Source organism: Papaver somniferum, chromosome 9, assembly GCF_003573695.1.
Source record: "Papaver somniferum cultivar HN1 chromosome 9, ASM357369v1, whole genome shotgun sequence".
In the NCBI taxonomy this organism is placed as follows: Eukaryota; Viridiplantae; Streptophyta; class Magnoliopsida; order Ranunculales; family Papaveraceae; genus Papaver; species Papaver somniferum.
In genome coordinates, this window is record NC_039366.1 from 8,391,455 (window position 1) to 8,463,543 (window position 72,089).

General features: G+C 37.0%; 4 protein-coding genes across 5 annotated transcripts; 1 reads left to right on the plus strand and 3 right to left on the minus strand.

Annotated features, from left to right (window-relative positions):
* Positions 1-5,297: 5,297 nt before the first annotated feature.
* On the minus strand, positions 5,298-8,513 carry LOC113308238 (rop guanine nucleotide exchange factor 7-like). Its single transcript, XM_026556713.1, has 7 exons — positions 7,719-8,513; positions 7,505-7,621; positions 7,249-7,403; positions 6,887-6,961; positions 6,511-6,801; positions 6,056-6,412; positions 5,298-5,954 (listed from the first exon to the last, which is right to left on the minus strand). The coding sequence occupies exons 1-7, from the start codon at positions 8,122-8,124 to the stop codon at positions 5,514-5,516; spliced, it is 1,842 nt and encodes a 613-aa protein (XP_026412498.1). The 5' UTR covers positions 8,125-8,513; the 3' UTR covers positions 5,298-5,513.
* A 3,855-nt stretch (positions 8,514-12,368) lies between these two features.
* LOC113308240 (UDP-glycosyltransferase 76B1) lies at positions 12,369-14,136 on the plus strand. Its single transcript, XM_026556717.1, has 2 exons — positions 12,369-13,039; positions 13,109-14,136. The coding sequence occupies exons 1-2, from the start codon at positions 12,508-12,510 to the stop codon at positions 14,032-14,034; spliced, it is 1,458 nt and encodes a 485-aa protein (XP_026412502.1). The 5' UTR covers positions 12,369-12,507; the 3' UTR covers positions 14,035-14,136.
* On the minus strand, positions 14,082-16,266 carry LOC113308239 (7-deoxyloganetic acid glucosyltransferase-like). Of its 2 annotated transcripts, XM_026556716.1 has the most exons (2): positions 15,869-16,266; positions 14,082-15,762 (listed from the first exon to the last, which is right to left on the minus strand). In XM_026556716.1, exon 2 carries the CDS (start codon positions 15,696-15,698, stop codon positions 14,265-14,267), a length of 1,434 nt encoding a protein of 477 aa, XP_026412501.1. In that variant the 5' UTR covers positions 15,699-15,762; positions 15,869-16,266; the 3' UTR covers positions 14,082-14,264. The 2 variants fall into 2 exon arrangements, with proteins under 2 accessions (XP_026412501.1, XP_026412500.1); XM_026556715.1 differs by having other exon boundaries at positions 14,082-16,266.
* A 340-nt stretch (positions 16,267-16,606) lies between these two features.
* On the minus strand, positions 16,607-18,534 carry LOC113308241 (transcription factor MYB25-like). Its single transcript, XM_026556718.1, has 2 exons — positions 18,037-18,534; positions 16,607-17,921 (listed from the first exon to the last, which is right to left on the minus strand). Exons 1-2 carry the CDS (start codon positions 18,377-18,379, stop codon positions 16,915-16,917), a joined length of 1,350 nt encoding a protein of 449 aa, XP_026412503.1. The 5' UTR covers positions 18,380-18,534; the 3' UTR covers positions 16,607-16,914.
* Positions 18,535-72,089: the final 53,555 nt, after the last annotated feature.

Sequence of the window (72,089 nt, forward strand, 5' to 3'; positions counted from 1 at the left end):
AATTAGGTCCGCAACCTTGCTTATGTTTCCCAGGATAATATTTTCCCTCAGTTCTGGCCTGTTATGGGGGTGATTGTTGAGCCAAGGATCTTTTGTGACATGTATTTTCTCTCCTTTTCCAGTACTCCAGGTGCAGTTGTCCTTTACATCTTCTCTGCAATCATTGATGGCTCTTCCGTGGAAGAGCTTCTCGAGTTTGTCGTGGCATCCCGAAAGAAATGTCCCTGAAGTACTTGGCTTTCATAATGGCACCCCAAACACAGTCTTTTTATTCAATAATCCTCCAGGCCAACTTAGCGATAGCGATTTGAGCTCTGTTAAGATGAGTTAGAGATCTTATTCCCAAGCCTCCATATTCTTTCTCATCCAAAAATATGTTCCGATTTATAAAATGTGTCTTTTTAGTATTATGATTATGCCCCCACCAGAAGTTGCAGATGATTCTGTCAAGCTTCGAGAGTACCGTTTTTGGGAGTAAAGATGTGGCCATACGGTGGGATCAGCCCCAACACATGTACTGGAATTCATTCTAAAAGGAAAATCCTACTCAAGGAATTGAGGATTGAAAACTCCTTTAGTGTGTGAAAATACCTCTTCATGAATCTCTTCACGTAGGCGAGTATGTCGGTAGAACGCTGATGCTTGTAGTTGGGCTGCCTCTGATGGTCCTTCCTGATCGTGACCACCGCACGGCATTCTTCTTCTTAATTTTTCCGGTCTGTAAATGGGAGTACATAGTTATGACGTATATGATGGGTATGATTTTTGATCGTACACACAACCAAGTTTTGGAAACTTCTTTTACTATGTACTAATTAAGTTTATGTTAATGTTTCATCTATATTTTAATATTTGTTTACTTGAACCATTATGATAGGTGTTTTTATTTAATTTGGTTCTAAAGCAGTAAATACACTTTTTTTTTTAAAATTTGAAATTTGAACATTTCAGTTGGAATATGTTGTGCAGTAAGTTAGTTTTGTACGCATTATCTATGACAAATGATTTTCACTCCCCGTTCCTTGAGTATCATCCGCTTAATTTCTGAAGTAAATGTGTTTTTATATATATATATATATTTAATTGGTTTTCGAGCGAGTATCGGGAGTTTGTCCCTTCTGGACGGGTTGAAATCCAACCCGTAAGAGGGAAAATTTACCTGTCCGTCAGGTGCTCTCTGAATTTCCTTTGTAAATGGAGTTTTTCCAGCTTCCTCCACTGCTTCCTCTAATTGTCTTCTTCCATCATTTCTTTTTGCAGTCATCATTTCTCTTAATTCTGCCATCTCCTCAAGAATTTATTTGCTGAACGATTGATCCAAATCTTCTTGCATGGGCCTTTTTAATCTTGCTTGTCTCAATCTATTCTCATGATTGTTTTGGTGTATTACTTCTTGTATTTCCTGTTGTTCAGCTTCTTCTCTTCTTCGCCTATGACTTTCAGTATTTGCTTCAATTTGTACTCTATCATGTCTTTCTTCGTTGCCTGTGCGATCATATCGGTGTCTTGATATTTCTTTTTCTTGTGGAATAAATCGACCTAGTTCTGTACCATTTATGTGACGACGTTCGCGCTTCCTGACTCGATTATCATAATCAAGTTGACGTAATCCGCTTTGTAATTATCTTTCTTCTAATTCTTCCCTTCTTCTCTGTCTATCTCTCGCACGTGCAATCTCTCGTTCGCGCTCATATTTGTCTATTAATATTTCTCTACCATGTAATATCGTCTGTCCTTGCCTTGGATCCTCTTCTTCCCTTTCAAAATTAATATGTGCGCGACCAAGAAGTTCCCGTGGATGTTCATACCGATTAGTTGCTAAGTCAATTATACGTCTCCTTTCCCTTTGATCTTCCAAATTTTCATTTTCTTCCGAGTTTTCTTCAATGACTTCCACGTGTTGTCTTCGCCTATCATTTCTTCGATTAGATTGACTTTATCTGGAGGAACTTCTACTTGATCTTGACCTTGAACGTGTATCACTCCTTGACCTTTGTTCTTGTAGTCTAAGATTTTCTTCTCGTAAATCATCATTTTGACGGATTAGATTCGCACGTTCTTCTTCTTCTCTTTTTCTTTCAATTAGTAATCTTTGCCTAAGTTCTGCAATCGTCACATTTCCTTCACCCGCTGTAATTGGTTATTCGTTCCCAATTCGTTGTCCTTCGTCTGTAGGATTCGTCATCGCAATATGGACACTCACTCTATCATAATCTATATCATTATTCTGTCCTTGTTCTTGCTGAGATCCAATTGGAATTTCTGTTCTTTGATGTTCTTCCATTCTTTCCTCTTGTTGCTCAAGATTTGTAATTCGTCTTCGTTCAGCAAGTCTGTTACTTCTTCTAGTTGTCATTCCTTGTTCAATAACAGACTCGATCCTTACCATTTCTAAAATTTTTGATCTCACTTTTTTCCTTAAAATCTATGATATACTATCAGGAATTATCATCCAGCCCCGTTTCTAGCGCCAAAAATGAAGTTGTAAGAAATCTTACATATACACTCCACTAAAACTGATCCAATTTCTAGGTGATCATTATGAACTCTTGTCTTAGTAATTGAAGATTGAGAATGTTTAAAAAATAGATTCAAGTATTACAACAATTCTACTTGAAACCTAGATTCACTTTCTCTCTCTCTCCCTATTTCTTTACCAAGACTTACCCTAGAATCCTCTTAGAAACAATGACCTCTCTCCTTTATATAGGATTTTACATAGTGGATGAAAGCTAAGAATCCCATTATTTTCGGATCATTATGCGACATATTCGCTCATCTTCGCATAGCATACTTCTTCGCATAATGCTTCACACTTTACTCGTGACTTTGCTGACATCATCTGGTGTGTCATCTCAACTTTGCTGTGTGCGATGCTCTTCGCTTAGGTTGTATTCTTTACTTCTCTTGGTTACTAACGTGTGCGATATTTAACTCCTACAACATGTTCGTTCCATCTTGTGAGTTCATGTAGAATTAGGTCTGCAACCTTGCTTATGTTTCCCAGGGTAATATTTTCCCTCAGTTCTGGCCTGTTATGGGGGTGATTGTTGAGCCAAGGATCTTTTGTGACATGTATTCTATCTCCTTTTCCAATACTCCAGGTGTAGTTGTCCTTTACATCTTCTCTGCAATTAATGATGGATCTCCAGTGGAAGAGCTTCTCGAGTTTGTCGTGGCATCCCAGAAAGAAATGTCCCTGAAGTACTTGGCTTTCATAATGGCACCCCAAACACAGTCTTGTTCTTCAATAATCCTCCATACCAACTTAGCGATAGCGATTTGAGATCTGTTAAGATGAGTTAGAGACTTATTCCCAAGCCTCCATATTATTTCTCATCCAAAAATATGTTCCAATTTATAAAATATGTCTTTTTAGTATTATGATTATGCCCCCACCAGAAGTTGCGGATGATTTTTTCAAGCTTCGAGATTACCGTTTTTGGGAGTAAAGATGTGGCCATACGGTGGGATCAGCCCCAACACATGTACTGGAATTCATTCTAAAAGGAAAATCCTACTCAAGGAATTGAGGATTAAAAACTCCTTGAGTGTGTGAAAATACATCTTCATGAATCTCTTCACGTAGGCGAGTATGTCGGTAGAACGCTGATGCTTGTAGTTGGGCTGCCTCTGATGGTCCTTCGTGATCGTAACCACCGCACGACATTCTTCTTCTTAATTTTTGAACGATTTTTTGGGGATCATGGGTTTTTTGGGGGGACCATGGTTTTATTTTGGGTAAAGACATTAGAAGTAAATCTAGGTCACCCCTTATCTAGATATTTATATTAATACCTAAATTACTCTCCTGATTAATTTTGGGTGATGATTAGTTAGTATTAATAATAGTTAGTATAATGATTAGTGAGATGATTAAATTAAAGATAATTAGTGAGATTAAAAAATCAGATGGTTTTTTTTAAAGAAGTAGAATTATTGAGAGAGTAAAGTTAGAGAAGATGAAGAATGAAAACATGAAAAATGATGGATTTTACCAACCACAACCGGAGGAAGGGTATTTGGGTACCCAGTTATGCTTCAAACTTAGATAATGTTGGTTGAATTGCTCCAAACTTTCAAAAAAATGAAATTTTTTATGTAGATTTGGACCAGTTCGGTTACCATATGTTAAGAACATGTAACCGAATACACCTGAAAGTGTAGTTCGGTTACGTTTTCCGAACACGCAGGTTACGGAACTCACTCGTTAATGGAGGTTTTGGTCGTACAGTGTAATGTTCGGTTACCTAGGATAAAATGGTAGGTAACCGAACTTTGAACTTAACAATTTATTTGGGTACATCTTGTGTGTTCGGTCAGTTCGCAAACTTCAACGCTACCAAGTTCCCAACCGAACTGCAGGTTAAAAGTAACCTAGTGTTAGAAGTTCGGTTGGTTCGCAAACTTCAACATATTTTGCGAATCAACCGAACTGGGCTTATATATGCATATATGCAATTAGGCAAACGTTCGGTTACTACGAAATTTATTTCTTGGCGAATTAGGTAGAGTTCGGTTACGAAGTTTCAAAGGTAGAGTTCGGTTACAAAGAAAACTTAACATTTTTGCGAACGAACCGAACTTGTGGACTTCTCATTATTTTCGAAAACTAAAGTTCGGTGATATCCTTATTTTGCGAAGGAACCGAACTTATGGACTTGTGTTGTTCTAATACAAGGAGTTCGGTTAAACGTATTTTTTTGCGAATCAACCGAACTCTGAGTTAGGTTAAGAAAAATTTAATTCGTGATAACCGAACTTTTCTCTGAAAAAAACCCTCCATTAAACCTCTCCGCAACTTCCATTTTCAACTCATTTTAAACGAATGACAAGTAATGGGTTTGTGAGAATATCTTTGTTAATGTTTTAAATTAAGCTACATATATATAGTGGTGCTGGTGGTTGGTGGTGGTGGTAATCGGAGGTGGTGGTGGTTATTGGGTTGGTTTTAAATTAAATTAGGTTAAGGATAGGTTAGTCATTTCAATGTTTTAGGACACCCCTTATAATTATAGGGAAGGTGGTCTAATAAAACCATGGTCCCTTTAAAAAAAACCATGGTCCCTAAAAAAATCGTTCTAATTTTTTCGGTCTGTTTATGAGCGGGTTCATAAGATATACTAGTATTATGGGGTTACCCAGCTAAGGTATGTCTTATCATGGGTCTTATGGTTCGCAGGCGGTAATAGAACACACCAGGCCTTAGGCGCATAATAACGAGGCAAGGCGCCCACAATAGGAATCCTGCGCCTTGGGCAACAATCTCTGGCTATTTGCTAGTATACAACTATCCATTACAGGATCAAGTCTTTATAATGTGGAAAGAAAATCAGTATCAAACTATCACACATGACACAACTCATCACACAAGAACAAAAACACGGCAGGATGATTTTAGCATGCTATCATCGCTCTCAAAATCTCTTCAAATTTACATCAGAGAGCTTGTTGAGCAACCCTATTTTTCTGTCAATGGGGGGATAATATGAACAATTCTTCTGTCTAAGTCATCAACTCACCCTACTTGAAGATGATCGAAACGAGCCTGGGACTGAATCTGATGATGCATCTGCAAGATTCCCTGCATTTTTGCTCCTAGTCTCAACACCAAGATAATCTGTTAAGACCTTCTTTACTGCAAACCCACGGTGATGTGGCTTGGTGCTGTTCAGGACTCCGCCATTCGCAGGGCTAACCATAGGTGCTGGTGAGAAACTCGGGGTGGTATAAGCCGTTGCGTAGGGAGTAGTGTTTGAGACAGGTGCAGAGGAAGAATGTGGAATGGAAACCCTCTTGTGAGCAATCACGCTGATGGTAGGAACTGATGATAACTGATCTGAATTCTTGGACAAGTCGTCTACATACAGAACATCATCGATACGAGCTACAATATTAAACGCCAGGCTCTCAAGAACTCGTGAGTAGCTCTCCAGGATAGATTTTCCAACATCCTGTAAGAGGTGAAAGTTTCAGATTCTTTGGAGCAGAGAAATTTCGGATTAGTTCATTAAAGTAAAATTTTAAGCAATTAGCAGGAGGAGTGCTTTAAAACCTTATTGAATTGGATCTTGCTCATATCCAATGTGGTCTGAGAAAGACCAGGGAACTGCTGCTTCAGGCAAAGCAAGAGGTTTTCAGCTCTGTTTGCAAGCAATTCCTTCTTCTCTCCTTCACCCATCAAGTCTTTAACCATCTCCCACGATGATTTTGGTGTAGACCGGGTAGTATTGATTCCAGTTCTCGCATTTGTTCTTCGTCGCCACACATAAATGGAGGCTTCAACCCGATTGGCAATCTCTAGAGCCTGGTGCTCCGGTGTTAGATCGAGACAATTGAGAAGGCATTCTGGAGAGAACTGATCTGACGTGATATAACGGTATATGACATCTCCTAAGCTGGCCCGCCCGTTCTGACATACACAAATCAAACATTCAAATTTTGGCTCGAGGTTACTCTACTTCGCCTCATACAACAGTGGGAACTGATTACAATTGAGATCTGTATTACCTTTGGAAGGGCTTCTAAGAACGATTCAGGCACTTCCATTTCGGCTAAAGCAATGCTGTTAATGGCCATGACAGCTTTAAGGATTTGGGTCGTGCAATCACGCTTATGCTGCAAGTGTTTCCTCGAACTTTCCTGGAGACCTCCCAGTGGTACACGAGGTACAGGTAGCCACCACTTCTCCTCTTGGCGCTGCAAGGGTTTACGGAAAGAGGCCGAGCCATCAGCATCTGGAGCTTCGATCCCTTTGTCAACATACCAGAATTCCATGTCTCTAAAGCTATCTAGTATTTCCTGCCGGAGATAATAAAAAGTTTGGATGAACAGTTCCTGCCTAAATTTGGAAAATGAAAATAACAAAGAGGCTGATGAACCTTACAAGAAGCATGCTATCCAGTTTGCGAAGAGCTGGAAGATTGATACAAATATCTGACCGGGGTCTGCAAGTCATAACCTGAATCATAACGGTGGAAAACATTTACAATTAGATAAGAAGTCACCGAGCTGGTTCAGATGTTGTTCGCATGTCCATTGTAGTTTTCTGCTCTAAGGGTCATACTCAGGAGTCAGGCGACACCAGTAACAAGCATTACCTAAAGTTTCAAAATTCACTAATCTGATTGGTACATACTACATAGAGAATGCAACTAAGGTAACTGAGAATCAGCTAAATGTGGGTCTAACTGTTAGTAATTCACGATGGTATATATGTTGGCAATAAATTCTGGTAGGAAGGAATACCTCAAGCTTGGTTCCGTCAGGAAATGTTTGCCAGGATGGTATCAATTCGACAATGTGGTCACTGACACACAGAAGGCATTCCATTTCTCTTTGCCACATTGATTTCTTCTCTGGTGATACAGGTTCTAATCTCCATAGCTGCCCAAAGAGGGTGGCTAAAATTGAAGAATAGATAGAAAACAATTTCAAATTAAGTTGATGTTGCTAATTTAGAAAACAGGAAGCAATTAAGAGGAGCATTGAGCAATAGTAGTACCGCATAGATTGGTAATGGCGTTTGAAATGGCTAAAGCAGTGCAAACCCCTTTCCCAGAACCAGACATGTCTTCACCAAGTAACAATTTTGAAAACCTCTCCTTCATCATCTCAATTTCTGAAAAATCAACAAAGAAACAAGAAGAAAAATTAGTCGATTAGCAAAACAATATTGGGGTGGAAATGAAGAAAGATAGAGTTCAATGGGTACCGACCTGAAATCCTGTTAGTAGAGACTTGTTTCTCTAATTTAATTGTATCTACATTATCTATATCTGTGGCTGCAACATCCAATTGAGGTTTCTCTTTGATGACATTAGTAATGGTACTAGTAGTAGATGAATTGTTGTTAATAGGCCAGTCCAGTTGCGGCGGCGGAGAAGAACACGACTCTTGTGAGCTGCTGCTGCTAGTGGTACTACTGTGGTTCCGGTCCTCATTTGATGTAGACGGTGATTCAGATGATATGGAACACTCTTCTTCTTCCGCTTGAATTTCAATTTCCTCTTCTTCATCTTCTCGGATAATCAAAGACGATAGACTCAAATTTCTCATATCTTCTTCTTGTTGTTGTTGTTTCCCTTGATTATTGTTCTCAGCTGCTAAACAAGTAGTCCCCATTAGAAGGCAATTGTTGTTGTTGTAAACCTGTGTATAACAGTAGCAGATAAAGAAACCCAGCCCTTAAATATGAAGCAGCATTCCCAGATTCCAAATAAGAAACCAAATGAAAGAGTAGCTAGAGAATGAGTGGAGGTTAATGGAATGTTGCAATCAATTAGTTAATTAGATTAGTGGGTATAGAGAGAACAAACTAACAAACTAATTAGGTTTTGATGGATGGAGTAAACTTGAGGTTCCATGGTGGGTTTTTGTTTATTTATACTAGTAGAATATACTTATATTAAATTGAAAATGGAGTGAGGTTGAAGGTTGATGATGATTACCAATTTACCTAGAGAGAGAGAGAGAGAGAGAGAGAGAGAGAGAGAGAGAGAGAGAGAGAGAGAGAGAGATTGCTTTATTGATTAGTAACAACAACTCACATGATATTTGTGAAGGAAGGTTTTTGCTATGATGAGGAGAGCGTCTTCTTCACCAATATCCGGTTTTTCTTCTTTTTTATCTTCTTCTTCTTTCTCTACTAGTTCACTAAGAAGACTGTGTCTACCATTATTATCTGATCTTGTTCTTCTGTTTTGCTTCAGAGAGAGAGAGAGAGAGCTAGTATTTCGTTGTCTAGTCTGGTCTGAATCCAAGGAGATTGAAAAGAAAAGAGATACCAGGCCAGTTCAGAGTTGAGAATTGATTGTTGAGGATACCAGTGCAGTCTCTCTCAGATGGAAACAAACTAAGAAAGAAACAGAGCTCGAGTATTAAATAAATACTAATTTTACTATTTGGTTATTCAAAAATAAATAAATAAATAAATAAATATTCGTCCGTTTGAAAATGAAACAAAGTAGCAACCAACGGGAGGAATTGGTTGGATAATTGACTTAGCAACCATTTATAATTTAATTGGTTTAACTTTCCTCCTTTATTATTATTAGTTTATTACTACTCATTAGTCCGTTAGCAACTAGATGAGTTAACTCATTGCTCATGCTTGCCAAACCGAAAGGATCATGTTCAAGTCTTTCACGAGATAAGCAGCTGCTGCTAGAGGGAGGAGCCAAAAAGAAAAGACATTTCAATTTTCAACTAACAACCACCGGTCATGTGTATATATATGACCACCTTGACTAGTAAAAGTGAGCCTTCAAAATTCAAATTTTCTGTTTTATCTATTGTCAATGAATCGTGTAGAAATGTGAAAAAATGTTGTAGCATGTCGTTAAGAAAGAGGAGCAAAATGGCGTATCCTTCACTAACAAAATGGCGTATCCTTGACTAACAAAATGGCGTGTTAAGTTGTCAATGTGTTAGTTAATTTGTTGAGCTGAGCTGCTTTCCTTTCCCCAAACGAACAAACAAGGGAATGCTCCGGCAGGCTCAATCTCTCTAATCTCAAAATGTATATCAAACTAATTAAAAAGCCCTAATTTCCTTGAAAGAATTCGTATCTCTAACCACGTAGGATACGAGTAAATGAAACAAAACAAAATTGCTAAAATGGGAAGACACGCTACCACTACCTACCAGCATTACATTACATTACGTACCCTCAACGGCTTGATCATAATAATAGTTTTATAATTATCATGTCAGCCAGGGGATTATTATGTTGGGTTGTTTCTTAAGTTTTGAAAACACCTTCCTTGTTGCTAACCCACCAAAAAAATAAAAAAACATAATGACTTTTTTTAATTATTACTAGTAGTATAATTAAGTAGATACTAGCCGTTTGTGATATGATCCTACCTCCTCCCAACTAAAAGCTTCTTTTACTTAGTTAATCATATTCATGACTAGACTACTTTACGATGCAATTGCAAGGTAAAAAATAAAAACGGTCCTGCCTGCCTTTACCAACTTCCTTTCTCTTTTCCCTAACGAAAGCAGGTTTCAAATTTTCGAACCAAGCTTTGACTTATAACAATACCAAACAACATTATGATAGAATTATCTATTTACAGTCATCCCTTTTTCTTTTGCCGCTCATTTAGATAGCACAAGTCAATAGTCGACTACATAGGGAACGATGTGCCATTAATCCTTAACTTTATGTTGTAAAGGAGAAGGAGTATTTTGTTTGAATGAGTTGTTGATTACAATTTAGATTCTAGATCATGGGCTTATATTTCCCAGTTATTTAACAGTCCATAGACGACTGTCCATAGTGCATAAAGTAAGTAACTATGGCAGGCGATCCACTTGAATTACCAAAAATGAATGAAAAAAATAAAGAATCGTGATTTTGGGCAAACATGAATCTTATCAGGCATACCTAATAAAGATAAAAAAGGATGTGAAATAACAAAATCAGAAGTCCCTTAACCAATTTTTTTTTAATGATAAATCTGCCCTTTTAGGATTAGTGTTAATACTAATGATTAGTTAAAATAATTTTGATTAGTGATTACTGATTAGTTTTAAGATTATTTAGTTATAAATTTGTGTAGATGAAAATTTTTGAGTAAGAAAAAAAAGTTAGATTTTTTTTGAGAAGGAGAAGGGGAAAATGAGAAAAAAAGCTTGTATTTGATTCAATGGATGAGGAGGCTACACTTCTATCTTATGTTTAATCTCACTTTTGTAGCTTAAAATCATAAAAAATTTGTGTTTTTCACTAAGGTTCGGCGAGTATGGAATATGTTCGGCTTAATATATCAGCCGAACCCACCTGGATATTGACAACTAATGAACAGTTCGGCAAGCTGAAAGTGTTATTATTATGAGCCGAACCAACTAGTTCGACTTGTTTAAAAAATGTCATAATGAGCCGAACATAATCCCGTGTGATCTGGACGAAAAATTACGTGAGGTTCGGCTTATATTGAGAAAATCGTAAGAGCCGAACCTTTTGGTAGTACATGGTTCGGCTACTTACATAAGTATTATATAAGACGAACCTCGTAAATGTGATAATTGTTGGGGTAAGAATTTTGTATTGGTTCGGCACATAATGTGAATATCGTAATAGCCGAACCTCGTAAATGTACCAGGTTCGGCACATATTATGATTATCGAATACGCCGAACACCTATGCATCTCTATCTGTGACTAGGTTCGGCTTGAAATTTCATGTCGAACTGTTCATACACACTTACAAGAAGCTTTTGTGATGAACAGTTCGGCTAAAAAGGCAACTCAATTTTGAGCCGAACCCAACATCGTAACTGTCATTTAATCGATGAAAAACAACAAATAGGAGATTGGGTTTGTAAAACTTACTTTCTTATCCTCATTTCCGGAGTTGGAGATGCAATTGGTTCAATTTCTGGTTCAATTGGTGGTTGATTTTCAGTTTCTATATCTTCATTTTCAATTAGTTCTTCTTCTTCAGTTGATGGATTAGAAGACGATTTGGTTTGCCTAGTCCCTGCTTTTCTTTGTACGAGTCATTATGTAGTTGAGTTTAATCGACTATCAAATTTTACGAATCGACAATTAATCACGGTGATGAATTTTTTTTTTTCGCGGGAGGGGAAGAGTTCGGCTTGAGGAGGAAGAAGAAGAAGAGATGTTAAGGGAAACTGATTTTGATATTTTAGAAAACTAATTTTTGATTTTTGTATTAAGGGTATAAAGGTAATTGAACTACCCATAGGGTACCCCTTATAAGGTCATCCAAGTTAGGATTATTATTGTGTATGCCTGATAAGATTTCAGTATGCCCAAAATCATGATTCAAAATAAATCAAGGAAGAGACGTAGATAGCCATGGTCTCCTCTGCTGGATCATATTCCGTAGAGTGTTATTATGGGCTTGGATCAAGACACTTAAATCCGGCCCATCGTCATCCAACTTTTGACTTGCTCACTTGACCACCATCACATGATTCACAGAAGGAGTGTGCTGGATAATCATGCATCTACGTGCTGTTAGCTTTTCCTGTACACAACCTTATCTAGTACTGCATTTGCATGCCAAGCAAAGACCCAGCGATTAACAACACAAAACATATTTTAACTTCTAGAGAATAAAAACAAATATACAAATGGGGTGGACACACACAAGAACAAAATATTTCCCCTCCCAGATGTTTTAAAACTTTTCTTAGAGACAAAATAAAATAAAATAAAATAAAATAAAATGAGTTATTATTTTTCTAGGGAGTATACTATAAGTCAGGGTTCATACTTCGAAATTGGATCTGGATGCCATTACTTATAATATACTAGTCTGTACACAAACAATATGAATGACAAAGTTTGTTAGTAGTTAGTATTTGTTTTTGTCTGGCCTTTTACATGATCTTATCATCCCCATCTGCTCCTGCAAGGATCCATCCAGATTCGTATATTGCAAGGTTGAACAAGTGACGGTGACGCTAGCGCTCACTATGAGCTTCATCATTGCCGCCGCCACCACCGCTACATGATCTTGAGCTACATGCTATGGAATGCAGCGATGAGCACACTAGTACAACTACTAGTAGTACTATTACGAGGAAGAGACCAAGGTTAGTGCTGTTTCCATGTCCATACCTGCAGGGACATATAAATCCAATGCTACAACTCGCAACCCTTCTCCACTCCAAAGGCTTCTCCATCACAATCATTCACACTCGTTTCAACTCTCCAAACCCATCCGACTACCCTCACTTCCATTTCGCACCAATCTCATCATCACCGGACTCGGATATAGATCAGTTTCATCTCCAACATTCCACCTCTGATATCATTGCCTTCATCTCCGCGCTCAATGTCAAATTTCTCAATCCGTTTCGGGATTGCTTGACTCGTCTCCTCTCCGATGGTGATACTACTATCGCTTGCGTCATTACAGATGCACTCATGCATTTCACTCAAGATGTTGCCAACAATCTTCATATCCCCAGGATCGTTTTGAGGACTAGCAGCCCTACCTCTTTTGTTGTTTTCGCAGCATATCCGCTGCTTCTCCAAAAGGGCTACCTTCCAGTTCAAGGTATGCACTTTGGATTCTGTCTTGATTTATATGATTTTGTGTACATTTAGTTAATAACAATATTATCAGATTCTGAATTGGAGAAACCGGTGCCGGAACTTTCACCCCTCAAAGTAAAAGACCTCCCCACAATCAAAACGAAAGACCCGGAGCTGTTATATGAATTGGTGATTCAAATGATTGAGAAAACAAAATCCTCTTCTGGCCTCATTTTCAACTCATTTGAATCCCTGGAACATCTAGCTTTGGACACTATCCGTCGAGATTTCACAGGAGTCTCCATCTTCCCCATTGGCCCATTTCACAAATGGTCTCCGGCATCTTCTAGTAGCATACTCGGAGAAGACCGGAGTTGCATTTTCTGGCTAGACGAGCAAGCACCTAAGTCAGTTATCTACGTAAGCTTCGGAAGCTTAGCTGATATGGAAGAGACTGAGCTGGTCGAGACGGCGTGGGGATTAGTCAACAGTGGGCGTCCATTTTTGTGGGTGGTACGACCTGGATTGGTTCGCAGCGGCAGCACTGTCGAGCATCTCTTACCGGATGAGTTCCAGGAGATGATGAGAAGCACTGGAAACAGGGGATGTCTAGTGAAATGGGCACCTCAAGAACAAGTCTTAGCTCATCCAGCTGTGGGAGGATTTTGGACTCACAATGGGTGGAATTCGACATTGGAGGGTGTCAGTGAAGGGGTGCCCATGCTATGCCGGCCATGTTTTACAGACCAGCTGGTGAATGCAAGATATGCAAGTGATGTATGGAAAGTTGGATTTCAATTTGACGAACGACGGCGTCCACTGGAGAGAGGGGATGTAGAAAAAGCTGTCAAAAGACTAATGAAGGATGCTGATGATGATCATGAGGCAATGATGGCGAGGGTACGGGATCTGAAACACAAGGCTGCTAATTGCCTAAAGAAAGGAGGTTCATCATACGAGTCCATTGAGAAATTGATCGATCTTATCATGTCTTTCCAAATAGATCACAGCAGTTAAATTTTACAGCAGCAGATAAAATTTGTTGCTGTGGGACTTGCATTAAGTGTTGAAAGTTCAGAAAATCTTAAATGTAACTTACAAGCTTATGAGAACTTGCATTCAACCTGTATGATTTCATATAAAACTCAGAACTTGTCAAACAAGGTCGAAAAAGATGATAACCTAGTTACAATATACACTGGGGAAACAACTTGGTTGCTAGCAATAAGTAGAAAAAGACTGAAATTTTAACCACCACCATCTTCCCTACTGCAGGAATGGACAGATGCAGTTCTAACTATATGGTCAATTAAGCAATCAAAATTCATGTAAGACGAGCCACCTTCCCCGATAGAACTTCCTGCCAAATCTGCAAACTTATCAACCCTTCTACCTAAGAATCTTGACTCACTATCACCAGTGTGCTCTCTTTGGAGTGATTCATCGCGGACATCCATTGTCGTCATCAGATCATTCACCATACTCTCCACAAATCGTCTTTCACATCTATCCTTCATGTCCAGACCAATTTTCCACACCTCACTCACAAACCTACTGTTAATCTGCTGGTCTGCAAAGTACGGCCAACATATCATCGGCACGCCCTCCACGATACTCTCCAGCGTCGAGTTCCATCCGCTGTGGGTTAGAAACCCCCCCACTGCAGGGTGAGCCAGTACCTCCTCTTGTGGAACCCAACCTACGATGAAACCTCTTGCCTGTGTTCCCTCCATTAGCAACTTATTGTCACCATCGCCTGGGTCTACAATATCATTCAGGAATCTTAATGTCGGGTCAATTTGATCATTTTGATCACCAGTCATGGTAGTACTGTCAGATGTTTCTGACACCACTGCTTTTTTGATGGAATCAGGACGTATAACCCACAAGAAATACTTCCCGCAGTTTACCAGACCATGCCAAAATTCCAGCATCTCCTTTCTGCTCAGCACAGCTAAACTTCCAAAGCTAACATAAACAACTGATCTCAACGGCTTTGAATCCAGCCAAGTCATGCAGCTCCGATCTTCCTCCCACAGACTATTTGTCTCTGTCGTCGTTCTTGAAGTAGAGTTTGCGTTACTTTCATCTGCTTGATCAGATAATCTTTCTCGTTGTTGTTGTTGTTGTTGTCGAGCCTTAAGATGAGCATGAAGAGGTCCAATAGAGTAAACTTTCGTCGATCCAGGACAGTGAGAGCGAATATGAGAGAGGATGGGACCTTCGAGTTCTTCAAAGGTGTTGAGTATGAGGGCGGATGCTCGAGAAATCGTGTTGCAGGTTTCTGTTATGACACACTGGAGAAGGGGATCAGAAAGATCTTTGGCTCGACAGAAACTTGGGAGATCTCGTCTGCGTAAAAAGCTTTCCATACCTGGCAAGGATGTTATCCTACCATCCATGTAGTCATCATCATCTTCAATATTGTTGAATCTGAATGGCAGTTCCCCAGCTGAAACGAGTTGTGGTATACAAAAATAGGCCCAGAAACAACAAGCACTGATTGTACGAAAAGAAATAACAGGAATCCCAAGCTCATCTGCAACATCCATTGTGAACGTACTCATAATCCCATCTACTATTATACACGTCACTGGTGTGTATAAACCAGATGCTGACGATGAGGAGATCAACATTTTCCGAAGAAGTGGTTTTGTTACAGCTTTAATGGAATCAAACATCTCATTGAGAAGGTCACCTGAGCGGGGGTGATCAGCAGGAAGCCCATCTGAAATGGTCTCAAACCTGAAACCAGGGAAGCGAGCAAAGCGGGTTTGGACATCAGTGAAGCGGAGAAGACGATGGTGGTTGTGATCAGAGTTGAGGAAGGTGACTTGTTGTATTCGACTACCTGCAGATAAGCAAAGGAGCTCTGCTAACTTGAGCATGGAGTTAACATGGCCTTGTACAGGTAATGGGAAAATGAGCACATGTGGACCACATAGAGAATGGTTTTCTGCTTCAGCTTTCACTTCCTGCTGTCTTCCTCCTTTGTCGCCTTGATCAGGCTCCATTCATATAATAAGATGGCTACGAGGGTTCAGGCTTTCTATAGGTGCAGGGGAGTCTTGAACATGACTGGACTAATTGTAATTGAGAGTGGATAAGACAGAGGGATAATGAGTATATTGGGTAGAAGACAAATTCATGGATGTAATAGTAGTGTTGTTGAAAATTAAGAGAAATTTTGTTTGAGTGCAAACTTTGGGTAAATATCATTTCATAATATCAAAGAGACAATATATGTGCATAAGTTCACAATCTTTCTGTGTTGCTGAAATGTAGGTTGGGTTGTTTTAATTAGAATATTCCTCAACTGCTTATAATATTCTTCATCTACTTGAAACTGCAACTACTTTTCCTGCAAATATCCCTCCTGAAAGCTAAGAGACGACAAAGTGCCAAAAATGCAGGCGGTTAGCTGAAATGAATGAACTAACTAAGAAATTAAACCAATTGTATGTCCCACCAAAAAAGCAAAGTTACCTCTAATTCTGCATCTATTCCACTCTGCAAGAAACTTCACAGCATTCACTTAAGGTTTGTACTAAAAGAAAATTGGGCAGTAAAGGTTTGCAGTATTTGATGCTTGAAAGAAAAGCTTAAGCCCAGCTAGAACTGTTCATAGATCATGAACCAAATGGATCTGGTGTTATTTTATATATCATTTCTACTTCGAACTCTAAACATAGATTGCTAATCATATACCACTATACTACCCAGCAAACATAGATACAAGAAGAGATAAAAGAAACAAAAGAAAGGAAATCCTGTACAAATTCTGTTTCTACGTCCCTGTTATTGTGCATCTTGAAATGAGTTTCAACTGTTGTTCATACTGCTGCAGCTCTAAAAACATGCCATCCTCCGATGCGGTGAGTCTCCTGTTGCTGATTCTCAATGATAAATCACCTGCTGCTCTGCATTATCTTTCACTATTCCCCTATGGTCAAACCCAAAGCCTAACCCACTCTTAAGCCAAGCAACATTACTCAACTCTGTTGCTATGGACACCAATTCATGACCCGAAAAAGGTGGGGGCTCCACAAACTCAACAAACTCTGGTCCCAACAAAGAACTCCGCCCATCATACCCAACGCTTCGAGAACCAGTGCAACAACCATGCCCACAATGAGAAGGCACTCGCCGAATACCCCCAAGCAGCCCACATTGCCCAACAACAGGTGGTTTACAAGGTTGAAGCAGAGGTCCATGCAGCATTGGGACCATTGTTGGCAACACACAGCCACCCATGGACTGCTCATTATAGAGGTTAAATGCACTCACACGAGGTGCTGGACGGAAAAGCGTCAGTTTTTCCTTTGGTTCATTCCTGCAATGATACTCCACCCTGTGGTTCTCTTCCCTATCCTGATGTTGGTTTGATTGATTCTCAAGTGAGTCAACAACATCATTTCTTTTCGCAACAGGTTCACAATTCATGTCCGGTTCAGTTGATTCCAACAATACCTTAGTTTTATCAAGGTTCATGGCATTGTCTCCCATGTTGACATCGGGTTGGCGATTCACATCAGGTTCACATGATAAAGTTGTTTCCGACAATACCTTAGTTTTATCAAGGTTCACAGCATTGTCTCCCATGTTGACATCAGCTTCGCGATACACATCAGGTTGACATGATAAAGTTGTTTCCGACAATACCTTAGTTTTATCAAGGTTCATGGGATTGCCTCCCATCATTTCAAGCGAAGCAGCAACAGCAGCAAGAACAGCAGCGGCCTTAGTGCCTTTGGGGGGATCGAATTCAAGACACCTCCGTCTAAGCGTGGAATTCCAATGATTCTTGATAGCATTGTCTGTTCTCCCTGGTAACAACCTTGCAATTGCTGCCCATCTGTTTCCATGAACAGCATGTGCATCAATGATTAATTCGTCCTCTTTCTCTACAAAGGATACACAAGCAGATAACAACATCAATTATAAGTCAAAATAGGTCAAAATAAGTCAAGAAATTGAAAATGAAAACCCTAGTTAAACATAAAGAGATAGAAGGATTACCAGTAAATGGTTTTCGTTTGAGGTAAGGATCAAGCTGATTACACCACCGGAGCCTGCAGGATTTACCAGAGCGACCTGGGATTCCGGCAGAAATGAGATTCCAATTCCTTGCACCGAGTTTAGCGACTAGTTGTGTCAGCAATTCGTCTTCTTCAGGTGACCATGTTCCTTTCACTCTCGACTTTCTCACCACACTACTGGTACTTCTAGTTCTGATGATTCCGTTGTTGTTGTTGTGGTTCATCTCATCTTTAACTTCTAGGGTTTCGCCACCACCACCACCACTACTATCCTGACCACCACCACCGCCTCTTTGTAACCCTACCTTCTCGTCTTCCTTCATAATAATAATCTATGATTTTTTCTTTCGAAAAAAAAAATGCAGATTGTTGCTAGTGACTGACTGTTGAAGAAGAAGATGAGAAAGAAACTGAAATTAGGTAAAGAAGACAACTCAGTGCCGCTGTATTCTGTTTCAACTTTTCCAAAAAATACCGATATACCCTTTTCATTTGATGCCCGATAAGTACAAAGTGTCCAGCCGGCCAATCCAACTGTTACACACTCGTACTATTTAAGCACCGAGAGGATTCTCCGGGAGACCAAACCTAGCTGTCGGCGTCGGAAGTATGTGTTCTACAATACCGACGGACAACAATTGCAATGCCCGGAGATATGGTTTATTTGTAGGCATAAAAATTAAGCTAAAACCCAATACTGACTGACCCAAAACTATTATCGATTTTTGAATCGGCATTGTCTTTAACCTAATTAGCTATCCCAACATCTTATTCGGTATTGCACCCATCATGCAGTTAATGCCGGCAGAGACGCTGGAACTGAATTTCAAAGACCAATTTTTTGGTTTATGTTTTTTATTAGTTGAAGATGAAATGAACAAATCATGGAAGAAGAAGAAGATTCATCAATTGTGAAAATGAATATGATTTTGGTTTATTAGGGTAAAAGGCAGTATCGATTTTTCATCTCAAAAAAAAAAATACCTCCTTAACCAAAATCCAGTCCAGTGGAACCTTGAGGTCTTTAATGTGTTTGCCTGCTCTGATATCAACAACCAAACCCAATATTTCGTTCGGCAGTCTGTAGGGACGAACTCCAATATAATTCCGTGAGAATCAACTAAACAGTCGGACTCAATCAAGGAAATATATCCAAGAGTTGTATCTCAATTTCTATATACAATCCGCAATCAAACAGATAGGAATCTGCAAGCCTGATTGATATGAGAAATAACTTGAACAATATCAAAAACCAATGTTCAAGTGTCAATCAATTACTACCCAACAAACAAGGTTAGCTTCCCATTTGATTGAACCACGCACATCCTGTGATATTTCAACTACATAAACAAATATAATGCAGAAAAGAAATAACAAAGACACCAGAAATTTTGTTAACGCAAATGTTAGAAAAACTCCGGGACCTAGTCCAGATTTGAGCACCACATTGTATTAAGCCGCTACGACACTAGCCTACTACAAGTTAACTTCGTACTGGAATGTACTTGAGCTCTAACCAATCCCCCACTGATGAAGGTGCAGTCGCGTTCCTTACACCTCTGAATCCCAACAGGACTCTACGTAGTTGATTCCCTTATCTGATCTCACCCACAACTAAGAGTTGCTACGACCCAAAGTCGAAGACTTATAAACAAATCAGTCTCCCACAGAAATGTTTATTCTAATAGATAAATCTGTCTCCCACATAAATTACTATGAAATTTGTTCTGTTTTATGATAAATCAATGTGCACATGAACCAATTGATAATCCGGTCTTATATTCCCGAAGAACAGCCTAGAAATATCAATCACCTCACAATAACTTAACTATATAGTAGTCGAACAAGTTATTTTGGAATCACAAAGAATGAGATGAAGAGCTTTGTGATTACTTTTTATATCTTACCTATCATATATAAATCTCGAGCAAATCTTAGATAAGATAATACTCAATACGATAAAACAAGTAAGATCAGAATACACAACTATAGAGAAAATAGTTGGATCTGGCTTCAGAATCCCAATGAAGTCTTTAAGTCGTTAACCTATAATGGTTTTAGGAAAAAACTAGGTTAAAGGAGAATCGACTCTAGTCGCAATTAGTATCACGCAGGAGGTGTTTGGATTAGGTTTCCCAGTTGCTAGAGTTATCCCTTATATAGCCTTTCAAATCAGGGTTTGCTAAGCTAGCTTAGAAACAAAGCATTCCATATTCACCGTTAGATGAAAATCTGATTTAAGATACAAGCTAATTTAATTTGCTTGAAACCAAAGAAATATCTCTCCACCGTTAGATGGTCTTAGCTTGTCACACACAAATGAAATATACTCTCATTTAGATATGGGTAATTGTACCTAAACGTGTATATTGAGTTTTCTCAATAATAGGTTAAACGTGTACATTCATCTAACACATTTATATCAACTATGATGATCAATCAATCATGAAAGATAATCAATGAATCTAATTGTGTTTCATAGAGTTGTTCAATTGATGATAATCAAATAGAAGTATATATGATTTAATTAAACAAAATCAGATTGATTTGTAATGTACAAAGTACAAGAATCAGTTCATGAACATTAAGCAGCGGTTCACAGAGATTGCATTCCTTATTTTCATAAATGTATTTGTTCATGAGTATGTAACTTCCCCGATGCGCCATAATGATGTTATAACTCGAGCCTTAAAACTAGGCAAATGCACGTTCATTTTCCCTTGCAAGATGATTGCGGCATATTGGCCTCTTATATCATCTAGCTCGGTATTGTGATACAAGAGATGATTGTGGTCATAGTTGATGAGGCTAGTTGCATGTCATTCATTGGATGCTCATACTGCCTATCATGCTACACGGTGTTGGCATATGCACCAATAGTGTATTGGGCATGGCCCAGAAAGTAAGCTACATCAATATGCAAGTTAGAGGAGCTTGCATAAGCCTAAGGAAAGTACGCATGAGCCTGATAGATGCACCCTTGGCACGATAAGGACAAGTTGGTGCAGATGAGCAAGCTACAGTCTATCTGGCGCCTAAAAACCCGAGTGTCGTAATTTAGCTCAAGACGGGTCTAAATTGATTGGAAACAGACCAATGATCAAGTCGTGATCTACGTATCATGATCTTGGAATTTTAGCCAAATTCCATTGTTTAGGGACTCAAAAGATCGTTTTTGATGTTTCAGGAAAGTTTTTGTTTTCTTAATAAACCATTCGCGGAACAAGGGTGAGTTGGAATCGTATGGAAGCTAAAACTTGCTGCATCATGCTTCAGGAGCATGCTTGCAAGGACAAATGAACGTGCATTTTCCTAGTCTTAAGGCCCGGGTTGTAGCATCATTATGGCGCATCGGGGAAGTAATGGCATGCGCGCCCAGGCGTGGCTGGCGTAATTTTCCGGTCCGTCACATTGAACCACTTAAGTTTGCAAACGGGTATGTGTACTTAAGCTCCGCACATTGTTCTTGACCAATAGTTTGCAAACAGGTACGAAAACTGTTGTTCCAGACATAACTCAGGTGAAACCGTTCGCAAACGGGTATGCGAACTTAGTTCCCGGACTTCCACAGTTAAATCAATTCGCATATTAGTATGCAAACTTATTTTCTGTACCTGAATCTTACCTGCACAGTTCGCATACTCGTATGCATACTGTGATGTTTTCCAGACATGGGTTTTAGTTCAGAACTCCCATTCAATCATTGAAACATTCTTAGAAGACGACAATGACTGTCTCACACAAACCATTTGCTAATAAGCAATTTTCAAGTGATCGAATGATCAATACGAAACTTTCCAAGTCGACATCAAATGACTGTCTCACACAAATCACATAAGATGTTTCAAGGCAATTTTCACATGATCATCTTTTGACTTATTATTTAGTTTTCAAAAAATAAATTGTTTCCAACTAAACTCGTCAAGAATAATGATGAATGTAGCTAAATCAAATATCTACCAACACATATTTTGAGAAATAGATGAGCGATTTATACTCCGCTCGAAATAAAAAATGTGTATGATATGAAAGTCTATACATAAATACGACTTTTGTCTCAATTAGGAGATCGAGAAGAATAAAATAGACATCTGAGTAAATAAATAAGTTTTAGTCTCCATATACCTTTTGTTGATGAAGTTCCTCCGAGTTCTTCAGTAGATCTTCTTCTTCGGTTGTAAGCGCCTTGAAGTCTCAACTACACAATCTATCCTAGTCTGAAACTCCTATAAGTAGAGTAGAAATCAAGATTATAGTTTTGATCAACTAAACTTGACAAACAAGCTTAAGATAACAACGCTTGCGAGTTCGACCGATCAATGCTCTAACATGTACCATTCCTAATCCGTATTCAAATAAATGTCCTTTACTTTTTAAATAAATAAATAAATAAGATTTATTTTACTTTTTTGGTGGGAAATAAGTTATTATCATTACGATGATTTTATCGTCAATTTTTCTTCTTTTTCGCTGGAACTAAGGGTGCACACGGTACGGTTCGGCTCGGTTCTTGCCGAGGCCGAGTACCTGTACCCCCCAGAGGTCGGTACTGAACTTTTGGACCGGTACCTTTTCAGCGAAAAACTGACTGCCTTTTCTTTTACCTGTTTTTTCTATATAACAAATTCTCATTCAAAGCAGCAACTAATAAGTAGCAATATTACTAACAAACCAAACAAACAATGTCTTGAAAATATGGAAAAAAAGTAGCAGTAGCCACAGACACACACACAAAGTCTTGAAAATGAGAAAATCTGAAAAAAGAACAACTAGCAGTGCAGCTAGTGCTGCAGTAGTCTTGAATATTGATCTTCTAATCCATGTCAGCAGCACTTGTGGTGTCATCAGTGTTGATAGGACCAAGTAACGCTGCAAAAACAAATAATAAAAGTTAGTAACTATTAGACTATATCTATTACTGCCAAACACAAGTAATAATGTAATATGTTACCTTCTTCAACTTCAACATCATCATCTGGTATGTAATCAGATAGAAGATCAAGTTGTATTGGCTTCCTTAGCCATCTTTGTGTGCAAAGCAATGCCTCAACTGTCCTTGTAGATAAAGAGCTTCTACAAGGACTTAAGACTCTCTTTCCTGTGCTAAAAGCAGACTCAGAGGCAACAAAAGACACATGAATGGCTAATATGTCATTAGCCATATGTCCAAGTATCTTATACTTTGTACTGTTGGTCTTCCACCAACCCAATAAGTCAAACTCCTCATCATCATCTTCTCCTACACCTTCTTCATACTCGTCAATGAAATATTTATCCAACTCTGTTTTTCCCTCATCATCATTTGGGCTTTTCTTGAACCTCTTACTCCTTGACATCAACTCTTTCATACGACTTGGCCCTGCCACTGGTTTACTTACCACTGCTTTGGCTTGTCCCTGGATAGAACTGCTTGACTCCTCCTCATGAACTGAATAGGCATCCTTATATTCTTCAAATAGAATCTTAAAATCCAACTTAACAAGCTTCATAACAGATTCAACCTTATTAGAATTCTTCCCATACAAGAGCTCAAGAGCAAATTGTAGTCCTTTTTCTTTCTCTCTAGGATCCAACAACATGGCAAAAAAGGTTGTAGGGTTCATCTTTGCATAATCACCCCAATATTTGTTATACTTCTTAAACATTTTTCCAGCTATAGTAGCAATAAAAGGATCTTCATCTACATTATCTCTAAACTCAACTAGTTGCTCATATATGATAACTAATTGCCATAAGAAAGTGTTTGTTGTTATCTTAGTTGAGGCTGAAAATGCAACAGTGGCATCAAAGAATACTTTCAAACATTTGACAAGGCCTCTGGCAAAGATCCAGTCCTCTTCACATGGAGCAGGTTTCCTCACTACTACCTTCTTCTTCTTCTTCTTTTGTGCCTTATTCTTCTTCCCTGTCACCTCAACTTCTTCTTGTTCTTCTTCACTAAATTCTTCTTCTTCTTCACCAACATTAACATCAATATCAAAATCATTAGCATCAAGTAGATCTTTCTCACTCTGTTTAGGGTAATAAAACAACTGCCGATATTCCTTGTCATACCTTTCTAACCTAATAAATGCTTTTTCTAACACATCTGCAGCCTGTAGCATCAAGAATGTGTTGTTCCACCTAGTCTTAACATCTAATATCAATGTTACCTTAGACTCTATTCCAACTAATTATACACAACGCTTAAGCTTAGCCAACCTAGATGGAGAACCCTTTATATACTTGACAACTGACCTGATTCTTGCAATTGATTTGTTGTAGACCCTCACAACATCTTTTACCACAAGTGCAAGTACATGAGCTGCACACCGTACCTGAAAAGGTGAATTCAAACAAGTATTAGATATTTTAACAAAACTAATAAACATAATCCTAAGTTAGAAAGTAAAAAAAATAATAAGTCATATTCATATACATATACTTACATGCAAGTACTTAGCTCTCTCTTCTGCCCTTGTCTTTGAAACAATACTAGTCTTCAAATAATCCATTGCTACCTTGTTGGCACTCACATTATCCAAAGTGACAGTAAACACATCTTTAAGCTCCCAATCTGACAAACACTTCTCTAACATCTCACCAATGTCAATTCCTTTGTGACCACTAACCTCACAAAACATAATAATTCTCTTTTGATACTTCCACTGCTGATCAATAAAGTGAACTGTTACACAGATGTAGTTGAAATTGTTTGGTGAAGTCCATGTGTCTATTGTCAAACTAACCCTCTGCTTGGTTGACTTGAAGTAATTTTTCAACTTTTCTTTCTCTAATACATACATGTCTAATAAACATCTATAAATAGTCATTCTACTTGGCACAACAAATTTAGGCTCTAAGACATGCATCATTCTCCTAAAACCTTCACCCTCAACTGCTCTAAATGACATCTCATCAATTATAATAAATTCAACAACTGCAGCTTTTACATTTCTCTTGACTGAAAATAGTAGAGACTAACTGACCTTCATCCTCACCCAGTTGTGCAGGATTTAATGTCAGAGTTTGTTGTCCTTTTGGATTTGGCTTGTTAGGATTCTGCTTGCATCTGTTGAAGTGCTCCCACATTCCAATTGTACCATTCTTTCCAGTATGAGCCTTTATCACCTTCTTGCAGTAATTGCATCCATCATCTTGAACATTCAACCTCTTGAAATGATTCCAAATGTCAGAAGTTATCTTACCACCCATAAATGTAGAAGTAGCTTCTACATCTACTGTTGCTGTCTCTGGCTGTGCTGCTTCATTTGTTGGTTGGATTGAGGATCCAACAATTGCATCTGTGGCAGTGGTAGGTGTAGCAGTTGTAGGTGTAGGGGTATCTGTTCCATGAGCTTGACTTGATTCATCCATGCCAGCTTATCACTGAGAAAACAAATTTAAGTGCTGAAAAATTAAATAAGAACTGAAATGAAACTGAAATGAAATAAGAAATGAACTGAAAAATTAAATAAGAAACTTGATCCATTTCATACTTATAAAATGAAGAAGAAATAAGAACTTCATAACTGGACATTGTTCAAGGAGCATTGAGCTCTGTTATATAAAATAAGAACTGTACATTATTCTAAGCATAACTGCATAAGTTCTAAGCATAATTTCATTAAGCATAACTGCATAAGTTACAAATTCTAAGCATTATTTATGTGAGCTCTGTTATAATTAGGATTGATGGGGCATCTTTTAAAGTGCTTCCACAAGGCAGAAGTTCTATTTCTGAACATGCTAGCCCTATAAGTCCTTCCACAATAATTGCAAGTGGCTTCTTCAACATTTCTCCGAGTGAAATGACGCCATATTTCCATCACTGACAAGAGAAAAGACTTTTAATGATAACAATATAATGGGGTTTTAAAGTATAGCCAAGGCAGGAGATTATAATAGTGAAATTTAAGCTTATGTTGGAGGTAGATAATCTCAAGAAGACTCTGATTTTTTTGAGAAAAGCATGACTCAGATTTCATGGAAGGCAAATATTTATCACAAGCCAAATTATAAGTATGACTTAATGGAGTAAATGAAACACAAGTTACAACCATATTCACAATTCTCCTGAACTTTTCAAACAAAGATTTAGGTATAGAATTAACCAGTGGGGCATCATAAAACTTTAGAAAAATCTCTATTTTGCACTCCCATTATTGATTATTATTATTATTCAGTTGATACCCAATTTGTTTTTGGTTTCAAAACTAATTTCACCCACAAATTACACCAAATGTTGGAATACATGTACAACAACATATACATACGAGACGCTGAGGTGAACATCCACCCACTTAAAACTAGAAAACATTCAACTAGCTCTAGAGAGATTGTCTAATCTGATGAGATAGTCTAATCAGGGAGGGGATGAATGGGATGTTCTGTTCAAGCATACAAAAATAGAGATTTGTGTTTAAACCCAAGTTAAGATTACCAACTAAAAATGGAAAATATTGAGCTGTATATTATGATGATGATCTGAAGATGCAAGAACTTGAAAAGAAAACTACGACAAAATATATGAGATTTAACAAATAAATTCATTAGAGAACAATTAGATGCAAATAAATACAAAGTACCTTAATGGGTTTCCTTCAGCTTCTTCCTTGAATCCTTTCCCTTCGTCTTCTTCCTGACGTGATTGATAATTTACCCTGTGAAACTGAAACCCTAAATTAAATTAATCAAAAGTCCTAGGATCATCCAGAACTCGACTTCATATAGAAATCCATAGTCCTAGGATTAAAATTGGAGAAGAAAAAAAGAAAAAAAAGTAAAAAACTTACACAAATCAAATCATTGAAATCACTGACTTTTTCTCCTTCTTCTTCTGGATCGAGAAGTGTTGTTCGGTGTTCCGTGTTCACTGATTAATGGAGTTCACTTTCAGACTTCAGAGAATCAGAGACACAAGAACTCAGTTCTCTCTCTATATCAGTCTCTCAGAGGGAAGAGTCGAAGACGAAGATGGAAAAGAAAAACGAATATGAGAAACCCTATCGTTAAGGTACTATATATACCCCCCCTAATCTAACGGCTATATTTGTTCAGTACCCCTAAATCTAATGGCTACGAATGGTCGGTTCTTTCGGTCCGGACGGTACGGGACTTATACAGGACCGTGTACCTGTACCTCATCAGCCTCGATTCCTATTTTATGGACCGGTACTTGTACCCCGTTCCTCGGTTCGGGACAAATATCGGCTCGATTCCGCCGATTTCGGGACGGTTCCTCGGTCCAGGTCGGTTCCTGTGCACCCTAGCTGGTACCGCAAATAAAGAAGTCGATAAACTCAATAACCCATGTTTACTATCCAAAACTGGGTAATGTAGTAGTGTAATTTTAATTATGATTACATGAGTTTCATTTTAAGTAGTCGCTGAAATTACCATTTTCAACTGTTAAATCATTGTAATATGCATGGGAAGTGTCAAGACAGTATATAACATACATGAAAAGGAATGTATGTATTTATTTATTAAAATGGTAATACAAAATGTATGCTTCAATTACAGAAAAAGGACACATCTAATTTATTGCCGATAGTTGATGACCTTACGCAAGTAGGAGAGCCAGATGGGGTAGGTTACCTTCTTTCCCAGGTACCCCACAGGAGAAAGTCTACCATGTACCCACATATTTAGCAGGTCATATTTCTGCACCTTCGTATCATTTGCTTCTCCTTCTTCTCGCTAGCCTCTTCATGAGATGCCAGTAGTTATACACTTGAGTTGAACTTGTGATACTATTGGCCGAACATTGATAAAGTTAGGACTTGCGTAACTACCAAAAGCCCCCGAAATGAAGTCTTATCCCAAATACTAATAAAGAGGTGCGAACATCTAGAAAGCACTACATTTTTCCCATTTTCCTGCAGGTGTAGATGGAATCAAACTAAGGACTGCAAATACATATTTACATCTATAAACATGCATATGGCTCATGCTATCAACCGAAAATTCGTAGGTGTAGGACTTGTAAAACTACGTCCGACCTGCATCCTACTTCTGATGTACCATGCCGCAAAAACATTTGTACTTCTAGAGAAACGAATACAGCGGAACCGATTGGCTTCCACTGGTATGATTGATAGACGCATTTATGTGTCTAATTTGTCCTCAATATTTCTTATTGTTAGTACTCGATTTCGTACTTATTATGGTGTTTTGTGTGTTTGTAAGCATGTTTGGGAAATAAACATTTTTGGAAAATTCGGCTCGAAAAGTTGCCCGGGGAACCTTTGGAGGACACGTGTTATTCGGACTCTCACCGTTGGTTAAGGGGCACCCAATTACTAAGGGGAACACTAGCTGCTATTTACACCCCACTGGTGGGCAGCTGCTAAAGGGACACTGTATCCAGATAGGGGGACTCCCCTTTCTTCTTCGTTTGAGTCTAAAAATTGGCGGGAATATTTGAGCTTCACGGACCAGAATTAGGGATTGTAAATTGGAGATGTTAGAAGGAGACTAAAGCGCTGAAACTCTTGGTAACGACTTGTTTTGATCTAACAGAGATGGTGTGGGCTTTAGAATCGCTGAAATTTGGCTGGATATTGTTTCCCAACAAAACAGGAAAGGCTAGTTTTCTCGGGTTTTCTGGGAAAGTTTGGGCAGAGATTTACTTGGAGATTTTAATGGGAAAGGCTTTGTTTGGGCCTGTGATGATGAAACAGGTCTGGTAAATCCTTTGGTTTCGAGAAAATAGCAAAGTTTACGTGGATTTAACAAAACAGAGAGGAATATTCTCCCGTGAGATATTCTCGAGATTATTGCTATTCTTGGTTGATTTGGACGTGGCTGAGTGTGTTTGACAACATCAGCGATGAGTAAGAAGCATGCTGGGAGTGTTCTGGCAGAAAACCAACGCGTGAAAAGGAGAGAAAGGAAAGATATTATTGCCGAGATTAATTTTCTTTAGTGTCAAGTTATGGGAAATCTTTTGGAGTTATGAGGAGTAATCCTTGGTCCTGACGAGTATATATAGCGTACTGGTGGAGCAGAAAAGAGGGATGGAGAGTTAGGGGTGAGAATACAGTAGAGAATCGGGAGTTGCAGAGATTGTCTCTGCTGCTGCCTTTGAAGAACATACAAAGAACATAAGACTACATGAAGCAGTCGTTTATGCTACAGTGTATACGACAGTCGCAGGACAGTCTTATATGCTACAACGATACGACCCACAACCGAGGGTCGTAGTTCTCTAATTTGTAACAAATATAATTGTTATAAATCCGATTTTGAATTATTTCTACATTTTCTCCTTGTAAACACCTTTTTGAGCAATGAAAAATTCCTCTGAGTGTGTTTTCACCATGAGAAGCTAAACCCCACCACCGGGACAACGGAGGAAGCAACTTTTCATGATTGTGGTAAATGAATTAATTCTTTTATTGAATTTTTGCATAGATTTAATTGCTTTATGATTTTTATTAATTACTTGTTATTTTGTTAGATGTCGCATGCTTAGTTTTAATTACTTCAGATGCCTCATGCTTTTAACTTACAAATAATATTTTACGAAATCTATTTTTGGCAAAGAACTAGAGTCACAACTTCTTTTGTTTGAGCTTTATTGTCTAGAAGTAATGACTGAACCACAACAATATGAAAAGTAGTGAAATCCCGAGTCCCGGTCTCTCTTCATCCTGTGACAAATTTTGTATATATATTTTTCCTTATTTTCTTTATTAAGTCTTAAAACAAATTCTCAACAAATCTAAGTGAACGAATCATCTTACTATAACATCAATTTTTGGCGCCGCCGACGCGGATTTGTTTATAGTTTTTTTTATTTTTTCCTTTTTACGCCTTTTGATATTTCTTGTTTGCTTTCAGATTTGGAACTGAGCTAAAGAAAAGGGGAGAAAGTGCTGAAAACAAAAGCGAAGCCAAAGAAAAAAAAGAAGGAGGAATCCAAAAGGAGTGAAGAAGAAATTTTTTGTATATAGATATTCTATTTTATTTTTTTAGAAACTGTAATTAATTTTTTTTTATTTTTGTACAGTTTTATTTTTGGACATTTTTATTTTTGGACATTGGACATTTTATTTTTTATTATTTTTTAAAACCCTACCGAATGGTACTTTTAAATAAACTGTTTGCAGAGAAGGATGGCGATTACGATATCGCCTCGGCCCCTCGGGTTCGTACATGACATAGGAGTCGTGGCCCGAGTCGACTTCAACGGTTCATCTTCCGTCTGGAACGGGAGGTAAAAATTCTAAACACCCGTGAATCCCCTGTCAGCGGGTTTACTAGATGATTTTGTATGCTTATATGTTGAGGACCTGAAATCGGATTTAATTTTCTAGTAAAGAGCAAGGCCTAGCCAAATCAAGATAAGGACTCGGATTGCATCAACGATTCCTTCTTGCCCGCCTTAGGAACACGTAACCTACGCGAACCTAAGCCTTAAAATTTGGACTAGAACGAGATTGATAGGGTAACGAGCTTAATAGGAAAGTCATTCGAAAAATATTGGTTACTCTTTTAAGCATACTTCAAAGTTCATGATGGTTTCTGTGAGTTGAATGCGTGACTGCGCCGCCTTGTAATGCGGTGAGGCCTTGGGTATCAAAGCTCTACGCAGCTTCCCTCGCCTCTATTCAACTTACTTTGACTCGGATTGATTTCAGAGGGGTTTGCTCAAATTGTAACGAATTCCCTTTCGAAGGATTAGAAGTTGGTCTAGAAACAATCTAAGTGGAGCCATCATGCTTTTTGTTTGCTAGATAAAATAGGCTTGTTGTGGTCAAGTCAGCCTTCTTTGTGTTTGTTTAGAATTCCCTTGCAGTTAGGATGTCGAACTGGTATTATAATAGCCAATACAATGAGTATCCGACTGAGCAGCTTGGACATTATCCTTTTTATGACCATAGTGTGAATAGTGATTGGGAACGCGAAACGTTTGAAGGTTATGGTCCATACCATTGTGAGCCCAATTACTATCCACATACCTACAGGTCATACGAGCAAAAAAATCCTTCTATTTCTCTAGAAGAGTCTCTCAAGAGTTTCAATGAGTCAGCACGAAAGTTATTTATGAAAGATACTTATAATATTCTTCTCCCAGAAGAGTCTGTAGAGCGGTCAACTAAGTTATCTCTAGAAGAGACCCTCAAGTAATTTACTGAGAATACAAATAGGATTGTGGAAAAACTTGCTCAGGATAGTCTTAATTTCCAGTGTAGTTTTCCCAATACCACCCTCGAAAATAAGGATAATTTTTATTCACATAATCAAGATGACGAGGTTAGAATTGGTAACACTACTTGTTTTGATAAGGTTCGATCATTTTCATGTTATTATAGTGATGATTATGATGAGGATAGTATTGATGAAGAACATGAAATATGTATGCATATTGATCAGGAATTTGTTACTCCGATTGAGCTTTATAATGATAGTGTTGTTTCTAGTACAAATCCAAATAATTTTAATAATTATTCACCTATTCAAAAGGATGAGGATTTGACTAGAGATACCACCATTTTAGATGATGTAGTTCATGATCCTTTAGCCTGCAGTATGTTGGATAATCTATTATTTGATGTGCCTATCAGTGAATCGGAGGAGGTAACTATGATTAAATCCTTAGTTTATGAGCCTTTATATGAAACTTTTTCTGATAATCCTTTATATGATTGTGATGATGGTTTAGAGGAAAGAGTTTACCCTGAGAATACTGTTTTAGAATCTAGCGATTTAGAAACACTAGTCTTAGAAGATGATAAACTCGTAGAAATGAGTGAGGATGAACCCAACTTAGAAGAATCTATTGACCATTTCCAGGAATCTGATGACCTAGAAATTAGGGAAGTTGTGACTAGTCTTTATAGAGATACAGAAAACTCTAAGTTTGGGGGTGAATATCATTCTCTGTGTGCTTTAACTCTTAGAAAGTACCCTCCTGTAGGAATTGACATTTGTGCCTCAACCATCTTACAAGATTATCTTCATACACGTTTTCCCGAACCTAATGATGTCCAGAAAGAAGCTCAGTTGTTAGAAACCCATCCTCTGGTTGATGTGGTTAACCCAGGTTATGATACCAAGATTGACTTTGTTTTCCCACCAAAAACTTTTCTTCCAATTGTGGGAACTTTTGATTTTAAGATGTGTCGATTATTAAGTTTTGAGACTAAACCTAATCACTTTAGGACATTAGGGTCGACATATTTTCTTAAGGAAGACAACCTCTTTCATTGTGGTCAGCTGTGTGAGTCAAATCTAATTGACTTAGAGGATCCCCAATTATTCAGGTTGTTGTTATGTGCTTCTAAGTTCTTGGTTGAGTTTTTCCAGACTCTAATACCTGAACCGGATCTTAGCTTTGAGGAAATCCAACCGATGAAAACCTGTTATCTAGACCCAGTTATAGAACCTGAACCTGAGCCACAACTAGATGTAGTTGTCTTAAACAAGGGTATGTTCGGTATCTTTTTAGTATGTTGCAATTTCCTCTTCTTGTGGGTAATACTTTTTGATCCAGATGACCCACAGTTATTCCGGCTACTTCTATATGATTCTATGAAGTGGCTAATTCTTCCAATGTCTGGATGAAGACTTTAAACTTAGCACTTCTTGGGAGGTAACCCAATATTCTTGCGACACGGTAATATGTTTCCTTATCTCTTTTGCTTCAAGTGGTAACAGTTTCTCCTTGTTCATGCTTTTAATTATATCTTTAGAACATTGAGGACAATGTTAGATTTAAGTTTGGGGGCATTTTAGTCGCATTTTTGAAACTTCTAGTGTCACATGGTATCCGGTTAGCTAAGTTTACATACTGTTTCTCACCGAAAAGATAGAAATTGGAATGCTAGAGATAACAATCTATTGAGACATTAGAGAAAAAGACATTGAGATCCTTGAAATTCAGGAGAGAATTTGTTCCTTTTAGAGGGTAACCGTGATGGACCTAACCATCCATGATGGAAAGGCAAGTAGGTCAGGAAATGCCAGAAAGACAAAGCAACCTCACAATGTAGTCTTAGTTACTGGATTACAACTCTCTCTCAGTAGAAACTTATCATCAACAACAAGCAGAGTGACATCAAAATTTATGAAGAAAGTTGAAGACGTTTAAGGTTTAGAAGCAACAATAGAAAAGAATAATTCAAACAAAAAAAAATCAAAGTTGAAGACTTAGTTACAAAAAGTTATAAGAGAAAATGATATAAGTTGTTGAAGGTCATGATACCAAGACATCACAAGTTGCGAAGATCCAAGTTCTAAAGTCCTTCTATCATGGCCATTTAAATTTCTGTCTTGTTATTTTTGTGTTGAAAAAACAAAATCATCGTTACGTTTTGTTCAATAAGGCCAAAGGGAAGTAGAAATTTATAAGTCAAGCAAGAAATAGAAGAAAAGAGTTAATTGTCAAGGTTCTATGAGGTTCGATAGTTTATCATCAACAGTTGAAGACCGAAGAAGACGTTGTTTCTACTGAGCACTATGAGAGAGTCGAAGAAACATACATTTGGTTGTTTTGTTAGTCCGCTTTCAATCTGGCACAAGATCTTTCTAGCACTGGTTTAACTCATCACACGTAATTAGTCCAGTTGTGTAGCAGATGTCCCTCTCATCTTTATCTCTCTCCTAATCTTATCCAGCTGTAAATCCGCGGACGCATCTTACAATGTTTATCTAGCTGTGTAGCGGATATCTCTTTATCTAGCAGTGTTGCGGATGTGTCTCCCCTTTTCTTTAGTCAGCTTTAGAGCTGGCACCTTTAATTTCTCTAGCATTCTAGTTACTTGGAGATAGGTTGAGAATATGTATGTCCTCATAGCTCTTTAGATACTTGTGACCAAGTAGAAGTCATGGTTTTGTGGGTATACCTCTGGTAAACCCTCCCGAGATTAACTCGGTTTTATTTTTTATTCACTTTTGCTCGAGGACTAGCAAATAATAAGTTTGGGGGTATTTGATAGACGCATTTATGTGTCTAATTTGTCCTCAATGTTTCGTATTGTTAGTACTCGATTTCGTACTTATTATGGTGTTTTGTGTGTTTGTAGGCATGTTTGGGAAATAAACATTTTTGGAAAATTCGGCTCGAAAAGTTGCCCGGGGCACCCTTAGAGGACACGTGTTATTCGGACTCTCACCGTTGGTTAAGGGGCATCCCAATTACTAAGGGGCACACTGGCTGCTATTTACACCCCACTGGTGGGCAGCTGCTAAAGGGACACCGTATCCTGATAGGGGGACTCCCCTTTCTTCTTCGTTTGAATCTAAAAATTGGCGGGAATATTTGAGCTTCACGGACCAGAATTAGGGATTGTAAATTGGAGATGTTAGAAGGAGACTAAAGCGCTGAAACTCTTGGGAACGACTTGTTTTGACCTAACAGAGATGGTATGGGCTTTAGAATCACTGAAATTTGGCTGGATATTGTTTCCCAACAAAACAAGAGAGGCTAGTTTTCTCGGGTTTTCTGGGAAAGTTTGGGCAGAGATTTACTTGGAGATTTTCATGGGAAAGGATTTGTTTGGGCCGTTGATGATGAAACAGGTCTGGTAAATCCTTTGGTTTCGAGAAAATAACAAAGTTGACGTGGATTTAACAAAACAGAGAGGAATATTCTCCCGTGAGATATTCTCGAGATTATTGCTATTCTTGGTTGATTTGGACGTGGCTGAGTGTGTTTGACAACACCAGCGATGAGTAAGAAGCATGTTGGGAGTGTTCTGGCAGAAAACCAACGCGTGAAAAGGAGAAAAAGGAAAGATATTATTGCCGAGATTAATTTTCTTTACTGTCAAGTTATGGGAAATATTTTGGAGTTATGAGGAGTAATCCTTGGTCCTGACGAGTATATATAGCGTACTGGTGGAGCAGAAAAGAGGGATGGAGAGTTAAGGGTGAGAATACAACAGAGAATCGGGAGTTGCAGAGATTGTCTCTGCTGCTGCCATTGAAGAACATACAATGAACATAAGACTACAAGAAGCAGTCGTTTATGCTACAGTGTATACGACAGTCGCAAGACAGTGTTATATGCTACAGCGATACGACCCACAGCCGAGGGTCGTAGTTCTCTGGTTTGTAACAAATATAATTGGTACAAATCCGATTTTGAATTATTTCTCCATTTTCTCCTTGTAAACACCTTTTTGAGCAATGAAAAATTCCTTTGAGTGTGTTTTCACCATGAGAAGCTAAACCCCACCACCGGGACAACGGAGGAAGCAACTTTTCATGATTGTGGTAAATGAATTAATTCGTTTATTGACTTTTTGCATAGATTTAATTGCTTTATGATTTCTATTAATTACTTGTTATTTTGTTAGATGCCGCATGCTTAGTTTTAATTACTTCAGATGCGTCATGCTTTTAACTTACAAATAATATTTTACGAAATCTATTTTTGGCAAAGAACTAGAGTCACAACTTCTTTTGTTTGAGCTTTATTGTCTAGAAGTAATGACTGAACTACAACAATATGAAAAGTAGTGAAATCCCGAGCCCCGGTCTCTCTTCATCCTGTGACAAATTTTGTATATATATTTTTCCTTATTTTCTTTATTAAGTCTTAAAACAAATTCTCAACAAATCTGAGTGAACGAATCATCTTACTAAAACATCATTGAAAAATAACATCAATTTTTGGCGCCGCCGACGCGGATTTGTTTATAAATTTGTTTTTAGTTTTTTTTTATTTGTTCCTTTTTACGCCTTTTGATATTTCTTGTTTGCTTTCAGATTTGGAACTGAGCTAAAGAAAAGGGGAGAAAGTGCTGAAAACAAAAGCGAAGCCAAAGAAAAAAAAGAAGGAGGAATCCAAAAGGAGTGAAGAAGAAATTTTTTGTATATAGATATTCGATTTTATTTTATTTTATTTTTTTAGAAACTGTAATTAAGTTTTTTTTTTTTTTTTGTAAAGTTTTTTTTTTGGACATTTGATATATTTATTTATTATTTTTTTTAAAACCCTACGGAAGGATACTTTTAAATAAACTGTTTGCAGAAAAGGACGGCGATTACGAAATCGCCTCGGCCCACGAGTTCGTACATGACATAGAAATCGTTCATTTAAATGCTAAAGTTATATCAAAAACATGAATATAACTTATCTTGTTCCGTCGTTTCATCAATTTAAATCTGTCTTATTCTAACTGCATGACTAAATTCCCATCAGGAGTTGAAAATTTCACATACTCCATGGGTGAACAGAATAAGTTGAATTAAATTTCAACGTTCGCATACTTGAGTCCTTCATAGGTTGAAAACATAAATTGTTGCGTGAAGGCTAAAACAATGACGGCATTTTCCAAGCTATTTTTTCTTTTAAAATACATATAGCGTGGAACCATATATCAGATGGTTATAATTTGACGAAAGTGATTAACAACTTTGTAAAACTGACATTACCTAATTTTTTCTTACTTTCTAGTAAAAAGAAAAGAAAAATGCAAAAACTCTCTCTTACAAAGTATCTCTAGAGACATTAAGTGAAAGTTTATTTGTGAATTTCAAATTTTTGAAAAGAATTTACCTTTTATCAAGTAGGTAGCTCCACATCTTGGAACCAATTACCATACGTAAAGTTCTGCAACCGACAAAACCAATGCACCAACCCAAAAAATGATCAAAAATAACGGTTACCTGTTTAAATATCCGCAAACAAAGTCTTAGAAAAACTCCAAACACTGAAATGTACAGCTGGAAAAATTAGGTCCTGCACCTGTTCTTCTACTTAGAAACTAAAACTAACCTTATTTGCTTCATCCAGGAGGAGCAAAGATATCAATGCGATCATGGAGAAAATGTAACACCCGTATTTTTAGCATGGTGCATGCTAAAAGATGCGCCATGACATGAGATGAAGCTTCATTTCAAGTTTATATCGCTTTAAGAGGAATATTGGTCTAGAACCAATGTTGCATCATCATGGTGGATTAGGCCAGTTGGGTAGGTGGTTTTGAGCGTTACAGCGCAATCCTTGCGCATTATGAGAACGATTGGCCTAGAGCCGATATTGCACAATCAATGTGCAATGTACAAGTGCGGTTGGATTAGAGAATGGTAGGCAATCATTGTGCATCAGGCCAGAGAGAGCTGACCGGAAGAATATTGCATAATCATTGTGCAATAGCAAGAACGAGTATTGCGTAATCATTACACGCAATCATTTCACGCAATCATTGTGCGAAATCATTGTACATGAATAGTGAAGCAAGCATGTCAATTTGGTCCCTAATTCTAAGTTGTAGAAATTGCAAGTTAACATATATAGGAAGGGGTACTTGGTTGAAGGTGCATATGCGGACCATGCACCAGGTAAGCTTCATAGCTTAGTCGAAAGAGTATAAATGATGTGTAAGCCTCATTTATAGCTGTGTAGCCTTGCGAAGAGGGCATTTGATGCTTTTACAGATCAAGGGTGAGTTGGAACGGTGTGGAAGCTAAGTTGGCTACATCATGCTCTACGAGCATGCTTGCAAGGGCAAATGAACGTGCATTTGCGTAACTTTAAGGTCCGAACTATAGATTCATCATGACACATCGGGGAAATTATGGCCTGCGCGCCTAGGTACGCCAGGCGTAATTTTCCGGTCCGTCACATAAAATTTCTTGAGCTACAAATCAAAAGAGTTTAACCAAAACCGACCAACGAACGACCTTAACATCAAATGTTGATGGAGTTTATGGGACACTAAGAGCTACAACCATGTTCGTTCTCGAATGGGATAAATATACCGACATAAGTGGCCATTAGTAGTGTTGCATTGAAATCTTCATCTGGAAGGGATAACTTTTCTAATGTTACTGGCATATTTTTGCTGATTCCAGGCTCGGGATTATGAAATGAAACATATCATCCGAATAGTCCCTAGTGAAAAACAACGACGAATTAAATATAGAGACGCAGTTGGTTTCCCTTTACAAAGGAGATTTAACAACTATATATACATAATTACCTACCACTACAAACCCATCTGTGTTTTTCTCTCCAAGTGATACCGTTTTCACATTTAGATACTCACATAAATTATTAAATTCATCTAGCTGGACTATATAATCAGTTTATGATAGAAATTATTAGTACAATGACTAAATGCAACCCATGCTTAAATTAAATACAGCCATACTTTAATTTATTTTTATTTTTTATAACCGAATATGACTTGGGTAATCAATAGCGACTTCTTCGTTATCAATCTATCTTCTCTGGTGATTAACGTTATTACCGTTATTATAAGAAAATTAAATTCTCCCATCAAATTAGGTTTTGGATTTAAAATTAACTTTGATTTTTGTCGTTTATATGACAATTATTATTTTTATTTTTATTGTGAGATAGAGAAACTTTTACAAATTTATTTTGGGAAAATAAAGACCAATCACCAAACCTCATGTGGTTAAATGTATATATGAAAGGGAAGATTGTTTTTAAAACATAAAGAGATGAACGGGTGCAACACCATCATTGTCATCATGAACTACATGACGATTCAAATTTCTTTGTACCTGATCTTCTGAAAACGTAATGATTTTTAGTAGATAGACTTTGAATGTTCTAGATTGATTTTTCTATTGGGAGAGTAACAATTATTAGTTGATGGTGATGATCTTTCTCACAGCGTTTTTTTCCATTGTTCCACACAATCATCACCATCAATTCATTGTCTCTCAACCAGTTTAATACCTTTCAGTTTCTTTTAATGTGAGTTTGATTACCCACGTTGAAAGTGGTTGTATTTAACTAAAGAGAATGAAGGTTCCAGAAATGAAGGTTGTATTTAACTAAAGAGAATGTTGTATTTAGCTGCCCACTCAATCTAAATTGTAACTTCTCACGGAGTAACTAAAAGTCTAAAACTAAACTAAAATGATAAGCATCCAAGCGTGATGCATACGTGTCCCTGTAGTGACAGGATGAAAAACTACGCTTTGCTGATTCCAACTAATGACAACAAATCGTGCTTTTGTTGGAAACCAAAACGCAACATCATAAAATGTAAAGAAAAAAGAAGCGATCTTTACCCCAAAAAAGAAAAGCAGCGATGCCACAGATATAACAAGCTTAGTCGGTAAGCATAATAATTCATTCTCCCTAAACTTGTACTTGTTACAAATGAAATTAATGCAAGAAGTTGGATACTCGCAATAAACATACAATCCCAGCTAAAACAATTAAAATAAATTTCGTAGATATCAAAGCTCAATTGATCAAACCAACGGAACAAGATTAAGTTGGTGTAAAATTATATAAAAATGTAAAACAGTCCAACTTATGGACGTGGTGTTTCTCCTTCTCCTTCCCCATTATTCCCCACATTTTGCAATCTATCTTTAATTTTTTTCATTCACCTCCAAAAAAATTCTCATGTTCATTTATCTACGGGGAAAAACAAAAACTTAAAAGTTACAATGCTAACAGACACTATATAGTATCAAGCTGATTACACCACCGAAGCCTGCAAGATTTACCAAAGCGACCTGGGATTCCGGCAGAAATGAGATTACAATTCCTTGCACCGAGTTTAGTGACTAGTTGTGTCAGCAACTCGTCTTCTTCTGGAGATCATGTTCCTTCAACTCTGGACTTTCCACCACAGTACTAGTACTTCTAGTTCTGATGTTTCCGTTGTTATTGTGGTTTATCTCATCTTTAACTTCTAGGGTTTCACCGCCACCAACACCACCAGTACTATCGTGACCACCAGGCACCACCGCCTCTTTGTAAGCCTACCTTCTCGTCTTCCTTCATAATAATCTATGATTTCTTCTTTGAAAAAAAAATGCAGATTGTTGCTAGTTACTAACTGTGGAAGAAGAAGATGAAGAAAGAAACTGAAATTAGGTAAAGAAGAACAACTAGTGTCGTGGTATTCTGTTTCAACTTTTCCTAAGAGAGTTAAACTAGTAAACTACTGATATACCCTTTTCATTTGATGGGCATAAAAACCCGATAAGTACCCGTAATTGTACCGAGGATGAGAGATCGGTGCCACGTCAGTAACCAGTCCAAAGTTTCCCGCCGGACAATCCAACACTCGTACTAATTAAGCACCGAGAGGATTCTCCGAGAGACCAAACTTATAAGCTGTCGGCGTCGAAGGTATGTCTTCTACAATACCGACGGACAACAATTGCAATGCCCGTAGATATAGTTTATCTGTAGGCATAATAAAAATTAAGCTAAAACCCTATACTGGCTCAACCGTCGACACTCAATTCAACCCAAACTATAACGACTTTTGAATCGGCATTGTGTTTAACCTAATTAGCCATCCCAACATCTTATTCGGTATTGGATCCATCATGCAATTGATACCGGCAGAGACGCTGTAACTAAATTTCAAAGACCAATTTTTTGGTTTATATTTTTTATTAATTGAAGATGAAATGAAAAAATTATGGAAGAAGACGATTCAGCAATTGTGAAAATGAATATGATTTTGGTTTATTAGGGTAAAAGGAGGTATCGACTTTTCATCTAAAAATAAATACCTCCTTAGCTAAAATCCAGCCCAGTGGAACCTTGAAGTCTTTCATGTGTTTGTCTGTTCTGATACCAATTGAAAAAGCGGGGGTCTAACAACCACACCCAATATTTCGTTCGGAAATCTGTATGGACTAACTCGAATATAATTCTGTGAGAATCAACTAGTTACTCGGACTCAATCAAGGAAATATATCCAAGAGCGGTATCTCAATTTCTCTATATAATCTGCAATCAAACAGATAGGAATCTGTGATCCTGATTGATATGAGAAATAACTTGAACGGTATCAAAAACCAATGTTCAAGTGTCCTCATTGCTGACAATACCATTGTTGTTTATCTTTGCCTTATATCTACAGTTTTGGGAGAATTTAATAAAGCAGTAAATGACGTATCATTTGAGAACAATTTATTATTTTATTTATTGTCAAAAATGGAAGCGTAAGTTACATAAATTCTTTGTCATTTTAAATGCTACACTTCGAAAATGATTGTCCAGTTTTGTGTAGTATCCAGTACCCCTGAGTTATTTTCAGTGTGAATGGCTCAAGCAACAATAAATCCCAAATCCCGGGTCGTTTCTAGTTTCAATTATATAAACAAATATAATGCAGAAAAGAAATAACAAAGACACCAAAAATTTTGTTAAGGTAAATGCAAAAAACTCCGGGACCTAGTCCAGATTTGAACACCACATTGTATTAAGCCGCTACAGACACTAGCCTACTACAAGTTAACTTCGGACTGGAATGTAGTTGAGCTCTAACCAGTCTCCCACTGATCAAGGTACAGTCGCGTTACTTGCGCCTCTGAATCCCATCAGGACTCTACGCACTTGATTTCCTTAGATGATCTCACCCACAACTAAGAGTTGCTACGACCCAAAGTCGATGACTTATAAACAAATTTATCTCCCACATACATATCTATTCTGATAGATAAATCTGTCTCCACATAAATACCTATGAAGTTTGTTTCGTCTTATGATAAATAAAGATGCACATGAACCAATTGATAATCTGGTCTTATATTCCCGAAGAACAGCCTAGAAATATCAATCACCTCACAATAACTTAACTATATGGTAGTAGAACAAGTTACTGTGGAATCACAAAGAATGAGACGAAGAGCTTTGTGATTACTTTTTATATCTTACCTATCAGAGATAAATCTCGAGCAAATTTTAGAGAAGATAGCCATATTTATGTGAATTAAAGATTATTTGTAGGTGTTAATTATCAGTACATGTTTTAATGAGGTTAAAACTGACATGAGCTTTCTCCATGACAAAGAAAAAAATCTTACTTGCCTAATATATTTATTCGTAGGTCCAGCTGTAGGATGGGGACTCTTCCAAATTGAAATAAAAAGTGAACAAAGCTGAGTATGAAATAGCTACGTTATAAATATACATGTGATGCATGTAAGTACCCCCAAGCTCGTCAAGGCTATTAGACCAGTCAAGAGACGACTAAGCCGCTAATGATTCGATTAATTAGAAACGAACGTTAATTATTAGAAATTAATCTAACAACGATCTAGATACGAAACTAGTATCATTGAATAGGTCTTGAAAAGTTATGCGAGATGGACTACTCGAGCGTGTCATTCGGATACCGGACGAAGAAGAGATCATCTGGATAGTTAGAAGGGTAAAATAGACTTTTTGCAGTGGACCGACCTGGCTTCCCATATCCAAGTGATGGGTGCCTTTATCAATTTTCGTTGGTCTTATATCCATATCGAGAAGATAAATTATTACTCTGAAGATTTAAGAGAGGAAATTAGAGTTATGGTTGGATGAAGAAACAAGGGTTAAGGTTTAAATTGAAGCTTGGGGTTGTTCTAATGTTTAATTGAGGATGATTCAATGAGTTAGGGTTTTTCAAGATGATCTGGAATTTCAATTAGAGATGAAAAAGAAGAATTAAGGAGTGGATTTGTCAATTGAGGAACAAGGTAAAGATATTTGGATATTGCATAACTGTTCATGAAGAAATGAAGAGTTATGGTTTCATGAGAATTGTAAGAAAGGTTAGGGAAGATGTTACTGAGAAGAAGATTAAGATTATAGTTGATAACTAGGGTTTGTCCGAGTTGCAATTCGAACAATTGGGTTTGTGTAATTGGGATTTAGAATTGGTTGATTAACGGATTTGAGTTTTATGTATTAGGATTTCTGAATTTGGGTTCTCTTTTGAAATTGTGGTTGAGCAATGGTGATATATAATTGTCATAGTTTGGGGTTGGGAGGGTTGTTGATGATTGTAGAAACAACAGATTGGGTTTTTGGTGTTGATTGAAGTTGAACTGGAATAACATGATGGATTAGTCTTAAGGTGTTGGCTAGTATTTGAGGTAATTGTTCTTCTCTGTGATGTTTGTTAAGTTATGAAGTTGTGTTGAAATCAATAGTATTATCTGTGTTTGAATCTGTATGAATTGATGAAGGTGTTGAGTTGTTGGTGGTAATGAAGGTGGTTGTAACTGAGATGTGCTGGAGTTCAGGTCTGGTGGTGTAGATGTATATGTGAATGATGGTGTTGTTAAATGCTTAGAAAACACACTTTTGGTGTTTGTCTGTGTTTTTGAATTGGGAAGATTTAGAGAAATAAGGATGTTGTTTAGTTAAGATGTGTAATCCCAGGTTGAATGGATTGGATTATGATGATGGAGAAGAAAAGGGGGTTGCACTGTTAAGTGATGATGTTGGTAACAAGGGTTGGAAGTGAGTAAAATTGAGGGAATTCTGAATTAGGAGTTTAGGCAGAACTCTAGAAATCTTGTGTAATGGTTGTGATCTGTTGGTTTCCTTGGGTTGAGTTGAACCTCTGGAGGAAAGCTTGTCAATGTTATTGCAGGTAGGTTTAAATTACTATTGTGTTGAATTGTAGAATATTGTTAGAATAAATTATTTGTGTAATGATCAAATGAATAAAATCATATCAGTTGTGTTCTTGTAGATGCAATAGAATTAGGCTGTTAGTCATCCAGTCAGATGTTTGACTAGTTTTGCTTAGGTGACTCAGTTAATCTGACTGAGTCACATGTGAGCGTGATTTACCTGAATCAGTCTTATTGACTGAGTTGACCAGACCGTTCTTGTTTAATCATTGACCGAGTTAACCGTTTGAGTTGACCATTGACTGGACTTTTGACCTTGACTATACGTTGACTGTTAGTTGACTCCTTCTGACCAGACGTTGATTGTTAGTTGGTCTTATGGACCAGGCCTTAGTTTAATGGTTTCCTTAGTGGACTTGGGCTTAGGGTTAGTTTTTTAATGAACATGTATTGGACCCTTTATGGTCCGAATTAGCCTTTGGTTTCTTATATAAAGTTGTAGATAGTCATAAGACTTAGTTAACGGACTATAGAACCAAACCAATTGAATTGATAACTCTTATATATGCTAAAGATAGAGAATAAAAGATATAGAACCATCAGTGGGCTTAGAACCGTTAGATAGTTCACTTAGATTACAACTAGAAATTGCAATAGAATGTATTGTGAGCTTTGTATGAGCCTTTTGAATAAATTCTTAGAGTGCTTGTGTGATTTCACAATTAGCCTTTATTAACAACGATCGATACAAAGGATGAACTAGTGGATTGAGGGTCTCAAGGTAGGTGAGGCTTGTCATTCAGATCAGGTGGGGACTCTTGTAACCTTCTTGTAATCATTAAGCTTTTTCTTCAACCGCGAGCATGATGTGCATTTACTTCTTGTGGGCATATTTATGTGTAATTTAATGGGTATGAGTGGTGATATGCGTTACCTAGTACCCCCGCAAGGAGTGTCTATGGTTTCCCCATGGCTCCTTGCTAAGTCTTATTCAGCACGAGAAGTGCATATAATAGCTATATAGCGCAGATGACGTAACGATATTACTTTTTATTTTATATGGTAAATTTATGTTTTATTCAGCACAGGAAGTGTAAATAGTATATACAAGGTATTTGGGGAAAAAGGTCGTTCGCATATCATACTGGTTTGATCGCAGAATATGTTTTTCCTTTCCAAATTGTTATATTTCGATGTTGTGCTCGGTGCTTGGTGTAAAAGGTGTTAATTGATTTCTTATAATGTTGTTCTTCAATTGTTTATATTTTCGTAGCATGTTAGTGATTACTCGAAAGTTATTTGTTTTCGTTGGGCACCCCTTTGAGATGATGTGATCACTTGTTCCCACTTCAGTTTCAGTTACACGAAGAAATGGCGCATGTGAAGATATCCGTTTAAGCCGTAGCTTAAAGATTTTATCGCATTTGAGATGTTGTGTATCTTTTGTATCTATATATTTTTGTTAATCTGTAAAATATCACATTATTATATTCATATCACTCGATAGATCTTCATTTATACAATATCAGAGTGTATGGGTTTGTTTTTGGGACTAGCTTATGTATTTGAGGTTCTTAAGTTCGATAATCTAGATTTGATGCTTCAATGAGGTTGTAATTCTATTATCTAAGCAGGTGATTAGGTTGGGCCGTCATAATGCAAACTTCTTAGCACAATTTTCACATATGAGGTAACTAATTTATGTTATCATATCATGTAAGCCTCATTTTATAGAACGTGAATCTTTTCAGAACACTAAATTTTACATTGTAGAGAAATAATAGCATATATAAACTTTTTCCTACAATAAAAAGAAAGCAAAATAATCATTTGGTCCTTTTTTAAGTGGTCCCAAGTTAGTTTGGTGCACCAACAAAAGGGAGTTCTATTTGGTCCTTATTTATTCAAAAATATTAAAGTATCTAAAATACCCTTTTTCTCTCACATTTTCTTTCTTCCTCACGTGATTCTCTTTTTTGGTTTTCACTCTTCCTTATTTTCTCTACTAATTCCTCTCTCTTCTTAAAAGATTAAAAATTAAACATCTTTGAAAACATAAGTCAAAATGAACAAATTTTATATATTCGGAAAGGTCTCAACGAGATCTACACAATGAATATCTCATTATAATATGTTTCAGAATTTAATTTTTTCGGTATAATAGTAGTTCATATCCGAGAATAAACACTATTTTAGAACATGGTAGTCACTACATGAAATCATGGATTTTGTAACACCCGATTTTGTAACAGATATTTTTTAAGTAACGTTGTATCAACGTTGGTAATTTTGTAACGTTGGATAATCGTTGCAATAATTGGTATATGTTACAGATTTTAGGGAGGGTTGTGGGTAATTACCTTCCTATCCTAAACTTAAAATGCCAAATTACATTGTTACCATCCATTACTACTATTAGCGCCTCTATTACTACTATCAGCTCCCAATTTCATCTCACACTCAAGGGCTACCCAGCCTCCCAACGATTCTGGCTTTTTTATCCAACACTTTTTCCCATTATAACTCTTCATTTTAATTACCGAAAATCAGAAAACAAAACTAAAATGAATGAAATTAGTTTTCTTTTTTTTTTAATTGTGCGAAAAATAAAAGAGAATAAATATGTCGAGAACAACTGAGAGCCTGAGACATTTCTCCACCCATTTCCCTCTTCCTCTCCGTCCATTTTACTCCATCGATTTGAGCTTCGAAAACATCGAGATGCGGCTGCAGAGAACTTCATTAACAACACGAATCAGTCAATTTTTCTGTGAATCATCGATGTAACCCTAAATTTAAGTTGAAACGATCTCATAGAAGTTTTGACACTGATTCACAATCTTGGAAATGCAAATTTGGGTTATCATCATCTAAGGTATTTCATTTATTGGTTTTTCTCTGAATCATTGTTTTTCAACATTTGGGGGTTTAATAATTTTACAAATTGGAGGTTAGAAACTATTGGTTTTGAATTTGAATGATGCAATTTCTGATGGTGTGTACGAACATGTATATCTTTTAGATTTATATGTGATTGTAGATTTTAGGTTTATGGTTTTTGTGTTTGTTGAGTGTGATTAAGAAGATTTGTATATGCAATCGTGGATGTTGCAGTACATTGTAGTGATCCATCCAAATTTTGAAAATAGTGTTCCATTTGTTGGAAAAGCTCGTTCGACAAGGAAAAAGTAGAATCACTTACTTCAGTATTGTTAGGCCAATTATCCTCCCTTTGAATGGGTGAATGATCATAACTACGATCAGAAATTGGGCCAAACATACTATGAGCACATTCGGTCGATGAAATTGGTTCCATGCTCGGTTTTCTACAAACTGACTCCATGTTGTCCATAAATTGTTGCATCTCATCTACCAAACTAGAAGAAATATGAATAGGAGCACAACTATTATCCCCTCCTTGTGGTAGATCACTTACATACCTACCATAAGAAGGTTGATATGTATGAGAAAAGTTTTCATGTGTTAAACCCTAAAAAACCAAAAGTAGAAGAAGAGAATAGCCCCTTTTATATACTCTCTCCAATTCCTGTGTTAGGTCACGCACAAATCATGGCAAGCTCGCCAAAGACAAAACCTGTCTAGCCCATACAATCCAAGCCCAAGTCCATCTGAGTCAGCTACTGGATCAGCTGAGTCAACTCGCCTGACTCGGTAACTGACCGAGTTCTGTCTGCACTGGCGTGTTCTCCCGGCCAAATGTCGGCCTATTCTCAAGTCCTTCACTTGCATGATACATACACAACATTCACAACATACCCATTCATTCATTTCGACAAACTCAGGCCTGCAACTCCCTCTTGAGCAGCAACAACCAGCACCATATGCATCTCAATTTCACCCTGCCAGGCCAAATCAGCTTTCATTGCACAACCACTGCATCACACCAAACCCAATCCTTAGATCTTGACATCATCAACACCACTGCTTCCTAAAACTGGTTTCTCTGCCAAAGTCCCAGCTCCATTCACCACCAATGCTTCAGCTCTATTTCATTACAACATCACCAATAGTTCAGCTTCAACTTCAACAACACAAAAACACCTGCAACTTCAATTTACAGACTGCAGCATCACTAAACCACCTGCTTCGGTTCCACAATCACCATAACCTCAAGCCCTCAAGCCAACAATTCACTTTTCTTTGTCGCTAAGACATTTCTCAGCTTATCCCATTTAACACCGCACAACAGCATCAGTTCCATTGCACACTAGTTCACAAACCCCATCATATGCGCCTCTATACCACTGTAACTTCCTTGCTCGGCTCATTAATACCAGAACCTCACTGCAATCCAGCTGCACGGGCTCATTCTGCAATTTCCATATCTCAGCAGCTTCAACTTATCCCAACTAAACACAAACCACCTTCAATTCCATTGCCACTCCCACTGCAAAACAGATATTCTTCATCTCTGCCTCAATAACATCACATAGCAAATCCCATTTGGAGCTTCACCTGTAATGAACCTGTCCTAACATACATCTAGGCATCCATCAGAACCACTGAACTCAGCCACCAGCTGCAACTTTAATGCCTTCTGCAGCCGGACATCCATCATCTTCAGTTGCAGCTGCAGAACCAATTTCAGTCCACCATAATCTGAGCTGCAACTGCAACTCACTCTTGAACTCAACCAGTGCCATCAATCATATACTTTGGCACTGCCTCCTAATTAGAATTCAATACCACCAATTGCATCTGAGCTGCGACAGCATCCTACCAACACAGCAAGACCCTGAGCTTCCCTTGTAAGTCTCAGCTCAATCATTACCCTGCAACATTCACAACCAGCTCCAAGGCTCTAACTGCATCATCTGTAGCTGCAACATCTCAACCACCACCTCCATAGAAACCCATTTCTAGACTAACACAGATTCAAGCCTTCATTGTGGTGCCATTGCATCTATCTTCTTGATCCCAATCTCACCTCACTACAACAAAACACACGTTTGGTGACAAAATTTTATGTGACCAATAAAATTTTGTCTACAAATCTAGTGTTTAGGGAGGAATATTTTTTTGGTATATATATTTTTCCTTCTGTAGTGTCTAGTGTCTACAAACTGGTTTCTCTTCATCCTGTGACAAATTTTGTATATATATTTTTCCTTATTTTCTTTATTAAGTCTTAAAACAAATTCTCAACAAATCTAAGTGAACGAATCATCTTACTATAACATCAATTTTTGGCGCCGCCGACGCGGATTTGTTTATAAATTTGTTTATAGTTTTTTTTATTTGTTCCTTTTTACGCCTTTTGATATTTCTTGTTTGCTTTCAGATTTGGAACTGAGCTAAAGAAAAGGGGAGAAAGTGCTGAAAACAAAAGCGAAGCCAAAGAAAAAAAAGAAGGAGGAATCCAAAAGGAGTGAAGAAGAAATTTTTTGTATATAGATATTTTATTTTTTTTAGAAACTGTAATTAATTTTTTTTTTTTTTTGTAAAGTTTTATTTTTGGACATTTTTATTTTTGGACATTGGACATTTTATTTTTTATTTTTTTTAAAACCCTACGGAATGGTACTTTTAAATAAACTGTTTGCAGAGAAGGACGGCGATTACGATATCGCCTCGGCCCCCTCGGGTTCGTACATGACATAGGAGTCGTGGCCCGAGTCGACTTCAACGGTTCATCTTCCGTCTTGAACGGGAGGTAAGAATTCTAAACACCCGTGAATCCCCTGTCAGCGGGTTTACTAGATGATTTTGTATGCTTATATGTTGAGGACCTGAAATCGGATTTAATTTTCTAGTAAAAGGGCAAGGCCTAGCCAAATCAAGATAAGGACTCGGATTGCATCAACGTTTCCTTCTTGCCCGCCTTAGGTACACGTAACCTACGCGAACCTAAGCCTTAAAATTTGGACTAGAACGAGAATGATAGGGTAACGAGCTTAATAGGAAAGTCATTCGAAAAATATTGGTTACTCTTTTAAGCATACTTCAAAGTTCATGATGGTTTATGTGAGTTGAATGCGTGACTGCGCCGCCTTGTAATGCGGTGAGGCCTTGGGTATCAAAGCTCTACGCAGCTTCCCTCGCCTCTATTCAACTTACTTTGACTCGGATTGATTTCAGAGGGGTTTGCTCAAATTGTAACGAATTCCCTTTCGAAGGATTAGAAATTGGTCTAGAAACAATCTAAGTGGAGCCATAATGCTTTTTGTTTGCTAGATAAAATAGGCTTGTTGTGGTCAAGTCAGCCTTCTTTGTGTTTGTTTAGAATTCCCTTGCAGTTAGGATGTCGAACTGGTATTATAATAGCCAATACAATGAGTATCCGACTGAGCAGCTTGGACATTATCCTTTTTATGACCATAGTGTGAATAGTGATTGGGAACGCGAAACGTTTGAAGGTTATGGTCCATACCATTGTGAGCCCAATTACTATCCACATACCTACAGGTCATACGAGCAAAAAAATCCTTCTATTTCTCTAGAAGAGTCTCTCAAGAGTTTCAATGAGTCAGCACGAAAGTTATTTATGAAAGATACTTATAATATTCTTCTCCCAGAAGAGTCTGTAGAGCGGTCAACTAAGTTATCTCTAGAAGAGACCCTTAAGCAATTTACTGAGAATACAAATAGGATTGTGGAAAAACTTTCTCAGGATAGTCTTAATTTCCAGTGTAGTTTTCCTAATACCACCCTCGAAAATAAGGATAATTTTTATTCACATAATCAAGATGACGAGGTTAGAATTGGTAACACTACTTGTTTTGATAAGGTTCGATCATTTTCATGTTATTATAGTGATGATTATGATGAGGATAGTATTGATGAAGAACATGAAATATGTATGCATATTGATCAGGAATTTGTTACTCCGATTGAGCTTTATAATGATAGTGTTGTTTCTAGTACAAATCCAAATAATTTTAATAATTATTCACCTATTCAAAAGGATGAGGATTTGACTAGAGATACCACCATTTTAGACGATGTAGTTCATGATCCTTTAGCCTGCAGTATGTTGGATAATCCATTATTTGATGTGCCTATCAGTGAATCGGAGGAGGTAACTATGATTAAAACCTTAGTTGATGAGCCTTTATATGAAACTTTCTCTGATAATCCTTTATATGATTGTGATGATGGTTTAGAGGAAAGAGTTTACCCTGAGAATACTGTTTTAGAATCTAGCGATTTAGAAACACTAGTCTTAGAAGATGATAAACTCGTAGAAATGAGTGAGGATGAACCCAACTTAGAAGAATCTATTGACCATTTCCAGGAATCTGATGACCTAGAAATTAGGGAAGTTGTGACTAGTCTTTCTAGAGACACAGAAAACTCTAAGTTTGGGGTGATTATCATTCTCCGTGTGCTTTAACTCTTAGAAAGTACCCTCCTGTAGGAATTGACATTTGTGCCTCAACCATCTTACAAGATTATCTTCATACACGTTTTCCCGAACCTAATGATGTCCAGAAAGAAGCTCAGTTGTTAGAAACCCATCCTCTGGTTGATGTGGTTAACCCAGGTTATGATACCAAGATTGACTTTGTTTTCCCACCAAAAACTTTTCTTCCAATTGTGGGAACTTTTGATTTTAAGATGTGTCGGTTATTAAGTTTTGAGACTAAACCTAATCACTTTAGGATATTAGGGTCGACATTTTCTTAAGGAAGACACCTCTTTCATTGTGGTCAGCTGTGTGAGTCAAATCTAATTGACTTAGAGGATCCCCAATTTTCAGGTTGTTGTTATGTGCTTCTAAGTTCTTGTTGAGTTTTTCCAGACTCTAATACCTGAACCGGATCTTAGCTTTGAGGAAATCCAACCGATGAAAACCTGTTATCTAGACCCAGTTATAGAACCTGAACCTGAGCCACAACTAGATGTAGTTGTCTTAAACAAGGGTATGTTCGGTATCTTTTTGTATGTTGCAGTTCCTCTTCTTGTGGGTAATACTTTTTGATCCAGATGACCCACAGTTATTCCGGCTACTTCTATATGATTCTATGAGTGACTAATTCTTCCAATGTCTGGATGAAGACTTTAAACTTAGCACTTCTTGGGAGGTAACCCAATATTCTTGCGACACGGTAATATGTTTCCTTATCTCTTTTGCTTCAAGTGGTAACAGTTTCTCCTTGTTCATGCTTTTAATTTTACTTTAGAACATTGAGGACAATGTTAGATTTAAGTTTGGGGGTATTTTAGTCGCATTTTTGAAACTTCTAGTGTCACATGGTATCCGGTTAGCTAAGTTTACATACTGTTTCTCACCGAAAAGATAGAAATTGGAATGCTAGAGATAACAATCTATTGAGACATTAGAGAAAAAGACATTGAGATCCTTGAAATTCAGGAGAGAACTTGTTCCTTTTAGAGGGTAACCGTGATGGACCTAACCATCCATGATGGAAAGGCAAGTAGGTCAGGAAATGCCAGAAAGACAAAGCAACCTCACAATGTAGTCTTAGTTACTGGATTACACTCTCTCTCAGTAGAAACTTATCATCATCAACAAGCAGAGACATCAAAATTTAAGAAAGTTGAAGACGTTTAAGGTTTAGAAGCAACAATAGAAAAGAATAATTCAAAAAAAAAAAATCAAAGTTGAAGACTTAGTTACAAAAAGTTATAAGAGAAAATGATATAAGTTGTTGAAGTTCATGATACCAAGACATCACAAGTTGCGAAGATCCAAGTTCTAAAGTCCTTCTATCATGGCCATTTAAATTTTGTCTTGTTATTTGTGTTGAAAAAAAAAAATCATCGTTACGTTTTGTTCAATAAGGCCAAAGGGAAGTAGAAATTTATAAGTCAAGCAAGAAATAGAAGAAAAGAGTTAATTGTCAAGGTTCTATGAGGTTCGATAGTTTATCATCAACAGTTGAAGACCGAAGAAGACGTTGTTTCTACTGAGCACTATGAGAGAGTCGAAGAAAGATACATTTGGTTGTTTTGTTAGTCCGCTTTCAATCTGGCACAAGATCTTTCTAGCACTGGTTTAACTCATCACACGTAATTAGTCCAGCTGTGTAGCAGATGTCCCTCTCATCTTTATCTCTCTCCTAATCTTATCCAGCTGTAAATCCGCGGACGCATCTTACAATGTTTATCTAGCTGTGTAGCGGATATCTCTTTATCTAGAAGTGTTGCGGATGTGTCTCCCCTTTTCTTTAGTCAGCTTTAGAGCTGGCACCTTTAATTTCTCTAGTATTCTAGTTACTTGGAGATAGGTTGAGAATATGTATGTCCTCATACCTCTTTAGATACTTGTGACCAAGTAGAAGTCATGGTTTTGTGGGTATACCTCTGGTAAACCCTCCCGAGATTAACTCGGTTTTATTTTTTATTCACTTTTGCTCGAGGACTAGAAAATAATAAGTTTGGGGGTATTTGATAGACGCATTTATGTGTCTAATTTGTCCTCAATGTTTCGTATTGTTAGTACTCGATTTCGTACTTATTATGGTGTTTTGTGTGTTTGTAGGCATGTTTGGGAAATAAACATTTTTGGAAAATTAGGCTCGAAAAGTTGCCCGGGGCACCCTTAGAGGACACGTGTTATTCGGACTCTCACCGTTGGTTAAGGGGCACCCCAATTACTAAGGGGCACACTGGCTGCTATTTACACCCCACTGGTGGGCAGCTGCTAAAGGGACACCGTATCCTGATAGGGGGACTCCCCTTTCTTCTTCGTTTGAATCAAAAAATTGGCGGGAATATTTGAGCTTCACGGACCAGAATTAGGGATTGTAAATTGGAGATGTTAGAAGGAGACTAAAGCGCTGAAACTCTTGGGAACGACTTGTTTTGACCTAACAGAGATGGTATGGGCTTTAGAATCGCTGAAATTTGGCTGGATATTGTTTCCCAACAAAACAAGAGAGGTTAGTTTTCTCGGGTTTTCTGGGAAAGTTTGGGCAGAGATTTACTTGGAGATTTTCATGGGAAAGGATTTGTTTGGGCCGTTGATGATGAAACAGGTCTGGTAAATCCTTTGGTTTCGAGAAAATAACAAAGTTGACGTGGATTTAACAAAACAGAGAGGAATATTCTCCCGTGAGATATTCTCGAGATTATTGCTATTCTTGGTTGATTTGGACGTGGCTGAGTGTGTTTGACAACACCAGCGATGAGTAAGAAGCATGCTGGGAGTGTTCTGGCAGAAAACCAACGCGTGAAAAGGAGAGAAAGGAAAGATATTATTGCCGAGATTAATTTTCTTTACTGTCAAGTTATGGGAAATCTTTTGGAGTTATGAGGAGTAATCCTTGGTCCTGATGAGTATATATAGCGTACTGGTGGAGCAGAAAAGAGGGATGGAGAGTTAAGGGACATAATTGGTTTCAGTCACATAATTGGTTTCTAGCGACAAAGACAAATTATAGTCTCCAAACATATTATTGCTAACAATTCGAGACTTTTGTCCTTGAATGTATCTTACACTGACAAAATTAGTTTGTTGCCAAAATGATTGCCCGTCATATAAGGATTTTGTCGTTAGAACTATTAGTATCCAAACAAATTGTTGTCGCAAAAGAATTGTTTTCTACTGACAAAAAAAATTGGTCTCCGAAAAACTATTGCTGACAACGTGTAACTTTTGTTCCTATATCTATTCATGCAGACAAAAACTGATTCGTCATCTAAATGAATACGAAGCAATTCTGAAATTTTGCCGTTAAAAATTTGTTGGCGGCAAGACAAATTGTGGTCTGCAAATCCGAATATTCGGTGACTGTTAGTGATACAAATCGTACATTGACCTAAACATTAGTACTGATGGATAAATAGATACAAATTTAACAGGTTATGGCCATAGTTTTAAGTTTAACATGTGATAAAATAGGAAAACAAAAAGGAGACTCAAAGAAATTATTTCTACAACAATGGCAGACCCAGACAAGCCTGAAACCAAATCTTTATTTGCATGCTCCCAGGTGCCACTAGAAGGTTTGCATACAGCGGTATAGACATTTGAAGGCATCGTAGAAGAAACACCTCAGCGAATGTAGATTTTCCCATCCAGAACGAACGATTATTTGTTGTCGGGATAATATTTGGATTCGAATGAGGAGTCCAGCTATTTGTAGATGGATCATGCATATCCCAACTGTTTGAACCTACCCCTCATAAAGCACAGAGTTTCTCGATCGAAGCCTCACAGAAAAAATAGCACCTAAGAAATGTATGGATTTATTAAATGAATGAATAATTACAATCTAGCAGTGGATAATGGAGTTACATAAAGTTACACTCGATGAGAATTACCTAGCACCAAGTGTTTCTTGAAGCTTCATAACAGCAAACTTCATCGGTAGCACACTTTACTTCCCAGCAATTCAAAAGCCATCCCTATCCGTTTTCTATAATCCAGTGCTAGATTGTTATCTGGAGAAATCGCTCCCGTCGGAATAAACATCTAATTCCCTGCCAATCTCACTATTTTGATAATTGTAAGAGCAAATTTGGAAGAACGACAACAGATAAATTAATATAGCCAATTTAGCTAATGCAATAGAGCTAAACCCAATTCACCTCCTGAAAACATCTAATGCACATAGATTTCCCAGAAAATTTCAAGAAAGTATATCATATTACATAGGTAGATGTCCGCACTAAGGTTCAATAGACCAGTCCGCTAACAGAAGTGCAAGATGATACACAACAGAGACCAACAAAATATCCAAACAAGTAGTTCCAACTTTTAAGGAGGGACGTATCTAATTGATGACGATCAAGTACTTGGCTAAACTCATTAGCCTAGCATAGTTTGGAACTAAATAGATTCTGTAGTACAACTATGGATGCTAATTTTCTATACAAAATCTCTGCATCTACAACTATGGATGTTACTGTTCTATAAAAAATTCGTGCACCAACTTGTCCAGTTCTGTTTGCACGAGCAAATTGAGTTTACTAAAATCTTCACCAAATCCTCCAATACATTTAGTTCAATAAAACAAAAAACATGTGAGACTAAGTGATTAACATAAATAGATATGTTGTTATGCAAGGTACTTGTGAGAGTGAAAATGAAACGGGAACAATCATTGAAGATGACACTCTTGGTCCTGCGTTGGATGTGAATAGCCAAGAGATCTGAAGTAATATGCAATCATACAAGGCAGATCATGCTGTTTCATTTCTAGTTCCAAGGTTACTCTATTCTTTTGAAAAACACTACTACAAAAATAAAATGGCCATGAGAAAAAAGACACCTGTCAGAATAATCACAGCCATACAAAGCACATATAAGTTGAAACAAGTACACATACAATCCTGATGAACCATTAAAGAAGTTATGAATGTTATATTCTTATATAATCAAAAGAGATAGTTAAAGTACTCTCTGCCAAAGTAATTCTTCATGGACCCTTATGTAGGCATAGTGTGAGATATTTTGCTTAATTACCAAAAAAGCTAATCTAAGACTAACAGCTAAACTTATCGGTAATAGATAAACCAAAACATGTTTACGAAACAAGCTTGTCTCCAAGAATCTACCGTCTTTCTCCAAAGAGCAACACCCCCTTTGCATAATTAATAATGTCCGAAAATGCATGGATGCTCCAAGATAAAGAAAGAAAATAGAGAAAGCATCTCAGTAGTCCAAAAAAATATCACTTTAGAAAAAAATCATGAAATCCATACCAAAAGTAGAGACCAGAGATGGAAACCATGAATGGGGTTATATACATTATTCCCTCACTTTAAAGGGAATAATCAATGAAAACCCCATTAGATAGTAATCGGTCTTGCTTGATTCCATTGAAGAGGAACCCATCACAACCATACTCCAATTAAAAATTAAAAAAAAATGCAAATATCGTAAAATTTGAAGTCACAAAATCGTAAAACAAGATCTGAAAAATTAAAAATATGCAAATATCGTAAAACAAGATCTGAAACATCAGGTTTACGTCACCAAAGAAAACAGGGATGTGGAGTTTTAAGCCATTAGGGAAGCTTGAATAGATTCATTGAAGAAGAACCCGTCAAGCAACCAATCACAACACCATTGAAAACAGTAAGGGTTTTAAAAGCAAAAACAAGAAAACTCGATTGTAAAGTATTTGGCAATGAATTGATTCCATGGAAAAGAACCCATCAACCGCCATACTTCGATTAAAATCTCCAAACATACAGAGAAAATAAATTAAACGGACGCTAATCATAGAATACAGTGAGTACCTTGATGATTTAAAGAAATAAGTTTTCGAAGATTTTATTAAAAGTTGCGGTGATGACTTAGGTTTTATATAGCCTACTGAATTTTGGATGAAATTCGAAAGCCAAAACAAATTAGCGAGAAACATCCCGCCAACATAAACTAAAACCTCAATTTTACTCGGAAATTAGTTGCTTGATTTGGGAGAAACTTTATCCAAAAAAGTTCCTCAATTTTAGTCGGACTATTTTGGAGGGATATTGAAAATCAAGGAATCAAATCATCAGAGGGAAAGAAAAAAAATGCTTAATTTTAGGCGGAAATTGGTTACAAAAATCCGTCAAAATCTATCAAGTATAGAAAAATTCCTAGTATAGAAGATATGTAGAATATCTTAGGGTTTGGGGGAGAGGAACATAAAGAGAGAAAAAAAGTTACATGGAGCCGTGGAGGAGGAGTCAGACGGTATGGTATGTCTTGCCATTACGTGTTTGTGGACGGACGATATGGCGCAACATGTATAATAGTTTTTTTTTTTTTTTGATAGCAATAGTTTTCTTACCTAATTGTATAAACTAAAATAAAAAGGGACTTAACCAGAAGATAGGGTGTAGACAATTTAGCGTTATTTAACGTTGTCGTTTTGGGATTTCCTTCTTTGAGGAAAAGAGTACATACCCGTGCTGTGAGAGAGGTATGGACGTCTTTGGCGACCACGCTTGTTCGGGATACTTTTTTTTTATATGTGTTTTCGTGTCGGTGTGCCTGCTAGGAAGGAGGTGGATCTTGGTTTTCTTGCGAACAATGACACGACCTTGAGACCTGCGGACATCATGGTTTATAATTGGGAAAATGGTCGTGACACGTGTTTGGATGTTACATGAGTCTCCCCCTTTACCGGTGGTGGGGTTTGTTCTTTCAGTCCAGGTCAAGCCATCAATGGTGCTGCCGCCCGCAAGCAATCTAGGTATCTTGAGAAGTACAGTGCTCAAGGTTATAGTTTTGGTGCATTGGCTTTTACTACCCTCGATGAGCTAGCCAACGAAACCATTGAGTTTCTGAAGAGGTTGCGTAATTCCATGACTAGTCATGATGCTAATGTTCGACTTGACAATTTTCTTTTCTATAGGATTGGTGTGGTTTTTTAAAAAGGGGTTGGAGCTCAGCTTGTAGCGAGACTTCCAACCAATTTCTTGAAAGGTCCAGATTTTGATGAGTTGTAATTGAATTCGTTTAAATAAAATAAAATAAAGAAAAAATTAAAATATTTGATACGTAATAGTAACATCCTGTAGCACTGTTCGTGTTACATAACAACAACATTTTCGATTTTTGACAATTTTTGGGTCAGAGACTCACAATGACATCAAATTTACTACAATAAAGTGGTAGATTTTAAGTCACAATTATAAGTTCGATAGTGGTAGATGCGCGAATGATAATTTGCATATGCGCAAATTTTTCCGTATCAAACGTATTCGTGTATAATACCTTCACTTTCGAAAGTCACGAATAACTCGTGATTTGTCCGAGACGTGAATTATTCGTGCCTTAATGTGAATTTTATCATATATAGGATGAATTTTCAATGTTAAATTCATATCTCTAAAATGAGTTTTACACGTATATATGTTGTTCCAAACTACTGCCAAATCGAGAACTGTTGGCCAAATCTTTAATCATAATTGAATGTTACAAATACGAATAATACTCGTATGCTCGTCGTTTTTTACGTTTGTCGAATTCTATGAATTACTAACTAGGGTTTGGTAGTACATATTACATTGTGTAGTGGGGGATTTGTTCGGTAGCTAGAAAAAATGGTATGGGATCAAATTAGTTAACATAAAGATATATTTCAGGTAAAATTAAAATAATTGGAGATTCCATATTTTTTAATCGAGAAAATTTTATAAAATTTTGGATGGTTAGTTAACATTATAGAGACTTAACCATTTTTCATATATAATATTATTTTACCGCCTAAATTGATAAATACCTTGACCGAATTCGAGGGACAGTTACGAGAAAGAATCCGATAACCATGATTCCTATGATATAAATGAAATCAATCTCTGAATTTTATGAAAACCTTGAAATTTTTAAATTTATATAGTTCAGATTACTTGATAATTCTTTTTGTATTAGTGGAACTCGGCTAATTTTGACGATTGATCATTTGTTCTTGTCTTCGGTAATGAAGTACAATCGTCTTAGCCAAGGTGCAATGCTGGTCACCTGATATATTTTTAGACTTAGAACTACATTTTTAGCACTAAGCAATTTTATTGAGTCACATGATAAATTTGGGCCATTTAAATCCTATATCATCTATTATGAATCATAATCTACATGATTACATATATATATATATATATATATATATATATTATCTGTTTCTACGGTTATCTACCAGCTCCACTGAATGTCTATTTGCCTCATTAACTTCTTTTTCTTATCCATCACTTATACCTGGTATCGTTCAACCTCACTAAATTTCTCGTAAATTCCATGGGTTTATGTGGTTATTTATCAATTTCAATTGAATTTCCACCAGCTTGGCTTGATTTCACTTGTTATCGATCAACCTTACCCAATATCAGAGGACCTCACTCACGGAGAACATACAAAAGCTTTGGAATATTATTTAATTTCTATAGGATTTCATTGGTTTCTCATATTATCAACCGTTTTAAACGAATGTCCATCGACCTTAGTCAGTTTCACTCATATATATATATATATATATATATATATATATATATATATATATATATATATTTATCTTATCCAATATCGCTCGACCTTATTCGATGTCTCTTGGATTCCATAGGTTTAAGTATGTGCATGGTTACCTATTAATTCAAGTCGAAATTGCGTCCACTTCACTTAGTTTTGTTTGTTATCCATCAATCTTACCAATTTCGGTCGCCTCACTCGGTTTGAATCGGATTTCATTTTTTTTTCCAGCTATCCATTATTTAAACCGAATATATTCGCAAAATGCAGAAGAAAAGAAACACGTTTTTCCAAAGTGATGGAGAATTGCCGCCCAACTCAATGCAATCGCCGAAATGACTATTTTTCCCTTCGAAATTTTTGGATCTAAATTACCTATCTACGGTAGAAAATATTATGACAAAAATTTTTATAAGGAGGAAATAAATAAACTGGGAAAATATTCATGCCAATTTTGGCTATAAGACGATTCCAAAATATTGTCAAAGGGCTGAAATTCGTAGTTCAATCTCGGTGATGCAAGACTTGGGAAATGATATTATTTATGGAAATAAGATTAACTGCATAAGGTTTACTAATTGTACTCGGTAACCAATGTCACACTTCGAAAAATGTCAATTCACCATCCGTAATTACTAAGAAATTAAGATAGCTTTGGTATTAATCAACACGTTAGAATTATCCTGGATTCCATGGATTTATTTGGTTATTTAGCAAATAAACCAAATTTTTATCGGCTTCCCTTGATTCCATTTGTTATTCGTCAATCTTATCCGATGTCGGTCGACCTCACACAAATTGGCCGAGCTGATTTCTAAAAATGGTCGACCGAGATCCACAAATTTTTTGACGAAAGGGATTACCGGTATAATTTTAAAATTTTCGAGATTTTGATAAAACACCTAAATCGATTTCATGTTAAATCATAGGAATCATATTTTTCCGATTCTTTCTTTTCGCTGTCCCTATTTTTTTCTTATCACGAAATTAGGATATAAATAGCATTTTAGGTCAAAAAGAACAAGCACTATGATTTTTAAAATTTATTCGGTCAACAGAAAGCTAAGAATTCCTAGATAATGATAGGAAACAAATTCGATAATTATCATCGATTTTCAATTATATAACATTTCGGCTAATGTATTAGAAGTTAACGGGAATGAACCGGTGAATTATCATCTTCGAAAATATGTATAACACATAAAAATTGGATTAAATACTAGTATACTATGAATGTGTATAAATCAATTGAATGAAAATGATTAGCAAAATGAGAAAGAATGGGAAATGTCTTCTTAGACCATCGATCTGATAAAACACCAAAAATTACTTAAAAAGACTTTGATCCAAGATAAAATAAAAAGTTATGCACCAACGAATCAATGAAGATTTTATTTGGAAATCATATCAGTAAGTATTCATTAGTTACTAAGATAGATTTAAATTATATACGCAAAAAATGTTAGATCACTACAAAGATGAACGAATTCGAAATCATCACGAATTCTGTTAAGCTGAACCAATCTTAATTTTTGTTGAGAGTTGTGGTATAACCGGCCATGTTTTGAACTCGGAGCCACTTGGTTCATAGTTTGTATGACGTTATACCGGATTTGAAGTTCGAAACAACACTGAGCTTCATATTTATCGATTTCGATGATGTATCATGCTAAGTTTAAAGTCAGAACCCTCCCGGAGCTTCTTGGTTCATAATTAGTATGCTCCTATTCCACATTTGAAGTTCGAATCGACAGTGAGCTTCATATTTATCGATTTCGATGATATAGCATGCTAAGTTTGAAGTCAGAACCCTCTCAGAGCTTCGAGGTTCATAGTTTGTATTATGTTATACTACATTTGAAGCTCGAATCAACACATGAGTTTCATATTTATCGATTTCGATGATGTATTATGTTAAGTCTGAAGTCAGAACCCATCCATAAGTTCCATTAATTTTTTGACCAAAGGAATTATCGATATAAATTTAAATTTTCAAGATTTTGATAAAACACCTAGATCAATTTCATGTTAGATCTTCGGAATCAGGATTTTTCTATTGTTTCTCATCGCTGTCCCTAATTTTTTTTGAATCACAAATTAGGATATAAATAATACTTAGGTCCTAATTGGCCATTCGGGTATGATAACTGAACGAGACGCGTACAAGAATTATATGGATTCGTAAAAGTTAAATTCGGTCAAAAAAATATGGTCAACAGTTCAAGATTAGTATCATGGTATGAAATCCATATGATATTAATCTGACTAATAGGAAACTAGAACATATAACAGACGGACATTAACTCAAAAGAGTGCAATCTGTATGAAATAATCTGACTAATAGGAAACGGTATAATCGATGGACATTAAGAGCAACCGCAGTGGACGAGTATAACCAAATATTTGATCAAAAAACGAGACACAGCGGACAGAATATCGAGTAAAATCCGGACCAAAGACCAAGTCTCAGACTATATTTGGTCCAAGACCAAGACCAAAACCAAATATAGTCGAGCGAACGTATAGTTAACTCCCCACCACCAGGCGGGTGTAGAGTTAACGCCCCACACCAGGCGTGCATAAAGTCCCCGCCCACACCAGGCGTGCTTTATACCTCAGACCCATTTATTTTTATTTTTATTTTTTTTTCTTTTGGGTGGGCCCGCCCCACTTTTTTTTTTTTATTCACTTTATATATGGGGCGGGCTTTATACCTCTGCCCAATTTTTTTTTTTTCGGAATCTCATCGGGCGTACGTATAGTTTACGCCCCACACCAGGCGAATATATAGTGCACGCTCCACCAAATTTAGTCTTCTACCCGTAGCGTCACACACCAGACTAAACTCAAATTTGGTCGTTTTTTTTTTGTCTTTAATCTTTGGTTATACTCGCACCACTGCAGTTGCTCTAACTCAAAAGGAAAGCAATCCGTATGATACTAATTTAACCAACAGGAAATTAAAAGATATAATCCACGGACATTAACTCATAAGGAAAGCTCATACGGATTGCCACTTTATCTAACCACCACAACTTGGTTTTGAAAAGAGGAACCGTTTAGGCGGCAAAATTCACTTGTTTTGAATTAAAGTGCCTTTTTTCGCGGCAAAGGGTCCATTGCTGCATGTGAAGAAGCTAAACTCACAGCCACGTGTTTCCTTATCCTTCACGTGTTTGCTTATCTTTTTTCGGTCCAATGAAAGATTTAGTAGTTGTCTGGTTGACTGCTTGTCCTTCACGTGTATGCTTGAAAAGATTATTCACTGAATTGGTGCCAAACGGTACAAAGTAACAACTAACAATGTTCCAATCGGATGATAATCGTGGTATCTTTTTGTATTTTAGAAGAATTACCATTCATTTTCTGAACCATCAACAAGGGCGGTATAAATTATTTTTTATTTTGATATACATATCTTTAAAATAAATTTTACTCACCAATAATTTAATTCTTTTATGACACATTTAGAATGGCAAAAAGAAAAAATTTGGTAATTATTTCACAATATTAAAATATGATTGTCTTTGAATCGGTGGTGGCTAGGACTTGGTTGTTGAGATAGGATTATACCACCAACCAAATATTTTTTGAATTGCTGCCCTACTGTGCCTGAAAGCAAGTAGCGACTTAAGCATTTTTATAGTTGGTGTGCATAACTTGAAAAAGTGATGTACCAACCGGACACTATTATTGGTCGAAATGAAATAGTAGTAATAAATTTATAGCGAGCAAACTATCTAATAATTGCAAACTTGGTTGCTTGACCATTAAAGCGACCAAAATTTCAGGCGCTTGCTAAGATTTTGGTCGTTTAAGTCGTGTTTTCTTGTAGTGAGAGGTATCACTTGGTAATGCTCCTTGCGGAATATCTAGATGCAAGGTTCAAGTGACCCAAGTAATTTTCCTGACAATTTCAAAACAAATCTTCCTTCATACCTGAATGTTGTTTGGATTTCGTTTAGTATAATCGGCTCCCGCAATGAAAAAATCATTCATCATTTTCTTATTATGCCACACTCGGTCACGGCTAAGTCGCAACCATGTCTGCACTTCCTTAGGCATTGGTTGACGAATAATACGCCCCCATTGTTATGGTAGATGGAAAAACTTTGCCAAGGGGGAGCAAAAAATTTCTAAGGGGAACAAAGAAGTGAAAATGGGCATTAAAACCCAAAATCTTAGGAACATAGAGCTTGGGAGTCAGTTAGGTAGGGTGCGCAACTAAACACCTTGCTTTGAACTAGCTCGGCGGCAAACATGTTAAATATTCCGCTTATAGATTTATAACTACTGAACTAAAAACAACGTATTACAATGAAAATGCCAACACGCAACTTGAAAGTACTGGGGTTCTTTTCTAAAGGAAAAAGTAATGGTTTGGACGGATGTGTTTGGATGGGGTGGACATATCCAGCCATATAGCGCTGTATCCGGTGATAGCATTCACTTCGGCAAATAACTACGTGTCGCTACATGAGATGGCGTCAAGTTTAACGACAGCACATATAAACCGTCGATAGAATATGAATGGTTCAGATGGAACCCTTAGGTAAATAAAGCAGTAACCCTATTTCTTCCCCTTCGCCTCCTCCGTCTTCCGCTCCCTTATCAGAAGATGGATGGAATTTCTTCGAACTACGCCGCTTTTGGAATTTCTACCATGATTAAGTCCTCGTGTTTAAAAAAATTACTGACCATGTTTCAATTCTGCAGATGTCAATTGACTCGATTCTCTCCCACCTTTCCTGTTTTCTGAAGATGGGACTATGAAAACAGTAGATTTAAACAAGGTAAATTAAATCTAATCATCTTGAATTTTAATTTAGGGATTTTTGAGTTGGTGTTGGTAGGTGATTATTGTGCTTGTTCAAATCAATTTTTTTTTCTCTTCAGTTTATATAGGTGACGATCGAATGAACCGGAAAAGAAAAGACAGAGCGGACTCGGAAAAGACAGAGCTTCTTCGGTGGCCTGCCAGCGATGACGATCCTTGTTATTTTCCGCTCAAAGAATAGGGTCATGGAAATTGAGTATCATGAGCCAACTTCTTGGCGTTTGAGTAAGCGCCATGCATGATTTTGTACCTTTACTTTCTACTCTAACCTTTTAGAAAATGATAGGAGTGGAGTAATTTGGAAAAGATGATGTAGCTGGACTTAAAGTTGCATGCATTCATGAAAAAAATGAAATGATCAGAGCGGACTTGAAAATCCGTTTAAAAATTGTTAGTAGTGAGGCAGTTTCTTTCATCCCCATGAAAAAAAAGTAATGTAGTATGTGTTTTGGATTGGGGGAGGTGGGTTTTCTTTCATGTATACTATATATTGTCAGTCAGATAACCAAGGAATTTCAAGGCTAGGGTATGGTATGCATGTGCTGTCACCAAACACCTCAACAAGGACATTTCACCATCTCCTTAAGTTTTACCACAGTAGTAAAATTTTGCTGAGGGATTAATGCAGTTGCAGAAGTTTTTACTGAATTTGGGAGAAGGACAGGGCGCATGAAACAATGACATTTGGTCATTAGTTTCATCATCCTCCACCACCAACCTAACAATTTCATCTGCTAGCTGTGAATATCTCCTTATACCAAACCCTCCTGCCTTAACTCTAGCTACCTCCATTATCATCTGCTAGCTGTGACTACCACTTGTCTATAAAACAAGACCTATCTCCCTCTTCTGACTTCACATTACGATTCTTACACTACATCAGTATCACAAACAAAACTTATTATCTAAGGATCTTTTGTAATATTTATCTGTCAATATTCATCCAATTTTCACCTTTGCTTTTAGTTCAAGATTTTGGATCAAGGATTGAAGCAATTTCTTGAATATATATTCACATATCAACAGCATTCCTCGTCAATTTAAACTAAATTGCTTCCATAAACAACTCATTTCCTTGGAGCAAAGGTCTAATTGCTCGCGTTTTCTGGATCAAGAGTGTTGTTCAACATCTGAGTTAGCGAGCCGATTTGAGACTCACTTGGTGCTTGAATCTCATAAGAATCACCATAACCTTGATAAATAATGAGTTCAGGGCGCATATGAACATTATACAAATCAAGAAATGCGTGTTGTTGATTTGCTGGAGGAGTTTGTTGTAATGGTTGCTGGAATGGTTAAAATGATGATGAGCTTGAGGCAATTGGAGGGGTGGAGACAATTAGGATATACAGAGTCGATTGACTATTTACTTCCATGTTCACACCACCACGTAGAGTCATTATGTCAGTTGGCAAATGACTGAACATATCACGTGCAGAAGTTGTATCCAAGCCAATGTTTTTATAACCACCACGTACTTCTTGAGTATCTCACACTTGGTTTGGAGTAGAACTTTCTGGTACCTCCTGCATATCTGTTTAAGAAGTAAAACGAAATATAATTTCTTAGCGAAGAGAACACATGAGCAGAGAAAAGTTGAGAAGGGAAGAATAGGTAAAGGGTGAAGAATAGATGAACAAGAAATGAGAGACTCCGGCACGGCTGCAATTGAGGTGACTGATCACTGTTATAAATTCGAACGTTTGCGATATTGATTATAACGCTCGCTAAAAAGTTATGGCTCTGTGGTTTTCCCATAGTGGCACAATTGGTTTGCTACCCCACCTGGTACGTCAAACGGGTTTTTCTTTTTTTGCATGTGCATAGGAATAGGCCTATGAGGAGATTTTGAAGGGTAAAACCATGATATTGACCACCAAAATCAATTTTTGCAATTGACGAAGGTTTTTTTATCAAATGGATGAGCGCATGTTTCTTATGGAATATACCGGTGATCAGTCACCTGAATTGCAGTCGCGCCGGAGTCTCTCATATCTGAAAGTAAAAACTAAAAACTCCTGCAGCTACAGTATCTACAACCTCTGGTGTAGAGAAGGTGTAAGAATAAATAAAAAAACTTGACAAGGGCCTACGGTTTACCAAAAGGCTTTGGTATAAATACTTAGTATAGAGAAGATCCTATATCTCACTCATCTTCCGCTGTGCCGTTTTTCTCAAATCTCTTCATCTCTGGTTTACATCTCCGCCCATTCTCAAACAAGAAAAAAACACACACACACACTTTCAGTTTGATCTTTTTGTTCAATCAATGATGGCTTTTGATGTTGATATATGGAGAAGGATGTCTTACTGTCATAATGACTTATCCTCTCAAAAACACACCATCAGAAAGTGGTTTCAAAGAAAGGAATCAGATCCTTCCAATGTGGTCTTAGACCCCCGTAAGGTATACTGATTGGGTTCATGAATTTGAAATCTCAATTTGTTTTGGTGCAAGTTTTGCGTCAATTTTTACAGCTTTGAAAAAATGTTCTTAGGATGTAGAAAATGCTGTGTGTGCGTGTGTTAAATCAATGAGAAGAATACACACCAATTAAATAGGGTCTTGTGGTCTGTCAATGTTTAGGAAATTTAAATGCAGCATTGGTGATTTAATTACACACCACCTAGAATGATAAAGAAATAAATCAGTAGGCAACTGAAAAATGACAAGGTATTGGATGTTTAGGCATGTAACTTGAAGGTGGAACTACTAGAACCGTATCAAACGGCAGTCAAGTCGAATTCTGATGATGAGAGAAATTATCCTCAATGGTTCGCAATTCCCTAAACAAAATGACTCTATCAAGCTGAGTATCCAATCCATGTCGTCAAAATATGATACTGGATGTGTAATGCAGCATTGTGGCACTTTACAATTTACGCATGCATTTCTTACACTTCCACAGTGCAATTGTGTTGGAAAACGATTAATAAAAAAATAATTTTAAAAAAAATTTAGGAAAAAAGTATTTTATATTGTTTTCTCAAGCATTCGAGATTTTCCTTTATGGTTTTTTCGGAGTTGCCAAGCTCAAGTTGAGTATCTACTACATATGCTAGTAGTAGGTGTATTAGGGTGTTTTATCCTGGAGATATCCGTCCTGTGAGGGCTATAGCATCACTCTTGAGTGTAGCCGGGCTCTAATGTCTTAAGGGCAACGTGTTGAACACGTGACTCACTCTGTTCCAAAGTTTTGCCTTGTTGCTGTTGTGGAGATATGATAAGCTCGTTCGTTTCGTCAATCGATCACTTCCATTATAAATGTTCTAAGTATCAATAACTTTTGCTTATTTGATTTTTTTTTCTTTATTTTGATTATTGCACCCAACAATCTTAAGACATTATAATTTGTAATAATCGAAAATGGTTGGTTGGTTTGTGAATCATGGATGTTAATTGTGGAGTGAAAAGCAAAAACAAGTTTTTGGTCAGATGTAGAGTTTTGAGTTTATCTCTTAACCTAGAAGGAATTTCGATGAACCCTTTTGACACAAAGTTGTAGACATCCTGATAGTTACCCACGAAAAAGTTCAGAAATTTTGGAGTTGTAAAAGTATTTTTTTGATATTTTACAAAACTGAGAAATGTTCCTGAAAAATTCTGACGGGCAGAATTTTGTTGTTAACTAAAGTAGTTTTTATGGGGTAATCGTGAGTTTTTTGAAATGGTGGTTCAAACGAAGTTTGTAAATCTAGATATTATTTTCAAAACTCATATTTTATCTTCCGTTTCGGAACTAACGTTTGTGAGATGTGGTGTATTAGGTGATTGGGAAATTACCGTGTCCGTGGTCAGAGTATAAACGAAGATTGTGACATGAAATTGAAAAGGAACATCGCTACCAGGCGCATGTGGATGAACACAAGTCTTCCAAAGCTGAAAAAGGAGAGAACATCAAACACAACTCTAAGCATAGTCTTCATAATAAAGGTATGTTTCGTAAAACTGAGTCCGGCATTACTTTAATTAAGGGTGATTGTTATGTTTGTAAAATTCCTGGCCATACGGCAGTAAAGTGTAGACAACATAAAACCTTAATAAGTAGAAAGTTAATGCTAATTTAGTTGAAACAAAATGAACCATTATGTCGGAAGTTATTTTAATAACCAATGTGAGAGACTGGTGGGTGGACTCTGGAGCCACTAAGTATGTTTGTTGAAACAGAGACTTGTTCACCTCTTATCAGAGGATAAGGGATGTCGAGAAACTCTATATGAGTAACTCATCTACGACAGAGGTTGCATAAAAGGGAAAGGTCGAGCATAAGTTCATATGTAATATTCTCACACTGAATGAAGTTTTCATGTTCCGAGCATATGAAATAATGTTGTATCTTGTTCTATTGAAGATGGTAAAAGATTGAAGATCTTAATTAAATGTGGAAAACTTGTTATAACTAAGGGTATTGATTTTTTAGGCAACAATTATAGGACTTAGGGTCTATATAAGTTTGAAGGAAAATCTGATGAAGTGAACGTAATTGATTCTTGTGCTTTCTTTTGTGTGTCTTTGAATGTTTTGCATGGTAGACTTGGAACCGTAAAATTATAAGTCAATGTATAAACTGCCTAGCATAGGCTTCGTACCCAAATTTAGTTTGGATCTTGAACACAAAAGTGAAATGAATATGCTATAAAATCTTTTAGCACAAATGTTCATAGTAATTCTAATCCCTTAGAATTAATTCAGTTAGGCCTAGTTAACATGAGTTCAACCTAAAACCACTATGGTAAAAGATGGTTTATAACTTCCGTAGATGATTGTACGAGGTACTATCTTGTATAATTGCTTAGGGATAAGGATGATGCCTTTGAAGCCTTAAGATGTATAAACTTGAAGTTGATAACCAATTACAAGCCTTGAAAATATTAATTGTATCCTTAAGGAGATCATAATTACCATGTTGATTAGTTCAGGATTACCTGCGGTCTTGTGGGAGGAGGAAGTCCTCTTAACTAGTATATCCTGAATATAGTACCCTTAAGGATCAGATGAAACTCCATATGATTTATGGAAAGGTAGATGACCTTCTTATGAATATGTCAAAGTGTGGGGGTGTTTGACTAAGATTGTCATTCCTCTTCCTAGAAGAACTAGATAGAAACCAAAAATGGTGATTGTGTCTTCATATAAGGTATGCTGAGTATACTTCTACATATAGATTTTTGGTTGTGTGTTCTGATTTTTCATACTTTTGGTGTGATTTTTCTGACTTTGTTGTGAATACTATTACATAATCTAGGGATGATGAGTTCTTTGAACATGTTTATTCTTAAACATGTACCTCATTAGAGATGTGTTGTTGATCCCCTAGATTTATTTTCAAATAGTCAGAACTTATCTTAAAGGAAGATGAAGTTAAGGTTGAGCCTAAGAGAAGTAAAACAATTAGACTTGAGACTTCTTATGAAGACGACTTCATAACATGCCTAGCGTAGTCTAAGCCCTGGACTTGTAAAGAAGCCTTGATATCTACTGAAACCCCATTCTGGTAAGAAACTTCATTTAGTGAAATGGACTCAGTCCGTCAGAACCTGACTTGGGAGGTTTATAGTTTACCTCCAGAGAGTAAAACCATGAGATGTAAATGAGTCTTTAAGAGGAAAAATTAGGTATATGGAACTGTAGAAAAATATTAGGCTAAGTTGGTAGCTAAAGGCTATAAACTAAAAGAATGTGTATATTTCCTTGATTCTTATTCACATGTGACGAGATTTACTTACGTTGAGATGCTAATTGTTATTGTTGTCATAAACAAATTAGAGATACGTCAGATGGATGTTAAGACAACTTTTCCAAAATCGTGAATTAGATAAAAAAATTTACATAGACCAACCTGAGGACTTTGTAGTGAAAGGTTATGATGACAAAGTTTGTAAGTTGAACAAAATTTTGTATGGTTTATAAAAATAAGCACGTAAATGACATGTAAAATTTGATCATGTGATAATGTGTAGTGGATTTAAGTTAATGAATCTGACAAGTATATTTACAAGTAACTTGTTAAGGATGCATGTGTGATTGTATGCTTGTATGTTGATGATATGCTTATACTTGATACAAACATAGATGTGATTAATTTCACTAAAAACATGCGCTGAATGAGAACGTTGACTTGAAAGACTTAGGCCCTGTTGATGTAATCTTAGGGATGAGGATTAGAAAATAATCTAACATATGTAGTCTTAGTCATTCTCATTATTTTGAATTTGTTCTTAAGAGATACAATCAGTGTGATTGTAAGCCTTCTTGTACTCCGTACGATTATTCTTGTAGACTCAAGAAAAAAGGGTAATGGAGTATCTTAACTTGAATACTTAAGAGTTATAGGATGTCTGATGAATTTAATGAACTGTAAGAGTCCAGACATTGCCTATATTGTGAGTAAGTTAAGTAGATATAATTATAGTCCAGAGCAATAGCATTCAGATGCACTGAGTAGAGTATTATGGTACCTAAAATACTCTATTACCTTTTATTTGATTTATCAAAGGTATCTTGCTGTCCTTGAGGGACTTTGTGATGTAAACTGGATAGTTGACTCAGAGGAGTCTAAGTCTACGAGTGGATATGTTTCACTCTAGCATCAAGGTTTGTTTTTGGAAGATTTACGAACAAACATATATTGCTCAATTCATTATGGAATCTGAGAGTATTGAGTTAGATAAAGCACGAGAGGGGCCGAGTGCCTAAGATGTTTTTTTAGAAGACATTCCTCTCTGGCATAGGCCTGTTCCAGCTATATCTATACATTGTGTTAGCCAAGATATAATAGCTAAAGATGAAAATAACTAATCTCAATCTGCATTATTTCCATTGATTGGATAAAGTCCAAGGAGAATATCGCGCAATCTTTGACGAAAGGTTTACCCCAAGAGATAGTTAGAAATGCATCGAGGGGGAAGGGGCTTAAGCTCATAAATTAAACTTGCCATGAAGGATACTCAACCTTGCTAACTGGAGATCCCAAGATCAAGGTTTCGAATGAGACAACTGATTAAAGATTTTCCGTGGGTTATAGTAATGAGGTTCAAACTCTCGGACTTGTGAAGGATAATTTTTTAGACTTAATAGAAAATAAATATATACAAAAAATGTTAACAATATGGGCAAGAGTACTGGGACTAAAGATTCGGCCGTTTTTTTCTTCAAATGGTTCAGAAATTAATTCTAGCAATTATAGTTCAAAAACAAAACAAATATTAACTCTAGTTTATTGCCAAGATAGATTTTATAAAATATTACTTGTATTTCTTAAGCATGACATTTCAAAAATCCCTAGGACTAAGCATACTCCATCAAATGAAATCACAAGTAACTAATTTAAAATCTTAATTCAATTAAAATTAAGGCAAAAAGTAAATAAAATAATTAATGAAATTACCACTTGGATGAAATTCGACCTCCTCCGTCGTCCCAGTGTTGGGTTTAGCTCATCATGATAAAAACACGCTCAAAATATTTATTTATTGCTCAAAGGGTGTTTACAATGAAGAGAAAAGGAGAAAATGGTGTAAAACTGTAATCTGCGACGCACAAAAAGTGTCACAGAATGAATGATAAAACACAAGTAATGCTCCTCTTTAGACTGCACTGCGACCCACGGATGTGCGTCTTAGACACTGTTGATAAACCATTGTCCTTGCAAGTCTGTTCTTCGTGTTCTTGGTGTTCTTCATCAGCAGCAGCAGCAGAAATAAAGTTTCATCAACTCTTGATTTCTGCTTCTCTGGACCTCCTCTCGACCCAAAACTCTCGACCACTCTTCTATGAGTCCCCAGAACTCTATATATACTCCACAAGATCAAGAAGTCTCGCTATAACTCGAGATAATTCTCTCTTAACTCGGTTTGATGAAAAAATATTCTGGGAATATTTTCTTCCCTGATTTAGTTTCTCACGCGTATATTTCCATCCTGGTCACTCTAGAATGTTTACACACGACCCACAATGTTGCTAGAGCCCTCATGCATGAGCAGAACACGCTCAAATCCTCTCCAATCCCGTGTC

Excerpts from the sequence above, each read along its gene's own strand:
- LOC113308240 (XM_026556717.1), top strand. The coding sequence starts at position 12,508 with ATGGAATGCAGCGATGAGCACACTAGTACAACTACTAGTAGTACTATT. Across the intron at positions 13,040-13,108 it reads GGGCTACCTTCCAGTTCAAG|ATTCTGAATTGGAGAAACCG; the intron begins GTATGCACTTTG and ends CAATATTATCAG.
- LOC113308239 (XM_026556715.1), bottom strand. The coding sequence starts at position 16,031 with ATGGAGCCTGATCAAGGCGACAAAGGAGGAAGACAGCAGGAAGTGAAA.
- LOC113308238 (XM_026556713.1), bottom strand. The coding sequence starts at position 8,124 with ATGGGGACTACTTGTTTAGCAGCTGAGAACAATAATCAAGGGAAACAA. Across the intron at positions 7,622-7,718 it reads CTCTACTAACAGGATTTCAG|AAATTGAGATGATGAAGGAG; the intron begins GTCGGTACCCAT and ends TTGATTTTTCAG. Across the intron at positions 5,955-6,055 it reads GCAAGATCCAATTCAATAAG|GATGTTGGAAAATCTATCCT; the intron begins GTTTTAAAGCAC and ends CACCTCTTACAG.
- LOC113308241 (XM_026556718.1), bottom strand. The coding sequence starts at position 18,379 with ATGAAGGAAGACGAGAAGGTAGGGTTACAAAGAGGCGGTGGTGGTGGT. Across the intron at positions 17,922-18,036 it reads CAAACGAAAACCATTTACTG|AGAAAGAGGACGAATTAATC; the intron begins GTAATCCTTCTA and ends TATCCTTTGTAG.